Source organism: Condylura cristata, unplaced genomic scaffold, assembly GCF_000260355.1.
Source record: "Condylura cristata isolate star-nosed mole 26May11 unplaced genomic scaffold, ConCri1.0 scaffold00021, whole genome shotgun sequence".
In the NCBI taxonomy this organism is placed as follows: domain Eukaryota; kingdom Metazoa; phylum Chordata; class Mammalia; order Eulipotyphla; family Talpidae; genus Condylura; species Condylura cristata.
The window spans coordinates 34,405,998-34,470,508 of record NW_004567122.1 but is presented as its reverse complement, the minus strand read 5'-3'; the positions used below and the strand labels follow the sequence as shown (position 1 = coordinate 34,470,508).

The following is a 64,511-nucleotide window of genomic DNA, read 5'->3' as shown; positions in this document are numbered from 1 at the left end:
TGCGCCACCAGGGAGGGCCCTCAAGAGTTGCTTTTAAAGTTTGTCTTGTCTGACACTTTGCTTTGTTTCTCTATAGACCACATCTAAGTGACAACATCCAGTTTTCATTTCTCCCTTTGGCTAACTTTGTTTAGCATACTCCCTTCAAGCCCTATCATGTCGTGCAAAGACATGAGTTTATCATTTTTGATTGCTGAGTCTTCCCTTGGATATAATTTAACACGTTTTTGATATACTTCGCTGTTTTTGGGCACGTTGGTTGTTTCCATAGTTTGGCTACTGTAAACATGAGTTTTTCTTTTCAATTTAGTTTTTTTTTTGTATTCTTCAGAGAGATACCTACAAGTGGAATTTCTGAGTATTTTGGCAGATGTATTTTTAATCTCTTGAAAACCTCCATACTGCTCTCCATAGGGATGAACCAGTCTACATTCCTACCAACTGTGTAAGAGGGCTCCATTTTCTCTAGACCTTCACTAGTACACATTGTTTCTGGTCTTTTTGATATAAGCCATTCTTACAGGTGTGAGATGGTATATAATTGTGGTTTAGATTTGCATTTCCCTGATAAGTGAAAAACATTATCTCATGTGCCAGTTGGCCATCTGTATGTCTTCTTTGGAGAAGTACCTATTTAGCTCTCTGACCATTTTTTTATTAGGTTATTTGTTGTTGTTGGGTTCTTTATAGATCTTTAATAGCAGTCCCTTTTCATGTGTATCGTGTGCAAATATCTTCTCCCATTCAAATAGGGTTTCTCTTTGTTTGAGTTATGGTTTTGCTGTGCAGAGTCTTTTTAGTTTCATAGACTCTCAGTTAATGTTCTCTTTTGTTTTCCTTGTTGCTGGAAATGAATCCATAAAGACATCACTGAAGCTTATGTCATGAAGTGTTTTGCCTGTATTTTCTTCTATGTATTTTATGACTTCAGATCTTATATCTATGTCTTTTATCTATTCTGAGAAGATTTTTGTGATAGTTTAGTTTCATTCTTTTGCATGTGACATTAATTTTCTCAACATTGTTTGTTAAAGGGTTTTCTTTTAATACGTATGTGTATGTTCTTGGCTCCTTTGTCATAGATTAATTGTCTAGATAGGTTTGGGTTTATTTCTGAACCCTCAATTCTATTCTACAAGTCTCCACCTGTGTATTTTTGTCCCAGTACCAGGCTGTTTAAGTTATTAAGCATTTTACAGTATAGTTTGAAGTCTGAAAGTGTGATACCACCATTCTTTTCTGTCAGGATAGCTTTGGCTATTTGCAGTCATTGTTTATTTGGAGTCATTTATTTATGCATACAGAACTGGGGTACAGGCCACAGGTGCAGGGGCGGTGAGCAGATTCACCAGAGACAGATGGGGAGCAGAACAGGCAGATCCATGACGAAGTCCACTGCTAAGGGGAGCAGTGGGAGGGTCAGGAGAGGTCTACCGCAACATGTGGATCACTTCTGGAGCTGGTGGGTATCAAACTGAAGTGGTTTTAGCTTCTTAGTGCTGTGCTTTAACCTGCTGTGGCACCAGGGAGGGCCCTTTCTTCCATTTCTTTTAACAATGTCTTATTGTTTTCTTTATATAGGTCCCTCACCTCCTTTTTTTAAGTTTACTGCTAGGTATTTAAATTTTTTGTGTGATTGTAAATAGGATCATTTTCTTAAATTCTTCCTCTTCTAGATCATTGTTTGCATAAAGGCAGGCAACTGATTTTTGTGTATGGATTTGTAACCTGTCACTTTGCTTAACTGGATTATTGTTTGAATTAGCTTTTCCATGAAATCTTTATTCTTTTTGTGTATTATCATGACATCTGCAAATAATGATAGCTTACTTCTTTTTCAATTCAGATTTTTTATATCCTTCTCTGGCTTAATTGCTCTAGCCAGGACTTCCAGTACTATGCTAAATAGTAGTGGTGAGAGTGGACATCCTTGGCTTGTACTAAATCTTGGTGAGAAGGATTTCAGGTTTTCACCATTGAGAATGATGTTAACTGTGGGTATGTCAGATACGGCTTTTCCCAAGTTAACATGTAAAATACTCTATCTCTAGTTTTTTGAGGGTTTTCATGATAAGTGGATGTTGAAATTTTTTTTTTTGATGTTGAATCTTATAAAGTGCTTTCCCAGCACCTATATGGTCATATGGCTTTTAATCTTCCTTTTTGTTGATATAGTGAATTATTATATTGTTGATTGTTATATGTTGAGCCATCCTTAGGTCAGTGATATACTTTAGTCATGAATATAATCCTTTTAATACATTGTAATATTTGGTTTGCTGAAATTTTATCAAGGATTTTTCTGTCTGTTTTCATTAGGGATCTTGGTCTGCAGTTTTCTATTTTTGTGGTATTTCTTTTTGGTTTTGGTATTAGGGCAGTGTTGGCCTCATCAAGTGTGTATTAAAGTATTCCTTTTATTCTCAATTTTTTTTTTAAGTGTCAGAACAGGATAGGTATTAGTTTGTCTTTGAGAATTTGGTAGAACTTGCTTGTGAAGTCATGTGGTCCTGGACTTTTGTTTTCTTGGGGGTAAAGTTTTGATTAATGTTTCAGTTTCCTTGCTTGTGATTCATTTGCTCAGGTTTTGTATTTCTTCCTTCAGTCTCAGATGATTGTATGAGAATTTGTCCATCCCTTCTAGGTTGTTGAACTAGTTTGCATATAAATGTTCACAGTAATCTCTAATTATCCTCTGGATTTCTGCTGTGTCTGTTGTAACTTCTCTTTTGTTTTTATCCTATTTATTTGAGTTTTCTCTCCTTTTTTTTTTTTTTTAGTGAGTTGAGCTAGAAGTTTGCCTATTTTATTTATTTATTCAAAGAACTAGCTTTTAGTTTCATTGATCTTTTGGGCTACCTTTTTGATTTGTATTTCATTTATCTGTTCTCTAATCTTTATTATTTTCTTCCTTTACTGGATTTTGGTTTTATTTATTCTTTTTCTAGTTCCTTGAAGTGAGAGACAAGGTTGTTTATTTGGGCCCTTTCTTGTTTCTTGATATGGGCCTTGTTGCTCTATATTTCCCTTTTAGTCCTGCTTTTTTTTTTTTTTTTCCAGTCCTGTAAGTTCTGGAAGATTGTGTCCTTTTTGTCATTTGTCTTGAGGTATTTTTTTTTCTTTTATTTCCTTGTTAATCCACTGATCTTTTAGTTTCCATGTGTTAGAGGATTTCTCTGCTCTCTATTTGTAATGAGTTCTAGTTTTAAATGTTCAATTTCAAGTGTTCACCTTTACTTAGACTTTTTACATTTAGAAGTTTATTGAAGAGAAATGCCCACAATATATGCAACAATATATGCAAGGTCACTTATCATTACATTCTTTGTAATTTGAAATAATGGAACTAATCTAAATGCCCATTAGGAAAGGATTTGTAATATATAATACAATGCAGTTATATAGAGGATCCCACAGGGAGAATTGTATGTACTGAGATGAATATAACATAAAAAAGAAGGTTGAAGGCAGTGCTCATAATTTTCATATTGTTACAGGTTTTTGCAAAGATAGACATCAATGATTGCAAGTTTAGATGCACATAGGGAACAGACTGGTTTAATAAGTGGGTCAGGTAGAGACTATGACAACCTCAAGATCACACCCTATGTGAAAGCAACTGGCATCACTGTTTAGCTTCAGCTAAACAGTACTAGTGGGATGGCAGATCTTTGGATTTTTGCAAGAAAAGTTATAAACCATGGTACTTATCACCCTACTTTGTAATAGTCTATTTTCTTCTATGTTACCTTCAAAGTTCCTTGAAAACATTTCAGTTACCTACTCTTAGTTTTCATGTCAAGCAATAGAAATATTAAAAAATATGTTATTTGGTTTGTGACTGGACTTGTCACAGTGAGCAACACCCATCTCTGGGAGATCATATTATGGGGCATGTTTGGCCTTTCACTGTCTACACATTGCTTTTTATTTTTAACCAGGCCAAGAACCAGTTTACAGGTAAGGTTAGGGGCAAAGGGCTTATATATAGGAAGAATGGAGGCTCAGGTTTTCCCTGCCACTTAGAAATCCATGTCTCTGCCCAGGTCCAGGCAGTAGGCCTTGTACTGGTTGCAGGTGAGGGAGAGTAGGTGACAGTTGGAAATTTTCAGGGGTACATGCTGCTCTCCAGTGAGGAGATAGTCCTAAATGCACAGTCTAGCGGGGCTTTGAGGCACGTGGAAATAACTTTGACCCAGGATTTGTCCTGTGATTCTCTCACCATGGAACCCGAGTACATATCTGGCAACTGTTCTATCTGTTTGCCTAATAATATGGAATCATATATAATTTTTTATACTTTTATTTTATATTTAATACTGGAGTATTGCATTGTATATGCATACAATGCTTTCTTTATGCAATCATCTGTTGATGGGCATTCGGGTTGCTTCCAACTTTTGGTTATTGAGAATAAACCTGTGATAAACATCGGAGTACATATATCAGGAAACACCATATTTCCTTGATTTAGTGCTTTTATATCCTTTGGCAAATATACAGAAGTGGGATGACTAGGTTCTATGGAATGCCATTTTTAATTTTTTGAGGAATCTCTGTTTTCCATAATGGCTACACCAATTTATTTTCCCACCAGAAATACATGAAGATTTCCTTTTCCCCTCATGCTCACCAATACTTGTTTCTTTTTGTTGAAAATAACTATTCTCACAGGTTTGAGGAGAGCTTAGCGTGGTTTTGAAAACTAAATTTTAAAAGAAAAAAAGCAGTAAACTGTATTAAAAAACAACAAAACAATGACTGGGAACTTGTAGCTAATATTAAAACCTTTCTAAGCTTTACATCTTCTCATGCTGCTTAATTTTAGAGACATTTCGTGACATGTTACACATAGCCTGCAAGTTAATTAAGCCATCAGTGTGGAAGGTTGCTGGTAAATTCCAAGCCAGTTTCTAGGGTGTGTATATGTTTTGTGTGGAGAGCTGGCTAAAGGCATCCATACCATGATAATCCTCCCTGAACATTGCTAGGGTTCCAAACTGGCAATTCACCTCATTCCTGGCATGATTACCCACTAAGGGTCTGGTTTCCCTGGAAAGGCAGGTGAATAATGAATAAACAGGAAGAAAATCAACATGTTCAATTTGGTAAGAGCTTGATTTTCTCTGTTCTCACATGGTAAAAGAAAAAGTTGGTGGTTTTGAGAGGTGAAGTAGGGAGGGAGGGAGGGAGGGAGGGAGGAGCAGACGGGGGTGACTGGCGATGCTGCAAAAACCCCACAATTGCTGTCAAAGTGGTTTTTCACCCCTGGAGCAGGGTGATCTCATCGTTGCTGCATATGCATTCACCCCTGTTTTCTGCTCTTTTTGCCATGAAGACACGTGTAAATGCTGACTGCGTAAGTGTGCCCCAGGAGGCTGTGGGGATTTTAAAGAAGGACTAAGCAGGATTCACGTCTACTCTGCAACTTACTTAGCTATGAGCGCCTGGAAAAGTTGCTTACTCTACCTGATCTGATTTCAGAATGCCACCTGGCATGCGCTTTTGTCAGAACTAAATGAGATGAGATATTTATGTATAGTGACTGGCACATAACTGATGTTCAATGATGTTAATCCTCCAAGCCCCAGCCTGTTCCTAGGCTGAAGCCACCTTTAATTGGTTTCTATGGGAATAGCCATTTGTCTCCCTCTCTAGCATGCTTACTTCTCATCAGCAGGGAAGCACATGTTCAGGGCAACAGAATGGCCTGAATTCCAATACTGGTGGACAAGTGACTTCAGATTTTGAGACTTAAGGGTCTTCTCTATGAAACTGGGGTAGCGATGCCTAATAGTTCCCATACCTTTCTCAGTCTTTGTAAGGGCAAATGAGCTAAGGCAGGATTCCCAAGCTTTACCATGCATTAGAAACAACCAGGTAGATGGTTAATAATGATTGCTGGTCTCCATCTTCAGAGTCTCCAATTCAGAAAGTCTGTGGTGGAGCCTGAGCATTTGCATTTCCATGAAGATCCAGGCAATGTTGCTGTGGTGCCCCCAGATGGCACTGTGGGCAGAGCCTGGCTATGGTGTGCTCCAGGTGAGGTGAACAGCTGCCACTGTCTTCCGGGGCTGAGGTAAAGTCGTGGACACTACCTCTTGATTACAATTCTAATGGCAGGGCCCTTATTTTGACTACATTAAATACTTGCTTAATTTTCAGCTTATGTAGAACTCATATAGGCAGTGAGGAGGAAGAGGGTAATGTTCTAGGGGGCTTACTTTACAAATCATTGCAACTGAGGCAGACACAAGCTGAACAGGATCCAGTGGAGTTTTATCAGTCGGGTCCCCTGAGACATGCCTGAGTTAAATAAAGCAAATTTCTGGAACATCTTCCCATTATACAAGATTTTCTCCCAAATATGGAAGACATGCTTTGCGGAAATGTCAGGCCAGAGGCTCCTTTGGTGACTTGTCAAAAGCCCTGTCATCTCCAGGGTTTTCAAGTATGTGAAGGACGGATCTTCCCACCAAGGAAATCATAGGCTCTGACTCTTCATTTTAGAAGGTAGAAGATAAAGATAAGGATGAGGTGACACCTCTGCCACTTAATGAGAAGTCTGAATTACAGATCTAAAATTAACAGCTTCTCCTCCTCCTCCCCACCCACCCAATACTTTAAACTCTCCTTTGTCATTGTTTCTCAGAGCAAGCCAGCTGCAAGAAACGCGACCTGGATCTGCACACCTTTCCAGTGCAGCTGGGGTGGGATTCAGTGTTGCTGTAGGGCCTAAGTCCTGGGGTCGTGTAGATGTGACCCATCTTTTCACATCCTTGCTTCAAAATGTGACCTTACCAGTGACCTTCTGGATACCCATTTTCTAATCTAAATTGAAGGCAGTAATAGTATTTATTTCAAAGGGTTCTTGTTAGGGTTAAATAGATAAGCTTGTGAGCACTCAATAAATGATAATTCTTGTTACTCTTAGGGTTTGGTACTGACTCCTGCATGCCCTCCCTGGCTGGCCACTTTCCAGACTTATCCAGACATGTTCAGTTGGCTTGTGGGATCAAGATTCTCTATTCTTCTTTATATGGCTTTGGATAAAAGAGAAGGGAGGAAAATGACACAAGCTATGCAATGTCTACCATCTGACAGATTCCGGGTAGATAGGGAAAAGCTCTGAAAAATCAGACTTTCCACTGCTAACTTATGTTATGACCTCCCTTTTTTATATAATCATAATATCAAAATATTCTGAGTAACCTTCAGCTTACAATTGGATTGCCTCAGCCTCAGAAGGCAGTACCTGGCCTTGACAAGAAAGTACTGCACCAGGGTGAGAAATTCCTCTTGAAGTCAAAAGTCATTAAACCACTGGCTGATTAATAAAAACAAATGACTGTTACTGCAAACCCAAATCTTATCACTCTATCTCTCATAGCCTTCTATTCAGTTTCTAAATAACCACTCAAGCTTTCTACTATCTAGTCTTTAGATATGGAAATTCACCCAAGTCGCCTATGCAGAGCTAATCAGGTTTTCTACCATCTAGACTTCAAGAAAACTCACTTAAACATTCTAACAAGTTTTTCAAAGAACCTTACCTTAATTTGATTTACAAGAAATTTCCTCTTCCTGCCCTCACTTTACTTTACCCCCTAGGATGTCTCTATGAAAATAAAAGCCCTTAAGTAAAAGATAATGTTTCAGGGACTTTGTTTTGGTTAATCTTCACTGTGGTAAATATAGTAATTAGTCTTAAACTTTGTGAATCTATGTACCTGTTTTAACCTTGATAGATTGATTTTAAAAATGTTATAATCTCAACTAAAGGTCAAAAAATGACCCCAGACTATTCTTAGCAAAAAGGTGATTGTGATCTCAGCCCATTTCATATGCTAATGTCATCCCTCTGCCTGCCTGAAGTGTATAAAATAAACCTCTGCTGAAGGCAGAGCTGGCAGACTTGCACTCAACTACCATTCCTGTGTCTTCCTCTCACCCACTCCCCTTTTTCCTTTTTCCCCCTTTCTCTAGGAATCTCCGCTTGCCACGCCATTCCCAGCTTGAGACCCTGCCTGTTCTGCCCCCCAATAATCCACGATCGGGACAATGTCTCTGACAGGAAACTTTTGCATTGGGCCTGGGGAAAGAAATGGGGACACAGGGACAGCAGAAGGTCCCTGAGAGTCTGACCCCACCTGACTCCAAGAACTGATTCCTGTGTGGTAGGAATTAGAGCAATAAATGAAGAATCAGTTTTGTTCTGGGTTTTGTGGGACACTTAGAGGCTCAGAAAACTAGGTGACAAAAGGCATTACTGGGGAAAGGGTTCATACATGCCACCAGGGGCACAGTGAGAGCCAAAAAGACCCCCATGTCTGTTTCTATTCTCAACGTCCTGGCCAGGAAGTGGTGTTTTATTAGAGGCCACCATATCCCTGCAGATTATAAAGAGTTTCCCACAGGCACTTGTGGATGGGTAGCAGATATCAGTGAGGAACATGAGGTTTTCTTCTGAGTGGGGAGAAAACCTAAATTATGGGTGTGGGAGGGACTACGTTTATACTGCAGAGAGCAAGTGAGGGCTAAGGGTGATATTTGGGTAATACAGCTGCAGTGTGCTGGGCTCTGGTAAGTACCCAGTGACCATCATTGTTACTCTGACATTCTGATTTCTCCCTCTGCTAAAGGACTAGGCAGTTTCTGCTGAGGGTGGTGAAGGTATGTGAGAGCTCTGGGCTCCCCCTTCCATTGGTATCTTTGAAAGTGAAAAAGTTCATTAACATCAATCTTAGAGGTGTCTTTGGGACTCTGACTCCAATCACAAGGGAGACAAAATAAAAATAAGCAAAATGACCTACGTCAAACTAAAAAATCTGTACAAGGAGAGGAACTGCCGTACAAATGAAAGGTGATTTACTGAATGGGAGAAGACATTTGCAACTCACAGATCTGACAAGAGAGTTTAACCCAAAATACACAACGAACGAAACAACAACAAAAAGCCATCTGATCAAAAAATTGAGGATCTGCCTAGACACTTCTTTAAAGACTTGTAATAGGCACATGGAAGAATCTTTAACAGTTACTATTTAGGGAAATGCAAATTAAAACCACAATGAGATATCATCACTCCTGTGAGAATGAAAAAGACAAGAAACAACAAGTTTTAGAAGGGCATGGAGAGCAGGGAGCCCTTGTGCACTACTGATGAACCTGGTATAGCCACTATAGGAAAAAGAGTCCTTAAAACATTAAGAGTGCACCTAGGTATCTACCCAAAGGACACAAAAACATTGACTCAAAAGAACACCTGCACCCCCATGTTATTGCTGCTCTATTTACAATAGGGAAGACGTGGAATCAACCCAAATGCCCAAAAATAGATGACTGGATTAAAAAGATGTGGTACATATACACAATGGAATATTGCTTAGCAATCAAAAAAGATAAACTCATGCCTTTTGCAGCAACATGGATGGAGCTGGAAGGGATCATGCTTAGTGAAATAAGCCAGAAAGAAAAAGAAAAATACTAAATGGTTTCATTCACTGTGGAGCGTAAGGGATCGGGGGGTCAGGGGGACAGAAACAATTGTATAGAGTAAAAACAAAAACAATGAACAACTATAAAAAAGTGACATTTTATGGGAGTGGAAAGGGAATGGGATCAGAACTGGGGTCAGAAGAGTGCAATGGACTATGGTGATGGCACATAGGTGAATTGGTGGTGGGAAGCCCATGAGGATAACCACTGAGATGAAAAAATGCAAAAAATGAAGAATGATGTAAAAAAAAAATTAGGAATGCAGATAACATAATTTGGCCATCCTGCTTCTGGTTATTTACCCAAAGAATACAGAAACATTAATTGGACAAGATATATGTATCCCTACATTCATTGTAGCATTATTTTCTAAAGAGAATATATGGAAACACCTAAATGCTCATTGGTAGGTGAATGGATAATGGCGATAAGGCATATACCCAATGGGGTACAGCTACATGAATAATGAAATTTTACTATCAGCAACAACATGTATGGATCTAGAGGACATTATAATGTAGAAACACAAATACTGTATGACTTTACTCATCTGAGGAAGATAAACAAAACAATCAAGACAAAAGGAAACACAGATTATAAGAACAAAATGGTGGTTTCTATAGAAAGGGGGTGGGTATAGATAAGCTGGGTAAAGGGGATCAACTGCATAGTGGTGGATGGAAGGAAAGTAAACATTTTGTGGTGAGCAAAAAAAAAAAAAGAATGCAGGGTGGGTTCAACTCCAAACCAAGTCTATTTTCTCCAATCAAACTGAAGGTCTATTTATCTGAGGAAAGAGTAACTTCACCTTAGGTGCTAGGAAAAAGCAATGATCCTGGCCAACTTTGTTTAGGCTTGAAATCAGAAGACGTAGGTTCAAATTTCTAGTTCTTTTACCTTTGAGCTGTGAGCCACAGGCCAATTATTTAACTTCCTTATCTGTACAATGGGAAGAAATTGCCTGCTGTCCCACCAGATAAAAAAATGCCAAAATGTGAACTGTGATGTTTTATTAAGGGAACTAAGGAAAATATGACTTAAGTATGACTGATCAAGGTCTCCTATGGGTTCTGGCATTTAACCTAGGCAGGGCCCTTACTTTGAAATAAAGACTGATGAGGGAGTTTCAGCATGGAGATGGAGGAGGGATGAGAGGGTATTTCTGGACACCCCTGAGTGTTTGTCATCTACTCCTGAGGCTGGTTCACAGGACATGAGCTTCATAACTTTATCAAAGGTGTCATTGAGTCCAGCCTGAGAACGCAAAAGACACCTCTCCTTTCGCCACTGCTGTGGTCACTTACTGCTGTGATCTTCTGGGCTGGCAACTTCTAGATCAAGGGCTTGCTCTCTTCTCTTTGTTGTCTAGCCCCAGGCTAGGTCCTGCCACACAGTGGGGTTTCTCACAGCACTTGCAGAAAGATTTAATGTGTGAATGACTGAGAAACTGTGTTTCATTTTTTTTAGATCACAGTCCTATAGTCTATATCTGTACATTTACTGTCACTCTCACACCTCGTCTCTTTCTAATATGTCCTTACATTAAGTCACAGGTCTGGGGAGATCTGGAACTGGAAATACAAATTGGGTCTGAAAAACAGGAAAATCTGAGACAGAACAATAAGAATAGTTTTGCTTTTTGTGCCTTTGAGATCAACTTTGGGGAAGAAGTAAATCTTGGAAATTGGTTGCTGGCAGTGGGATGATGTGGGTGCAAAAGGAAATTCTGTGGAGGATTTGTCTTTCAACCCAACAACACTGTTGTGTGTCTTCAAGGAACTATGGACTCTGGAGTCTTCCCATCTTGGTAATAACTGGTTTTGTCAAAAGGGACAGGGAGCTTACAAAATAAATCTGGCTATGGCTTCCATTGCTACTAGAATTAGAACAGGCAATCTATGTTTGTGAATGTTACTCTGATTCCAAGCTTCTTGATTATTATATTGGTTTCTACTGTTGCTCCCATAACCTCATAGAAATAGTGGTATCAATGCTCTTTCTCTAAAGGTTTGCTATATACTACCTCGTGCAATATACTACCTTTGTGTCAATTCTCACAATTCTGCAAGTCAGTTATAATCTCTACCCCATTTTCCAGATGAGGAAACTGAGGCTTAAAGGTGTTCAGTGATTTCCCCAAGATAATACAATAGGTGACCTTAATCCGAACCTTGTTTAAATCCAGGTTTGAGAGCTAAGTCCGAGTCCTTCTCCACTCCTTGAACTGCCTTCTTTGAAGAATATAAGGGTGAGTTTTTGATGATATTATACAGACCTCTCTCTGAAGTATTTCCTAAGTAGTTCAAACAAAACTTTTCAAAATATAGGGTTGTATGTTTTCCTGTGACAAGAAATCCTCCTCTCCCCAACTTCTCTTTAAGTCTCTTTTAAAGGCCCCCCCCCCCAGGGCTCAGTCTCGAACCTGGTGGAGAAAATGGAAAAAACAAACATTAAAGCAAAGAAAACAAAGAACTCCAAGGCCTATAACCAATCATGAATGAAACATGCTTCCCCAGTCTCACAAAATGTTAGTCTGATTGTCTTTGTTCTAAAAAGCTTTGGTGTCACAGAGCATCGATTCCCCCTAAAAATACACTTTATTCTTCTTAAAATGACACAGCCTGGCCTTAAGGATTCTTATCATCTCTACTGCTCCTGCAGGATGACAGACACTCACACAGTAAGTTTGTCATTTTCATTCTCTCTTCCTTTCCTGTCACACATGACTCCCACCCCCGCATAAGCAGAGGCTCTGAGCAGAGACTCCCCCTTTCCTCCAACTCCTCACCTCCCACACAGCTATGCACAACTCCTTGAACTCTCTGCAGAGCTTCATCTGCTTCCCTATGTATATATTGGTCTTTCTTTTCTCTCACCTTCCATTGTGACATTGTGGGTGTGCTATAGGCATTTCCCCAGAGGGGCCTGGTATCTGACTGATTGTGCTGAGCTAACATTTCTCATGCATGAACTCTGCTGTGACACATACTGAGTTTTGAATTGATGATCTTGTTTACTATTCACAACCCCCTCCTGAGAGAATGCAGAGAAGAGATAATGCGCTAGACAGGTTATAAGGACAGCTGTTTGTGTAGATTTAGACACAATGACATAACCAGAGTTGCCTCAAACTTGGTTTTCCTCAGATTAATTTATGTTGACGGGCCCACCTCCTATAGGAACTTTTTTCCCAAGAAGAGGAGTGGCCACCCAGCTCTTGCCAGATATGATCTCCTGCATGGCACTCCCAACTGCTCAACTGGCAGGCATATGTAAATGTCAAGTTGTCTTTAATCATTAGACCCATCATGTTAGCAATAAATCTTCGAACAGGTTGTTGAACAATTAGTTCTTTGATTTTCCTTGGTCTATAGCAGAACTCTTTTAAAACCAGAACTCTTCTGATGTCCATAAAGACTATGGGCTCTATTAGGGTAGGAAACTCATCTATCTTTGGATTCTATTTTCATAGAATAGAAGCTGTTCAGTAGATGTTTGCTGACTGAGTAAGCAATTGTACTTTTCTAAGCCACAGTATTTTTTGAGGCAGTGGTTCCCAACTAGGCTGGATCAGTGTAAGTCCATTTAAAGTTGTGCTCTTCTCAGAAAAAAATGAGAAAATTTAGGGCAATGTATTAAGTTCTTAAAAAGCTCAATTTATACAATGTAAAAAGACTATTCAGAGATTGCATTCTTCCTAATTTGGGGATACAATTACCTTGATTTATGAGCTGAACTAACAGATGTGACTACGTTGACTAATTTGACTCCCACCCATTCTTTTGAGTGGATTTCCTCATCTCTTGCTGAGATGACTGAAGCAGACTCTAGAAGGAGTCAGCCTGGGTCCATTCTGTTTTCCTTTATCTATCAGTATGTTTAGTTACAAACCAGAGAACTGATTCCAGCTGACACAGGCATATCCTCAAGCATAGAAAAACTATTTAATAGATGATGAATCTGAATGCAATGTGATCCTGAATGGCATCCTGTAATGGAAAAAGGACAATAGTAGAAAACTGGGTAAAAACTCCAAATAAAGTTTGGAGTTCAGTTAGTGTTTTGTCATTGTTCTCAGTTTTGAAGAATGTGCCATGGTTATGTAAGATGTTTGCAACAGGAGAGACTGGGTAAAAGGTATAGAAAGTCTCTATATTGTTTGTGTAACTCTTTTATAATCTAGATTATATTATTAGATTATATATTAGATTATATTATATATTAGATTATATTATTATTATTTAAAAAATAAAATTAACTAAAAAAGATAAATCCTCATGCTCCATATACTCAATAATCCAATTGACTAATTATATTTTGAAAAATTATCTTAGGGTATTAGTGTTTTTTGTTTTTTTTTAAAAGATTTATTTATTCATACAGAACTGGAGTACAGGCCAGAGATGCGGAGGGTGAGAGGATTCACCAGGGACAGAGTGGGGAGCAGAACAGGCAGATCGACGAAGAACACTGCTGAGGGGAGCAGCGGGTGGGTCAGGAGAAGTCTGCCACACCATGTGGTCACCTCCGGGGCAGGCGGGAATCGAACTCATGAGGAAGTGGCTTTAGCTTCTTAGTGCAGTGCTTTAACCCGCTGCGCCACCAGGGAGGGCCGTATTAGTGTTTTTCTTTAAAAATTTTCCATGCTTCCCGCTGCATTATGAATAAAAGCCTAAATCCAGACCAGGCTCTGATGAGTTGGTCTGCTTGTTTCTTTGCTCATCTCCTGTCTTTCATCATTTCTACAATTTCTTCACTGGACCACACTTGTCTAGGTTTGACCTTTGCCCTGACCTTTACCTAGCGCCCTCTTCCTCAAATCTTTGCATTATTGCCTTATCTAATATTTTAGGGTTCTCTTCCAGAGTGTTTTCTTACCCATTCCAAATGGCTTCCCTGCCTCTCTGTCACACCACTTTGCTTTGTGTTCTTCAAAAACACTTAACATTATTTGTTCAATTATTTAAATGATTTATTTCCTGATTATTTATTTATATTTATTTATGACCCCCACCCCACTACTCACCCCTACCCCCCATTTCCAAACATTAGTTCCTTTAGGGCAGGGGTTTTACTGTTTACCACTGTATTCCTAACACCTATAATAGTGTTTGGCATACAACAGGGGCTCTGGAATTTCTTGTTCAGTGGATGAAAGAAGGAACATTTCATGTAGGAAGACTTCTTGATCCTTAGTCAGGGTTAATAACATTCTTTTAGTTGCTATGGAGTCCTGCACTTCTCTTAACGTGGCTCTTGTCCATATTGTTCTAACTATCTGCTGACCCATCAGTCTTCTCCTCTAGGTGGAGGTATGCTGGGTGGATTGATGTTATTCATCTCTGTACACAATGCCTGGCCCAACATGGGTGCCAAATAACCACAGGGCTCAATAGGGCCTCTAGCTTGGGTGCTTGTTGGCTCACTTGGGAACAAGGCCAGTCACTAACCACTTTGTTCATTTCTATATTGTTAGTACCTCGCATTAGAATACATGTGACACCTGCTTTTTGAATGAATAAAGGAAATGGCAGAAAGTAGTTTGGTAGCTGAGGGGGAATTCAGGAACGGACTTTGAAATTCAGTTAATAGGTCAGGTAGGGGCCCTTCCTGGTGGCGCAGTGGGTTAAAGCATGCACTAAGAAGCTAAAGCTACTTCCGCAAGAGTTCGATCCCCGCCTGCCCCAGAGGTGACCACATGGCGTGGCAGACCTCTCCTGACCTGCCCGCTGCTCCCCTCAGCAGTGCACTTGGTAGATCTGTCTGTTCTGTTCCCCACTTTGTCTCTGGTGAATCCTCTCACCGCCCCTGCACCTCTGGCCTGTACCCCAGTTCTGATTGCACAAATAATCTTTAAAAAAAGGTCAGACAGGTACTATTCAGAGAGTGGACCCAGAGGAGGGGTAAATTTCGGACACATTTCATTCTGCCCTAGTCTTGGGCCAGTCTTGTCATGTATTTCCTTGGGGCTCTCATCAAGGAAAGGAAGAGTTTTCTCTTGGTCTTCTGTTTCCTCTTTATTTCAATCTTCCTAGCCCTGTTCTCTCTCCTTTTGTTGAATCAGGGTCTTTCCAAACTGCAGACCCACAGCTGCTACTACAGTTTCCCCAGCATCTCACTCAGCAATCACCACAATGCCTGGTGAACACCCAAGGGAAGAAGCATAACCTCTTCCCTCCACTCCCCCCACCCCCCATTTAAGTGTTGTTTCCTTACCTGCTCTGATTTAAGCAAGAAACAGAAGTTAATAGAACCCTGGGAAGAGTAGTATGTTGGAGTTAGGCTTAATGGATTTTAAATGTACTCTGCCTCAGAAGTACATTTAGTCATGTAGAGCCTTGGCTTCCTCACCCATAGCATAAAGAGCTATTGAGAATATGTGCTTATGTCTGTGCACACACACACACACACACAATGATGAGATGACCTTGTCACCCTTTCAGTCTGAGCTAAAATTTTATCTACTTTATCTAAAGTAGGTCACTTGTCTTCCATCCTGTATGAACATCCACCTTAGTACTTATCATAATTTATTTATTTATTTTAAGATTTATTTATTTATTTATACAGAACTGGGGAACACAGGCCAAAAGTGCAGGGGGTGAGAGGATTCACCAGAGACAGAGTTGGGAACAGAACAGGCAGATAGATGAACTATACTGCTGAGTAGAGCAGCAGGTGAGACAGGAGAAGTCTCTAGGGTCAGGGATCACCTCCGGGGCCAGGGATCGAACTCGCATCAAAATGACTGCAGCTAGCTTGCAGTGCTGTGTCCTAACCTGTTGTGCCACCAGGGAGGGCTCTTATCACAATTTACAATTGATTTTTATGTTTTGTATCATTTCCCACATCCAAGTGCAGATACACAGGATAGTTACTTGTCACTGCTATATCTTGGACACTGCAACAGTGGGTAGCATAGAGTTAATTTATTACTGTGTTATTATTAATACTTATATTATTTTTATGCACAGAGGAGAAAGAAGGAAGAATTAGAAAGAAGAAAACCAACATCTCTAGGTAAAAAAGATTGTTTTGTTTAGCGAATGGAAAGAGTAGTTTAGATTCACCAAGGTCAAGCTGTGGCCAGGGGGTGCTGGCCAAGAAAGTCTTATCTCCCAAAGATACTTGATATTTGTTTCACTAGTTGCCAGTTTATAATTGGACCCTGAGTTTGATAAGATAAAGTTTCCTGGATGCCTCTCCCACTTTAGTCTGCTCATGTAGTTTTGATTTATTCTAGTAATTAATTCAGCTGGTATTTTCCCTTTGGAACTCTGTTACTAAAACAAACTTGACAGACATTCTGCTTGTAGGTAGAATACTTGCAGTGTAGGAAGGAAATGAACTCCGGTGGGCAACATGAGTCCCATACTGGTTTGGTGATGGCAAGAGAATGAGTGAGAGCAATGGGACTGTCACCAGTTCTCACAACCCAGCACTGGTCTCAGGGAGAGGGGAGAAGCTCACTTCTGGTTATACTGCCCTGTTAGCCTTATAAATGTGTGGGGCAGTACCGAGAGCAGAAATAGTTACCTCAATTCCTTAGTCATTTGCTGACAATCTAAGGCTAATTGAATAGGATTTATGGGGGAAATAAAATAGGTCACAGTGAGAAGATTCAGAGGGATGAAGAAAATTGTATAGTCAGCCTCTCTTATCAAACATCTCCGAAGTTACCGGCACATTCTAGACACTTCAATGGAGTGTAAAAAATCCAGTCAAAGTACTTCTCTCAAGGAGCTTACTATATTCTAGTGAAAAGAAATGGACAACAACCAACTGAACAAATTAAAGAAAATAAAACCGTGTAATGAACAGATTGGCTGAACTCCTGTGCCTGAAATGATAAGCTCAATTTTAGAGGGAAAACTATGGATCCCTCAACTTCTCCAGCTGCTAAAATAAAATATTTCTACATCCTTTCCTACTTACTGGTGACATTTTCTATTTACCAGCAATGTGGCTTTAGACAAGTTGTTCAGTCACTCTAATTTGACAGCTATAAAATGACAGAAATAATGATTACACGCCTCATAGCTTTATTATGAGATCTACATGTGATAGCAGTAAATATGAATAATTATCAATTACTTAATATGTGCTGAGAACTATGCTAAATGCTTCAAACATAATACTTAATCTTGATAATGTTCTTAATAAGGTGAAAAGCATTATAATCCCTATTTTGCAGATGAGAGAGTTTGTTCAATGTCACCCAGAGTTAGTATTCAAATCCGATCACTCTTTATCTCAAGTCTTCCATCTTAGCTCCATATCTTCCAGATGTTGAAGCCTTACAACAGTGCACCTCACATGCCCAGTCCAGTGTCTGTGTGGGAGCTCTCATGCTTTACTTTACCATTACTGCTTCCATTGTCTTCTTTCCACTTCACAAAGACCATGAGCCATCATAGAACCTGCATTCTAGAATGTCACATGCAAAAGTTAATGATTTGTCCTACAGCTGGAGCTATAAGCCAGATCTTGATTCCCAATCTCTAGGTCTTTTGCCTTCAAGGGACCACCTGGAGTTTTTGCTTATTATAATTAAATATGTTTTGAAAGTAACCCTCAAGAATACACAGTGAATTTGCTTCAGTAGATCCAGCTGTTGCAAAACAATAGATTCAATTTTTTTCCTTAGCATTGCTTCTATTAACATTTAAAAGATTCCTCCATATTCATTGTTCCTATTTTAAGCTAAAAACATTATCAGAGCTTTTCAGTATTCATCAGCTGATGAAACCCATCAGGATTCTGAATCAACACCTCCTCTACCACCTGCCACCCAGGCGTGTACTCTGCCGTGTCTGTCTTGCTCCTCCTTGTGTAGGTCCCAGGAATTCCAGGTTTCTTGAGAAGTCTCAGAGTTGGTATTTAAATCTGATCACTCTTTATCTCAAGTCCTCCATCTTAGTCCCATATCTTCGGATGTTGGAGCCTCACAACAGCGCCCCTCAGATGCCCAGCCCAGTGGCTGTGTGGAAGCTCTCATGCTTTATTTACTTCTACCATTACTGTTTACATTATCTTCTTACAAAGACCATGAGCCATCTTAGAATTTGCATTTTAAGGAAGGAAATATTAATTCCTGCTGGCTTTTTTTTTTTTTTAAATGCACATGGTCATTCCCATACTCTTGGATTTCTAGAGCTGAACTTTAAACTTGAAAAGCTTAAAAGAAGTCTATTTGGAACGGATTGTTAGACTATCGTGTTAACCTGTCAGACTGGAGGAAACCACATCTGTGCTCCTTGCTTGCAAGCAATGACAATTACACGAGGGAGGAGGCAGGATGGAAGGAGACATCAAGTGTTTTTCCTCCTGTGATCCAGGAGGCTGAAGCTTCTTCTGATCCTTCCCTGAAGTAGTGCAGATTCTAACAGTGCAGTTCGGATGTCTTCTTTCAACTCAAGAACTCTGATATTTAACTGCCCACTGTCTTCTTTTAGAAGTCTAACACCTTACTTTCATCCCTAAGTAGCTTTTTGTTTAGTCTTTTTCACATTTGTTAATAACGCTATCGTTTGCACAAGGGAAACTGTTGGCATCTTCCTCAATATTATTTTCCCCAGCAAGCCACCCATCTCTGATTATCCTTTAAAGAGATGCAGACACTGTCATGTCTCTTCACCTTCAGTGCTGCCACCATGGACCAAGTCACTGTCCTCTCCTGGCCTCCTAAGTCACTGTCCTCTCCTGGCCTCCTAATTTCCACGGCTTCCTAAGTGGCCTTCTGCTTTCTCGCTTGACTTTCTTTATACTCACTGTGGCAACCAGAGGGAGGCTTTTAAATCTGCATTGGTACATTACCTCCCTGTGCTCAAAATTCTCCAATGGCTTCCATTCTTTCTGAATGAATCTTAATTTCAATGTGGTCTAGAAAGCCCTCATGTTCCATCCCTCCTCCATCATTCTCTAAATTCATCTAGTCTATCTCACTCTATAAAATAAATTTGATGAGGACAGATTTATCAGTCTTTTTTTCCTACTCTGTTTTCATTTAGAATAGTACTTGGAATATAGTAAACACATAAATGTATTTATTCAATGAATGAATAACAGTTAAGAGATTAATCTAGAGATGAATATACCTAACTATGTTTTGTCAGGACTCATTACAGACAGACAGAACATTAATTTAAAGAGGAATGTGATTGAATCACTGCTAATGTGACTAGAAATTCAAGGATGGATTATTTTCGGAGTGGTCATATTCAGGAATTCATTAATCACTGACTTCCTTTGTCTATTGTCTCTTTATTTTTCCTGTTAGCTTCATTCCTAGGAAGGTTTTATTGGCACCATAAATTTCAGGCTTACCTTGTGCCAGTTTAGCAATAATAGTGTGTGTGTGTGTGTGTGTGAGTGTGGGGTGGGGTGGGGGAACAGGGCAAGTCTTTCCCAAAGTTTCTGTCCAAAGTCCTAGGAGACCATCTCATAAACAGTCGGAATGAGGGGCTCCTCTCTCAACCTATCAGTGTAACCCAGAAAGATGAAATACTTCTATCGCTTGAGCTGAATTATTTGACTTCCCCAGAGCAGAGAGAGTAGGAGGATCAGGCCCACCTCGTCTCCAGAGGCTGAGAAAGAGAGGGGGCTACTTCTCTTAAAGGAAGTAGGTACATCCACACCACAGTGACATCAAGATTTATCTCTTGAGGAGAAAGGGTTCTGATCTTGTCATGATTATGCTCCAGGATCCTCATTCCCTATTGAAGGCACTAATAAAATCCTTGGGCTGGTATTCAGTATTCATCCTCATGTCTCAATTTCTTTTTATTACAGAGATGCTATTTGCTATTCTGGGAACACCCTTTGTTCATGTACCCATCTAAAACATCTACACACCTAATACTTATTAAGCCCCTGCTATTTGTGCCTCCCAGTCTTTGTTCATTTAATGACCATGCTCCTGAACACCTTTGCCTTCTCCATGTGTAATAAAAACTAATGTATTCTTTGTAGCTGGATTAAGCATCATATTTTCTGTTTAAAAAACATTTATTTATTTATGCATAGAAGAACTGGGGTATAGGCCAGAAGTGTGGGGGCTGAGAGAGGGGGACATAATAGGTGGATCTAGTGAAATACACTACTTAGGGGAGCAGCAGGTGGAACAGGAGAGGTCTGCTGTGCCATCTGGGTTAGCTCCCTGGCTGGGATTGAACTCATGCTACAGCAGTGATAGCACCAAAACTATGGAGAACCCAGCATCATATTTTCTAAGATTTTTTTCATTCCTTTTCTCCCCATGCAGCTCAGAATGATTTATTCTTTCCAACTCTTTCAGTACTCCTCTATTGAGGCAGCATTTTTGGTGTTGGCTAATGGTATGTGTACATGCCTATTCCCCTATTTGGCTCAACACTTCTCGAGGGTTTGGACATCTCATCTCTCTCGCACATGGTCAGTTAATAAAGCACACATAGCAGTCATTTAAAACTATTTGAGAAAATTAAAGAGTAACAAACTGAATTGATTTAAACTTTCAGTTTCTCCTGTATCCTCACCATGAAATGTTTATTGTATTGTACATCTGGGTTTATAAAATGTTTTCAGGACTTTCATGTTATACACTTTTTATAATGGCATCCTGAAATGGATATTATCTGTCTATGTTAAGGACAAAGAAACTGAATCTCAGTTAAGTCAGTTAACTTTTTGATTGTACATTGATAGAGAAATAATTGCACAGATCCTTTGACTTCACATTAGTCTTGAGTATTCTGGCAACAAGTGATAGCCGTTCAAATAAACTTAAATGACAACAACAAAAAGGGAATTATTGCTTATTTGGGGATGCCTAAAGAACCATACTTTTTGGTATTCATGCCCTGTGCAGTGCTTCTCTCATTCACTCTGAGCTTGTACCTGTGACCTGCATTGGCCAGTGGAACTTTGGCAAGCATACAGTAAACAGAAGTTTAGTAAGCTGCTAACACACTGGGATTTGCCTACGTACCTCCTCTTGGGACCCAACTGACATGTGCCCAGCTATGTGGTGAGACTATGCGGGAGAAGACCCAGATGCCCTAGTCAATAGCCCAGCTGAGTCTTCAGGGGCTGTCTAGTACCAGCAGCCAGTGCAAGTGAGCATCCTGCAAGACCCAGCCTCCAGATGGCTGAAATCCCACCTTCAGAACCAGAATCGTTTAAAATGACAATTAAAGGATTGTCAGTTAAAGCCATTAAATGGTATTCTGTATTTATTTCATGTTCATCATATGTCCAACCCTGGACCAGTAACTGGGACCAGGATGGTGGGTTCTTGTGTCTCCTATCAGGACTCCATAGTATAGGGCAAGATCCTCAAAGGAGGGATTAAGAAATTGGGCAGAACAGATGAGGACTTTAGTTATTGAAGTCTGGTAGAAGCTGTGGAAAGACAGCAGAATTCCTCAGTGTCAGCAGTCTCACATCATGGAAATGCATACTGTGAATGGTTAAAAGTTCATTTCCTTGGTGGCGCAACGGGTTAAAGCACAGCACTAAGAAGCTAAAGCCACTTCAGCATGAGTATGATCCCTGCCTCAGGAGGTGACCACTTGTAGAGGCAGACCTCTCCTGACCTGCCTGCTACTCCCCCCAGCAGTGTGCTTCGTTGATCTGCCTGTTCTGTTCCCCACGCTGTCTCTAGTGAATCCTTTCACCATCCCTGCACCTCTGGCCTGTATCCTAGTTCTGCATGCATAAATAAGTAAATCTTTAAAAAAAAAACTTCATTACTTTCATTTTACAGATACTTTTTTTTTTTTTTTTTTACAGATACTTAATCAAGGCCCATTTCATGGTCAAGATTCACCAGTTACCATATTAGATTCCTGGTCTTCTGGCTCCTACTCTTTGTCTCTTTCTACCACCCTGTGTTTCCTTAGGAGTGGAGGTGAAAGTTTGTGAGCATGTGAGTGTTTCTAGGTGTCTGATCTGGGGTGAAATGGAGGAGACTTAGTAGGGGCAAGGGTCTGTGATAGAACTTTTGAAAGTTGTTTTCAGTTGCCAGTGCCCTGGGCAGAGACCCAGGTTCACACAGACATCAGCTTTATGGATTTGGAGTTAGAACTAATTTAGTTCCAGTAATACATGCTACTTTACCTTTGCTGACGCATGGATTATTAAACTGAGCAGCCCTGCCATGTCCCTAAAATATCAAATTTTCATGGGGAAATTCTTATAGACAACATTTGCGACCTCAGTCTTCATGGCTAATGTGAATTGGTGACTCTTTAGACAATTTGAGGGCAATTTTGGTGAAAATTTCCAGTACATTTTGTTTCCACAGGCAAAACAAAAAATGGCTTTCACTGCACAAGCAACAGTTGTGTGTCTACTCCAGAAAAGGCCATCAATTGTGGTCTCTGAAAAATCAATAGCAATAGGTAGGAGGCCAGACTCTTCATGCTCACTGTATTAATCTCTTTCTCTTCCTACCCATCAATAGTAGAGATAGAGTTGTAGAATATTCATTCTGAGAGGGAATTTAGAATTTATTTAGTAAACTGGCAATTTTAGAAATTAGGAAACAGGGCCAGAGAAGTTGAAAGGCTCTTTCCCATTCATATAGTAACTCTTTGAAGGTAGTTATGTCAACCACTCTCCCACTCTCCCACACAGGAACCCTTAAAGATAGGGTTGGCCTTAGATCTTTCATCTTCAGCTTTGAGGCAAGCTTTCTTGCACAGCCCTGAAATCTTCTGGTGACTTCAGTGATAGATCTGACAGAACAGTGAATAGATCATGAAGAAGGGAAACAGGGAGGATGCTGAGATTCAGAGGAAACTGACTTTAAACAAGGGTGCATTAGGATGAAAAGAATGGTCTATGTTTCTCCAGTAGACTTTACTGCCAGTCTTCAGCTATAAACAGGACACTTGGATCTAACATTTTATTTATTTAATTTTTATATTTGATTTCTTTATTTGTATATATTTTATATCAGGGGTACTCCCCATAAAATTTCCCCACCAATTCACCCGTGCACCATCACCTTAGTCCTTTGTGCTCTCCCCACCCTTGTTTTGCACCCTCTCCCTCCCCCTTCTCTGTAGAATGTCTCCGATTTACAGTTATCTGGTTACTATTTGTTTAGTTTTGTTGTATTTGTTTTAATTGTTATATAATTTTCCCCCTGACCCCCTTATTTGGTTTCCTTATATTTCTCCTATAAGTGAAACCATCCCATATTTTTCTTTTTTCTTTCTAATGTATTTCACTGAGCATAATCTTGTCCAACCCCATCCATGTTGCCATGAATGGCCTTAGGTTATCTTTTCTTTCTTTCTTTTTTTTTCTGAACAGTATTCCATTGTGTATATGTACCACATCGTCCTGATCCAGTAATATATTTTTTGGGGATTTGGGTTGTTTGCGTGTTGTTCCTATTATAAACAGTACTGCAATAAACATAGTGGTGCAGGTGTCCTTTTGATTTAATGTTTTGTGTCCTGTGGGAAGATCCCTAGGAGTGGAGCTGCCGTATCAAATGGCAGCTCCATCTTTAGTAGTCTGAGGAATCTCCACACAGCTTTCCATAGTGGTTGGACAAGTTTTCACTCCCACCAGCAGTGTAGGAGAGTTCCTTCTTTGCCACAACCTCACCAACATTGTTGTTTTTAATATGTGCTATTCTTACTGGTGTTAGGTGGTATCTTATTGATTATGAGGGCTGTGGAACATTTTTTCATATGGCTGTTTGCCACTTGCATTTCATTTTTGGAGAAGCATCATATGTTTCAACTGTCCATTTTTTGACTGGATTATTTACTTTGTTTTTCTTGAGTCATGTGAGTTCTTTGTTTATCTTTGTGATCAGTCCCTTATCAGTTGTGAAATACAAAAATTTTCTCCCAGTCAGTAGGGTGTCACTTTGTTTTGGTTAATGTCTCTTTTACTGTACAGAAGTTTTATAATTTGATGTAGCCCCAGTTGTTTATCTTTTCCTTCTTTGCTTTAGGGGATGAGTCTTTAAAAATGTTACTGAGATATATGTCTTGTAGTGTTTTATCTATATTTCCTTCTATACATTTTATGGTTTCAGGTCTTATGTTCAGTTCTTTTACCCATTTCTGAGTTGAATTTTGTGCATGGTGTGAGGTAGTGGTCTAATTTCATTCTTTTGCATGTGGTAGTCCAGTTTTCCCAGCATGGATCTAACATTTTCAAGAGGTTGCACAGGTCCCTGTACAAAATTATCCATGCTATGTTTCATATTCTCAGGGTCCTGACTTACCTTTTTGAGGTTTAAAGAAGTTGGGCGATTTACCCAAGATCACACAGTCAGAGTAACTGATGCCAAAGCCTGTGCCCTCTGTATTACTCTGCAATGCCTGTTAGGAACTAGGCATAATCTTTAATATAGATGGAATTGAAATTATTTTATCTCAAGGAAAAATTCATAGAGATACTTCAGGAGTCTAGCTGTATTTAAAAGCTGCATTGGGTAGCTGGTTGTGGGTCATAATGTCCAATGTAAAATCTAGGTCTCATCATCTATCTCTTCCTCACATTGTCCTTACAGCTTTCTCCCACTTCTGCTCAATCGTGTTTCTCTGTGTGGCCTGCCCTATCCATTCTTTTAGTCTACACTACTCTGAATTTAGGACTCTCAATTCCCTTTATCTGTGATCTTAGGGAATGCATATTATCCCTTCATATACAATGGACATTACCTCATGGTATTGATCATGAGAGTGAAAAGGAAATAATGCTTGTAAATCATGATGCTGTGTCTGGCACTTCAAGTGCTTGAAAATGTTAGCTGTTCTTTAATATTATAACAGACAGTATTAATTGGAGAACAGAATGGTGCAGGAAGGAAAACATAAAGGGGAAAATATGACCTTTTCATGTTTAACTTCCTTTCATGCACTGATTCCTTTACATGTGCTGGGCACACAACTATACTCACTGGTTGGTTAGATTAGATCAGCTTATTCCAACAGAGAGAGACAAGTGAAATTGTTCAGTGGGAAAACCAACCAGGTGTGCACAAAGATACATGTAAGAGGATAATCTTTGTAGGATCATTTGTAATAAAGAAAACCCAGAAATAACCTAAAGTATTGGTTACATCAATTGTGGCACATCTCACTTAATACAGCCCTGTACTTCTAGGTGCTTAGGATAAAACCCTCTTTTTACTCACTCCACGCATGAATATCATCAGTAAATCCTGTTGACACTCCCTTCAAAATATATTTAGGATCTCACCAGTTCTTATCACTGGCTTAGCTGTCACCTTGATCTTAAATGATTATCATCTCTCCTTAGCTTTTTGCAATCACCTTCCATCTGGGCTTCCTGCTTCCACTCTTTCTCTTTCCAGCTAAGTAGCACCCTTGCAGTTCCTTGAGCGTTTTAGTTTCATTTCTGCCTCAGTGCCTATGCATTTGCAAAGGCAAGCAGCAGTCATTGTCTGGAACACTCTTCCTCACAGTGTCCTCACAGCTTTCTCCCATTTCTGCTCAATCCTGTTTCTCTGTGTGACCTGCCCTATCCGTTATTTTAGTCTACACTACTCTGAATTTAGGACCCTCAATTACCTTTATCTGGCTCTAGTTTTTTTTTTTTTTTCATAGCAGGCTTCATGCACTATATATTAACATTTTTACTGAGTGCACAGTCTACTTCCCTACACTAGAGTGTAAAGTCCATGAAGGTAAGCACACCTAGAGTGTTTCCAAGCACATAAATCAATAAACATATTTTAGGGCCTCCCTGCTGGTGTAGGGTTAAAGTCTCAGCACTATCAAGCTATTTACCATCAGCCACTGTAACATGAGCTTGATCCCCATGGCTAGGAAGCTGGCCCCCATAGGGTACCCATTGGAGACCTCTCCCACCTAGCCTGCTGCTCCCCTCAGCAGTGTATTTCAGTCAATCTGCCTGTTTTGCTTCCCACTCTTTCTCTGGTGAATCATTTCACCTCCCTCCCCCACCACCTCTTGTATGCATAAATAAATGAAACAAATAGTTTATTTAAAAGAAAATAAATATTTTTAAAAAGGAATGAGTGAATTAATCTTTAAATGATTTTGTATGGAATCTTGAAAGCAATCATAGAGATTTATATTATTCACATGGAAAATATCCAAGACATATTTTTAAATAAGAAAATAAAGTTGTAAAGCTATTCGTGAATATATTTAAACAGAAAATTAATAAACACAAAAACCATATATTATAATATGTACGTATATCTTCATGTATATTTAAAAAAGTAAACTCTTTATATCTGAAGACACACATATAAAGAAGTAAAATGCTGGGAATGCATGCCATCTTCTAGACTTACTGTACTAGTTAACTTCTTTTTTTTAAAGATTTATTTATGCGTGCAGAATGGGGTACAGACGAGAGGCTTCACCAGAGACAGAGTGGGGAGCAGAACAGACAGATAGATGAAGTACACTGCTAAGAGGAGCAGCGGGAGGGTCAGGAGAGGTCTGCCGCGCCATGTGGTCACCTCCGGGGCAGGCGGGAATCGAACTCATGCGGAAGTGGCTTTAGCTTCTTAGTGCTGTGCTTCAACCCGTTGCGCCACCAGGGAGGGCCTGTACTAGTTAACTTTTAGGAAGGACGAAGCTCTGTTCGTTACACTTCTCTAATTTTTAAATTTATTCTTCAAAGCTGTATTCAGGTATTACTTTTGCAAGATTTTTTAAGTTAAAAAAATGAAATATGTGCACAAGTAATATAGCACTTTTGTTACATTTTCCTAAACAAACTAATCTGGACACGTTGCTGGTGGGGAGGTTTGTTGAATGTGGACATCTCTGGCCAGCTGATTATTCTTGGCCACTTGACCGGCTCCTCACCACCCCAGATCTACAAACTTTCCCACACTGAACTGTTAGCTAATCGGGAGCAGGATCATAATTGTTGCTGAAAACCTATTTTCTAGCACAATGTTTTAGGAGGTGCACAGTACATATTTGTTTAACTGAAGCTGGCCTTTCCTGTGCTCTGAAGTCATTCAGAGGTAGCTGTTTTCTGGTATGTTCTGAAATGCAGCCTCAGCTAGTTCCCTCTCCTTCCTGCAGATGGCAGTCTTCATGAGCGTGAAATAGCCAGGCTTTCTAGAGCAGTAATCATCAGTCCCTCAGAGGGAAAGCATGCTTTCAGAAATACTTATTCATAACTTTTCTTGACTATTCTGGATGAGATTAGTAAATCAAATGGCCACCTATAAACATAGCTTCAAGAAACCAATGCAACACCTGTGTTTTCATGTAAAGAGCAATAAAAGGGAAGTAATAGATAATAAAATACTGTATATTTTAATAGCGGATACATGGTTGATATTTCTCTAGAAGATATGGCAAAGTTGTAAGATGTTCACCTCAGGAGAATCCCTGTGACTACAACAGTTAGAGATCCTGTCTGATACAGGAGCTGCTGTGAGAAGTAATTTTCTAAAACAATAAAGAACTCTTTGCCAAGCTCTGAAAAAAACAAAGCACACATTTTCCTTCATTTTAATGCATTTTCAGTCCTTCAAATTGTGTATTAAATTCTGAATTAAAGCCAAGCTCCCTACTCCCACCCAAAAATAAGCAGCTAGGTTCTAGGCTCAGCTAATTATAAAACAATGTTTTTGTTGTGCAAGTCCGCTCTTCATATTGTCTGCATTCTTCACTCTCCATCACTCTATGCAGTGTTCATTCAGTGAATACAGTACTAAAAAATAAATATTGCTATACATTTCAATAATGGCCCTCTAGGGGGCACTGATGACTCCATTAAGAACTTCTGAAGTAATAATAACAGGGATACTGAAATAGTTGGGCTGTTTAACAAGGCAAAAGTGGCTACTGGACCTTGAAGTGTGACTAAGGAATAAAAAACATGACAAGAACAAAAGTTTTAATTTAAATTTATATATAAATTTAAAACTGATACTTGATTATTAGAAAATGTTTAAGAATGATTGTAACAACTTGGATATGGGAAGCTATGTGGACAACTGTAAATTTTATGAAATCCCAATACAGATAAAATATTTCTAATTGCAAATTTAGTGCATTGATTGACATGTCCTAAGTATGGGCATTTGAAGATTTAGAAGGATAAAAAGAATGTAGAGTATATTAAGAATATAATTATTTTATTGGATTACATGTTGAAACAATAGAGGTTTGGATATATTGGAACAAGTAAATGTTACTAAAATTAATTTCACTTGTTTCTTTTTACTTTTTAAATGTTGCTACTTGAAAAAATACATATGTGGATTACATTGTATTTTTATTGGAGTGTGGTTGGATAGAGAAAACTCAGGGCAATTTTCAGCTTTTGAGATCTCTTTGTGCTTTCTATCTGATAGGGGTGCAGAGTAATTGAGAAGAGAAGAGAAGAGGAGTTACAATTAATTGCATGTTCTCTGCTGACAAACCAGAGGTACCAGGTATAGCATCTTCCTAATGGTGGAAAAATCTCAAGTGATTGTAAATTTTTAATAAAGTCCCAGATTTTGGCTTGAAGTTTCTGGCAGGATGGATGTTTTTCCACTACACTCAAACTCCTCTGGGAACATTTCCTTTACATTCTGACGTGGGAGTTTTGGCCTGTGAGACAAGGACTTGTGCCAGCCCTACTCAGAGGTGATGAGGAAAAGGCATTTCAAAGCATGAGGAAGATGGCCTATCTCTCTGTTCTGGTAATTTCCTGATAATGCAGGTGGTTAAATTTCAAAGCCAACTGAGGGGTCTCCTTTGAGAGCTTAGAGAAGCAGCTGCACAGGTAGCTAAGTTACATGCCAGCCATGGAGAGGCCTTGCTGATCATTATTCAGAAGTCTACTATAGGTTTTAGATTACTACTAGACTAGTTAGAATCTTTTTGTTTCACTTTTAAAAAAATGACTTATTCCCCACCCCCCAAGTTGTCTAGTTGATGACATGAGACAAACATTAACAATGAGAAGCATGAACTTTGTGTTCCCACTGGATGAGACCAGTGATTGACATTTTTTGGCTGTGGGCCCCTGAGCAGATAACAGCTTTTCTGAATTTCAGTTTCCAGTTTTCCCATTGATGAAATCCCTCTTTCTTATATAAGAAATGGCCAAGAAATAGACATTGTTCCTTATTATGGAGAAGGAGAAAGTGTAATGTGGGGAGAATCTTTAAGCTGCAAAACATCTTATATAGCATTTCTCAGACTATTTTTTTCAGGACACCAGTCCCAAGAAACAGAATTCCAATAATAAAAAGTATTTTGTAGATACTATATTTTGGAAATAGTACATACCTCAGTGGAGATCAGCAAAGTACACTAAACGTATTTAACATTCTGAGAAGACACCAGTTCATAGTGTAATCCAGCATTACCCACACTTTTTTTTACTAGGCTTTTCCATCCAAGAAATAGCTATTAGTTGTGCAGGCATAATGTGGGAAATGATGGTATGAGAGGAAAAGCCTTACCTTCTAGTCAGAAGCCTTTGATTGCATTTTCTGGATGGACTGGACTCCTTGACAGTTGTCGTGCAATGTGGGGAGAGAGAAGAGTGACAAGCCACCAGACTGTGTTCCATGCCATCTAGATCCATGAGGAAAATCCCACTGTTGAAGGAGCTTAGATAACCTTGAAAAATTAAAAAAAATGCACACGGGTGACTCGGTGATGGAAACCCAGGGGGATTACAATTGAGATGAAAAAAAAATGTACAAAATGATGTAAAAACAAACTGTATATTATTATTATTATTTTAAGATTTATTTATTTATTCATACAGAACTGCGGTACAGGCCACAGATGCAGAGGGTGAGAGGATTCACCAGGGACAGAGTGGGGAGCAGAACAGGCAGATCGACGAAATACACTGCTGAGGGAGCAGCGGGCGTGTCAAGAGAGGTCTGCCACACCATGTGGTCACCTCCGGGGCAGGTGGGGATCGAACTCATGCGGAAGTGGCTTTAGCTTCTTAGTGCTGTGCTTTAACCCGCTGCGCGACCAGGGAGGGCCAAACTGTTATATTATTTAAAAAAAAAAAAAAAAAAACGGTGTCATTAAATACCTTGGAAATTTCTATGTTGTCTGCTAATGGATCAGGGAAGGATATAAATTTAGTTTTGTTTCACTTTTTAAAAAAAACATTTATCTAGTTATGCATACAGAACTGGGGCACAGGTCAGAGGAGCAGGGTAGGTGAGAGGATTCAACAGAGACAGAGTAGGGAGCAGAACAGGCAGATTGATGAAGTACACTGCTGAGGGGAGCAGCAGGTGAGACAGGAGAGGTCTGCCACGCCATGTGGGTCAGCTCCCTGGCAAAGGATTGAACTTGTGCTGAAGCAGCTGTGACTGGCATTGAGTGCTGCGCTTTAACCTGTTGCACCACCAGGGAGGGCCCTAGTTCACTTTTTTTTTTTTTATTCCCTTCACTTATTTATTTATTTATTTATTTATTTATTTGTTTGTTTGTTTGTTTGTTTGTTTATTTATTTTTTTATTAAAAAGTTTATTTTTACATCATTTTGCACATTTTTTTTTCATCTCAATTGTAATCCCCACGGGTTTCCCATCACCAAATCACCCCTGTGCCACCACCATAGTCCCGTGCATTTCCCTAGTTCACTCTTTTTAAAAAAGAAAAACCCATGATGTCTTAGAACTTTCTACATATAATCAATAACTCTAATAATATTGTACTGAAACAGTATTTTGAAAAGACATGAAGGGCTGCATTTCTTACACACACAGTCTGCATAGTAATGCATGAGATTGGAAAGATATATTTAAATTATAAACCCTACTCTGACTGGAAATATGAGATGTGAACAGTACACAAATTGCATACTCAATTTGCAATAATTGCACAAGTCTTTCATCAAGACATAATCTCCATACCACCCTACAATACAAATAAAAATCAAGTCTAGCAAATGACACCCAACAGGGATAGAATAAAATTCTGCCCCCGAAGAAAATCCAGAATACACATGGGATGAGGAGACTGCTGCGATTTTGACAACAGAACTGTGAATGCTTGACTGAGGGTCGGGGTGGTGGAGGTAGATTAAACAAGGTAGTGGTGATAGAATCCAAAGGAATGGCTGCGGGAATAGAAGAAAGGTCAGTGGGCCAACAAAGTAGATCGTGATGTCATTTTGAAAATAAGGAGAAAGATTTACCCCCTACTGTCTTCCAATCCAACTCCTTTTAGATCTAACCCAAGGTACCTTTCATTTACAAGATTTTTCTCCAGTCCTTGTCTTCTTAGGGACCACTGTCTTCCCAGCAGAACTATTCAGGGAGTCACCAGCAGACAGTGTTCACCTTAAGCAGGAATCTGTTATATCTAATGCACTCAGTCTGCTTTCTAAACTGGACTGCAGGACTGTTACTCTCAAACCCTACATTTGTGGCTACTCTGACATTCATTCCAGTCACTATTTTAGTGTTGGATATTACTAGGTGCTGTCTACAACAGGTAGTGAGGATAACTGCTGTGTTTGTAAGTGAAATCTTAAAAATAGAATACTTAGGTCCTCCCTGGTGGTGCAGCTGGTTAAAGCACAGCACTAAGAAGCTAAAACCACTTCAGCATGAGTTCAGTCCTTTCCCTGGAAGTGACCCACATGGCTCAGCAGACCTCTCCTGACCCACTGGTCCCCTCAGCAGTGTACTTTGTCAGTTATCCTGTTCTGCTTCCCACTCTGTCTCTGGCGAATCCTCTCACCCTCCTGTACCTCTGGCCTGTACCCCAATTCTGTATGCATAAAAATAAATAAATAAATAAATCTTAAAAAAATAGAATGGGGGGTGGGGAGGGAAGTGCACGGGACTATGGTGATGGCACACAGGTGACTTTGTGATGGGAAACCCGTGGGGATTACAATTGAGAGAAAAAAAATGTACAAAATGATGTAAAAATAAACTGTTATATGTTCCAGTTATAAAGTGAAGCTGCCCTGCTTAACACAGGTGTAGAAGACCCAGCATCCAGGATCTCTGCCGCCTTCCATGTGGAGTTCCATGATACACACTTTGAGAACTGATGGTCTGGTGATGGGTTTTGGAGTCAGAGAGGACTGAATTTGAATTTCTGTTCTGTTGCTTGGATGTAATAGACAAATGGGGAAACTGCTCTGACCCCTACTTCCCCTTCTGTAAAACATGGATAGTAATTTCACTGTAAGGTTATTGTGAGAATAAATTAAGAGAATGCATGTAAAAATCTCTGGCACTATGAAATGATCAGCAATCATACCTGTGGGTAAGACTAAGACACTTGATAACTCAGAACGGGTCCTACTGAATTGCTACCAGTTTAGTATAAATAAACACACTCATGTCCAGATTATGAAAAGCCAGGGTTAGGGGTAAGTTATGAGTGAGATCAGGATTCAGAGGGCAATCTTGACTTATGCTCTAACCACTCTATAAACCCACAATCACCTGTCTTTGCATGGGGGTTTATCAATATTTAATGTGTGGGTGTCAGTTGCTGTAAACTGAGCCATACCCCATCATGGACTTGAATTAATTATATGCAGGAGGAAAGAAAATAAAATGCCTTTTTCTCCAAGTCCCAAGTTCTACTGGCGACACGAAATCCTGGAAACCATAAGGTGAAATTGCTGCTGATGGAGGACCCAGAGAAGAAGCTGAACCAGAAGAGCGATGGCAAACCCCGGAAAGTACGATTTAAAATCTCTTCCTCCTATAGTGGCCGAGTGTTGAAGCAGGTCTTTGAGGATGGGCAGGAGTTAGAGTCGCCTAAGGAGGAATATCCTCACAGTTTTCTCCAAGAGTCCCTTGAACCAATGGATGGTGTTTACGGGTCTGGGGAAGCCCCCAAGACCCGGCCATACTCCCCTAAGCTGACTGCTCAGAGGATCAGCGTGTTTAGAGAGGGCAATGCTTATACTTTGGCGGGCAGCCAGTCTTTCTTCAACGATTACAAGGCGAATGACCATAAGGTTGGTATTGTGCATGGTGTGGAAGCTTTACATGCTAAGATGTATTTAGAGAACTCCCTACATGTTTCAAATTTGTGTCTTGCTCATCATGCTCCCTGGTAGCAACCAGAGCTATAGGTGCAACAAATGGGTTGTCACTACTAGAATAGATAGCTGGGACAAAAATAACATGCTTGTTAACTACTTACTGGAAAGTGCAATAAGCATCCATAGTATTCAAATTTTACCTGGAGTAAAAATTGCAGTGGGGCTTTTGGCTCAGTTATCTTAGTAAGCTAATTAAATAGAGATACAGTGGTTTTTAAATTGCCAGACTGCTGTGTTAGAAAATGATGCAACAAGTTGTTTTATTTCCTGAAAAAGCTAAATGTTTAAAGGTGCTCATTTTATTCCACTCAATAATTCAACTTGCAGTTTATGCATGTCTTATTTCTATATCTCTCCTCATTTACCTATCTATCTATCTATCATTCATCCATTTTGACTTCCACTGTTCATAAGTATGGGCACTGGGCGGATGGAGTCCTGGAAAGAGATGATGAAAAGTAACACAACCAGAGGATGTGTTAATGTGGAGGAAGTTTGAGCAAATATTTCAACTGAAACATATATTTTATCTGGGGATTTCAATTATTTTTTCCCCAGTACCATGGATGATCAAAGGCCCATATGTGATTTTCTTTTAAGTTAGAAGAAACTAAAAAATGTCACCGACTTCCAGAAACTAACAGAAATGTGTATATGCACTGTGCCAATGGGGTCATTAATGCCTTTTAAATAAAATCAAATACAATTATATAATGTTCAAGGTTATTAATGACTAGCACACCAGGATGTGTTCTCATCTTTAAAGTGTGAAATTTAGATAATTACTCTAATCATTTTTATTGTTAATCTCCAACAGGAACAGATAATGCATCTATAGCAGACAAATGTATTGGTCATGCTGGCATTCGAAAAAGTGTAATTATGGGCATGTCCATATTTATTAAAGAATTCCGGGCTTCTTTTTGATATTAAAAGGGACTGGAATGAACAACCCCTTCTGTTAATGGAATGGTTTGTGTTTACAAAGCATGATCACACATGCTTTCATTGGGTCTTCATTAAAGCCTTGAAGAGAAAGGCAAAATACAGTGATTCTCATTCTGCAGATGAAGAAACTTGAACTCCTAGTTGATCAGAAATCGTCCATCATCATAGAGTAATAAGCTGCAGAGCCAGAATAAGAACACAAGTCTTCCAATTCCTCAGACTTTTGGCCCCACGGAATATTTCTTTTCAGGGACTATGACCATAATGTTAACATCTATTGAGTGCTCATTATATCTTAGGTACTTGGCTATATTTTGCACTTATATTATCTCTTTAACTAGTTCCTATTTGTTGGTTTAGAATTTACAAGGTCATAGCCTTTACAAATTTTCTGTAACACCAGGCTAGATATTATTGAACTCCCTGACCTTCATATATCACATGTCAAATTGACATTTATATTAGTGAGTGACTAGGCATACATATCTCTAAAACCAGACAACTGAATCTTCATGACAGTGAGGCACAGATGGAGTGAGCACAGTACCCTGACGACCATATTGTTTGGTTTCTGCCTGGCTGGTTTATCCTTTTCCTCTTTGTTGCCCCATCAAGTGACACATCCAGATCTTTGCCAGCCTCTGAGTATGAGTGGGTGGTAGATTCGTGCATCTCCACCTCATTCAGTAGCACAGAAACATGTGGTCAACCTGGCTGGTGAAAAACAAGGAAATGAGAGCTGGGAAGTTATGATTTTTAAATATTGAAATCAATTGTAAAATAACCACTATAGGCCCTCTCTGGTGGCGCAGCGGGTTAAAGCACTTAAGCCACTTCTGCATGAGTTCAATCCCAGCCTGCCCCGGGGGGAGACCACATGGCGTGGCAGACCTCTCCTGACCCGCCCGCTGCTCCCCTCAGCAGTGTACTTCGTCGATCTGCCTGTTCTGCTCCCCTCTCTGTCTCTCGTGAATCCTCTCACCCTCCGCATCTCTGGCCTGTACCCCAGTTCTGTACGAATAAATAAATCTTTAAAAAAAAATAACCACTATAAATATTGACTATTCAGAAACATGGGGTACCATTAAGCACAATAGGTATTTGTACACCAAATACTTCTGAACTTGACTAGGTATTTGTGCACCAATGTTTACAGCAGAGTAGTTCATAAATATCTGAAGGTAAAGAGAATAACTCAAAAGTTCATCAGCGGATGAACGGACAAACAAAGTGTCCTATATACATACAATAAAATACTACTGAGCCTTAAAAAGGAAAGAAATTCTGACACACAATACAAGACGTGAAGATATTATGCAAATTATATGACAATTGTATGATTCCATTTACATGAAGAACCTAGACTAATCAAATAAATTATACACACAAAAAGTAGAAAGTAGTTACCAAGGTCTGGGGAAAACAAAGGGGGAGTTTAATGGATAGAGAGTTTGTGGGAATAAGAAAAATTTCTGGAAATGGGTAGTGGTAATGGTTACATCAAAATGTTAATATATGTAGCCCCTGAGCAATACACTTGGAAGTGTTTACAATGGTAAATATCACATTAGGTATATTTGACTACAACAAAAAATAGTATTTTTTTAAAAGCAAGTGCACTGATGTGAATTGAATATGGGTTTAATTGGTTTAGAATTTACAAGGTCATAGCCTTTACAAATTTTCTGTAACATCAGGCTAGATATTATTATTTCCCTCTATCCATTTATTTGGTGAACTTGAACAAGTCTTACTGAGTTTCAATATCATCCTTGTGATATAAGGTAATAAAAATATCTACTTAGATTGTTATGGTGATTAAAAAAGATAATATGGAAGAAACATTTAGTATTGAGCCTGGCATACTGTATATGTTCAGTAAATGTCATATATTACTGCGACAATGACCAGACTCTTATTGAAGAAAAGTAGACATTTAAATTATGTGATGGATAAAATAGTTAGAAACAATCAAATATTATAAGGAATTTAAACTGAAGTTTATAGCATTCATTTAAAAAAATGGAAAGAAAAGGAAGAGAAGTAAAATTTCCTGAATACCCACTTTACATATATAAATATATAAAGATTAAAAAATATATGAATGTATATATTTTGTCATTTCAGCTTCATAATAATTCTATGAGAAAGTGTTTTTCAATTTGAAAAATGGAAGTTCATCAGGGTAAATAATTTTCAATATCACATAGTTGTCACATAACACTTGAATAAAATTTAAAGTCAGGCCTGCCTGTCTCTAAGGGCCATTGAGATTCTAGTAACCACCAAGGCAGGTCTGCATTTAAACACAGAGCTGGGGTAAGGTTTTATGGCACTGTAACAACACTGCTCAGGCACACTGCCATTGCCATCTGAGTATTTCTGAATGCTCAATCACACCGGCAGCCGGCAGCCACATAGGCACTATGGGAGGGAACACATATTCCTGGCTCCGCCCTGGCTGTCTGTACTGTCAGAGTGGCTGTTCCTCAGGGGACCAGGTGTAACCAGATAACGTGAACTTTAGTTACATCTGGAGGTTTCTTTGAGCACAAGGAAGAACTTGGCCATTGGGGTGAATGAAACTTAAACACACCTTAAAGGTGACTTGGGACCCTCTACCTTTGGTGTACATTAAAAATAAATTTGAGATCCTGGTGTCTATTGGATACTGACCAGTTTAGAGGCTGAAGTTTGGGCCAGGTGACTGCAGGGCTTTTTTTTTTTTTTTTTTTTAATATATCAAGAGTTTCGCTTTGAAAAAACCAGGTTTAGATGTGAAAAACGTTCCCTAGTAACAGAACCTCTTCAGTTATTACTGGAAGTGGAAATGGAAACTTACAAAAGTACCACCATTTTTAGTTTCTGAGGTTCAGAAACTGATAGTCAGGAGTGTGAAATAGGAACCCAGCTTGTATCAAACAATAGGCAGTGGAAGCTGCCACATGATCCCTTAAAGAGAGGGAGAGAAAATAGGGCTGGGGTGGGGGTGGGGGTGGGGGGGAAGCTTGTGGCTTCATCAATAATTTCTGAAAACTCCACGGATGTTACAAGGAAGGGAACCTTCATATTAAAGTAGTTTCAAGCCACGTTTTGACCAAATTCACAAGGGGCTTTACGTACAAGTCTATTTAACTGTGGTTTATACAGGTCTATAAAAGCAGGGCAAAATATTTTATGCGGAAACATTTAGTTGTATAGTATGATTGTGCATGCACCACTAAGGAACAGTTTTCAAGAACTGCAGTAATCAGCTCCACCGTTTGCACAGTACTCCAGCTTTTGCTCTGTATATGCTCTGTTGCTCTGTTGCTCTGTAGTATTCTTCCACCCCATGAAGTTGATAGAAGTAGTCTCAGGGGTGAGAGTCAAACATTTTAGTCAAAGGGATGTTGCTCAGGCAATCAGGAAACCTGCAGTGTATTAGCACCGTCTTGACAACTGGGGTCTTAAACATTTAACCCCCTAAATTTTGGGGCCTGGAGATGTTAGGGTCTCCGAAGAGAGGGTAATGTAACATGCCAGCACTCAGCAGTTTGAGGACACTGCCAGCTTACTGCCCTGTATGAAAGTATTTTTGAATTTTAATAACTAGTTTAACTATTTGGATCAGTGTGTTTTTACATGAGCAAATGGAGGTTCTGAGAGGTAAACTACTCTCCCATAAATGACCAAGTGAGTAACAGAATCTCAGTTTTATAGTGGAAGGTAGAATCCAATCCCTCTAAGCTGTCCTAGTTCTAGGAAGAAATAAGTGTTCTTGGTGGTCAAATAATCTCTAAACATCTCTGCTCAGCATTTTACAAACATTACTTTAGTTTCCCCCAAACATGCCTGGGAGGTAGATGTTGTCTGGTGGTACTGAAAATTTATTTACTCCTCAGCAAATGATTAAGTAACACATGGTATACCCATACAAGGGAACACAGCTATCAATTATACTATAGAAGTATATTTGTGGGCATAAAAGATTTTCATTTATCTGAATAAGGAAAAAATTAGAAAGGAATATGTAAGTAATGTATGTTTATACTTGAATAAATCAAGTATATACTAGTATAACAGATATATGAAGATAAATAAACTGATCTTATGAGTAGTGCGATGCAGGTGTTAAGAATATGGACTTCAGAATGAGATAGAAGGGTTTGAATCCCAGGCACAGTCCCAGAATGACTGTAACTTTGAGACACACTTAACCTCACTGAGACAAGTCCCCTCCTCTGTAAAGTGCAGAATGCATAACAGAGGCATGTCTGGGGGAAACTGAAGTAATATTTGTAAAATGCTGAGCAAGATGCCTGATGTATTACTTCAATACTATTGTCTATGTATCAAAAATTTGGAGAAATATTTATTTAGAAAAATGTTCCCTAGCATTTAGTAATACTCACTGTGCCCAGCCTTGCATCAACTGCTGTGCTATGTGGTAGCAGTAGAAGATCTGAACCCTGGCCTATAAACTCTTACTGTTTAGTTACTTCAACATTAATTGTTCAGCTTTGTTTGATTACCATCTACAGGAAAAGGAGGTTGTTTTTCATGGGTTTCAGAGGGGACAAACCAGGCAATGAATGATAACTTTGGGGTCTGCTGGGATTATAAGTGCTAACTGATAGAAGGCCTATTCTTCCATTTCCCTGTATTCAGTGATAAGTGTTGGGTCACCATGCTCATTTTCCATTTCTCCAGTCTCCACCTATTATAGATTTTGGAAAGATAATCATCTACACAAATAACTTGAAAATCATTCGAACCCCCATGGAGAAGAGAGACTTCATGAGAAAAATTCTCCAGAAGGAAGAGGAGGCTGAGGAAGAGTCTCTGATGAGTAAAGAAGAAATCTATGGAGAAAGCCAGAATGAAGGGCCTCTGCCAGGGACAGAAAGCACATTTCCCCATAACCAGTATCCACAGGTACGTCAGAGTAACTCACTGTCTGATCCAGGGCTGGGATCTCCAAATGATTTGGTTGTGCAAACTGTAAGAGCTTTTGAATATGAATACTTTCAATATTTAAATGTTAAGAATGTTAAGGAATTTCAAACTTAGCTATATTTTAATTGTACCTTGATAGCAATAAGTCGTAAGATCATATTTCCAGTAGGCATCATTAAATTTTTCTGGATGACTTCTTTTGAGATCTGATTAAGTACTCAGTTGTATGCAGTTAGCAATGTGGCTTCTGACCATCTTTCTTGAAAGATGGAAAAAATCATCTCTGTTCTTTTCCTATGGGTTTGGTAGTTCTTTTGTTGTTTCTCAGTCTAGTTTCTTTGAAGAAAGAAACTTGTAAAGCCATGTCATTAGATTTTTTAGAGATGCTTAAAGCTAAGCAATATCACTTATAAATCCATTAGACTTGGCATAAGTAAACTTTGATATGTTGCAATATGCTGAAAGTGATGTAATGAGCTGTACACCAGTCACTTTATGTAAAATGGATTCACTTACATCACACTTATTCCAGGGACCCTTGGATACCACATTTGTCTAGGGACTGCCTGTCTTTATGAATTATCCATGTCAACTAGTTTACTAAAAATTAGTATGAGAATTTCTTTTGAAAATATTTTTAAAGTCTTATATCTTACCTACTTTATAAATACTTTGAATGTATTTTTGCTTCACATCTCTCAGCAGTGTACAATCTTGCCTTGGAAACCACTGCTCAGATAAGCTCAAAGAGGGTAGAGTGATGCAATTGATTAGTTCAGAGAGTAGGCTTAAATGTAGGAAGGCAATTTTGATGAATTTAAGCTGAGAGAGTAAAATCTTGGGCAGTCATAGAAATGAATGTTCTTTCACTTCAGATTCCACTTTTTTGGGACTTGAAGCTTTCTGTGTAATAAATAGCATGACATAATGGGCTAGAGGCTTCCTTATACTTTAACGATGACCTGCCCTGGGCAGGTTTAGGGCATAGAAATCAGAAGGCCATGACTAGATTGCAGCGAAAGACCCTTAAAGTCCTGCTCAAAACCACTCCTGTCTCCAGCCTAATCTCACCTTCATTAAGCTATTTTTGAAATGAAAATTAATCATGCTACCATTTCATCATCAGTTTGCCTTACATAAAATTTTACATGGCCTCTCTTAGCCTGGAATAAAACCCAAATTCCTCATCTGTTCTAGAAAGCACTCTGTTACCTGGTCACTGCTGGCTCTTGAGCTGCATTTCTCCTCATTCTCTCTGTCCCACACATATTTAGCTACCGCTCGTATTTCTTTGCTCTTCTTTACTAAAGGCAAATTCCTTCTCTTTAGAAGATTGTCTGTAGTCCCCACCACCCTGCCCTCAGATGCTGGGATCTCAGTAGAAGCATCAAATCTCTAGGGGAGATTTCCTTGCTTTCCTTGAGAATAAATATCCATGGGACAGACCAGTTATGGCAATTCACAACCCTCTCACAGTTGAAAACTTACATGTATCTGTGTGATTATTTGGTCAATATTTGCTTTCACCCACTAGGACTAGTTTCCATGAGGGAAGCAGGGGCCATATTTATGTTAGGTTTAATAATCATTCGAACATATTTAAGAAATAAATCAACTGTCAAAAAAATAGATGTTCAGTAATTATTAGTTGACTGTTGGTGGAAAGAATTTTATAATTTGGGATCAGATGGTAAGATGTATTATTTCTGTCTTCTCTTGCTTTTTACATACCACTATTCAGAACCTACCACAGCAGCAGGCAGACAAAATTCCTACTTTGAAATTCATTGGTTCTGTTCTTTTCCATACTGCATTGTAACTTGCAAGAGAATGTATTTTTAGAAGTGGGCCAGTAATGATAAACTGCAGTTCACATCACACTGCAGGCCTGAAGAAAAACTAGCAGGTCTGATATGACAATTACCTTTAAATCCAATTTGGAGAGATTTGTGTTTTTCAGCTGTAATGCCAGACTAGGCCAGAGGTATGCAACAGAAAGTTGTCATGAAAGGTAATAGTTCACTTGCCTGTCGTTTAAGCTTTGTTTTAAGTTGTTATTTGTCTACCCAATACTTCATGCAGTTGATGTGCAGACAAGTTTTATTCCAAAAGAGAGGGTCAAAGATCATCAAGGAGCCCCTCCTGACTCAGAGACTGTTTGTTCTATTGTATTAACAGGGAAGCGGTAGGGACCTTGATGAAAGAGCAGGGCAAAGCTAAAAGCCAGTCACACTCAAACCTCTGTGTGAACGGTAAAAGGAAAGGAGAGGAATAATTGAACTGAGCCACAGTAAAACAGGGAGGGAGAGAAATTGACCTTGCATTTAGGGGATTTGATACCATGAATCATCTGGGCTTCTTTACATTTCATGTGGGCTTGCCTTTGAAATAATAGTAATAATAATAATAGCTGCTATTTACTGAGGGCTTACGATCATCAGGCATCATGCTCAGAGCTTTCCTTTCATTCTACAAGACCTTGGTGAGGTGGGTATTATTAGTAGCCTGATTCTAAAGCTGAGAAACTAAGGATCAGATTAGTTAAGTTGATAGAGGTTACCAGAGCTTGTAGTCAAACCCAGGTCCACCCAACATCAATTACTCTGTCAAATCTCTAGGTTAGTGCTGGTTAGCATCTCCAAAACTATATAAGCCCTTTATGTCTGTAATGAATTCAACTTGGAAAGATTCATTTTTGTTGATCATGGCTAATATGAAATGGTTTAGGTAGGTCTGTCAGGTTCTAGAACCTAAACTAAATGCTATGTAACTGTCCTATGTCCTCTTACTATTTATTTTTTGTTGAGAATAAATTAAAAAAATACTGAGGGTGGAAGACAAAAGGTTATTATGCATGTCTTGTATAGAGACTCAATACTTGCTGAATTAATTTAACAGTTAAAAAGAGCACGTTGAGGCCCTCCCTGGTGGCGCAGCGGGTTAAAGCGCTGCACTGAGAATCTAAAGCCGCTTCCACATGAGTTCGATTCCCGCCTGCCCCGGAGGTGACCACATGGCGTGGCAGACCTCTCCTGACCCGCCCGCTGCTCCCCTCAGCAGTGTACTTCATTGATCTGCCTGTTCTGCTCCCCACTCTGTCTCTGGTGAAGCCTCTCACCACCCCTGCTCCTCTGGCCTGTACCCCAGTTCTGTATGTATAAATAAATAAATCTTTAAAAAAAAAAAAAGAGCACGTTGAGGGCCCTCTCTGGTGGCACAGCGGGTTAAAACACAGGGTGGTTGGAAGAAGGATGACAACCAGGGAAAGGTTAAACCTCTAATAATGCATCATATATCCATATGACATTAGGTTAAGTTTGATAATTTGTTATTGTTTTTATAGTAAGTTTATGAGGTGATTTCATTAATCTTTCAATGTCTGACCTGACATCCTATACAAATGAATTTTGGATCACATGCATAGTATTATTGTACTTTTTTTATAAGGTTGACTTACAGCAAAGAAACATCACTGGATCAATTACAAAACATAAGAAATGGTGGGTTTGACCAAAACATGAACCATGACAATTTGCTTGAAGAATATTTGAGCTAATTATTTATTTTTAATCCCTTTAAGGGAAAAAACAAAATTTCTCCACATGCCATAATCAATAAAATATTAACAAGAGAATACACAGACCTCATTTGGATTTTTATTCATTGGGTAGTCACCTCCATTCCCTAAATTCAGAATAAAAAAATTGTTATCTTCTTAGGTACTATGCAGCATGATGGAGTTATTATCAGAACTCATACCTCCCTTTTTAGAGATTATTTTTAGTTTTAGGTTGCTTAAAAAAAAACAAAAACAAAAACCAGCTTTGTTATCTGGGTGGAGTGACCCAGTGGACTGCAGCTGGAGTTAGTTCCTAGAATTTAAGGACAGGAAGGGTCCTCCTTACATCATTGTTCTGTTTGTTCATTTGGCAAATATGTGAACAGCAGAGCCAGGCACTGCATTAGGTGCCCAGTGAGTGATGGTGAAAAGGACTAGCCCAGAGAGCTTCCTGTCTTGTAGGCAACTGTCAGTGGAGTAAGAGACCAGTGTTTCATATCCAGAAGTGTGGGTGAGCAAGGCTTTTGGAGCTACTGCTGCTAAGCTGATGTCTGAGAACAAGCAGGAGTTGGCTGAGTTGGGAGTGGGCAAAGGTCTCTTTCCAGCTGGAAACTAGTGGTAGAGAAACCAGAGGACAAGAACCTCATGAAAGAAGTAACTAAACATTTAAATCAGCTAAGATTTGATTTTAAACTAAAGTTTTATCTGGAGGGCAAATGTTCATTAAAGGGTTTCTTGAATGGTTTCTATGTGGCAATTACAGCTGTAGGCTGCTTGATGAGATTGACATGAATGGAGAGAATATTCCACAAGAACAGAGCCAGGGTGCATGATGAATTTATACCTGAGTTGTGGTCATCTGGACTAGGATTGTGGGAACAGGATGGAGAAAACTGGATGGATTTGAGAGATGTTTCAAAGTCAAAATGGACAGAACTTCATGCTGGATACACCTGATCTGACTTCCTGGGGTTCCTTCTGTCTTGGAAGGCTCATGGTCTATGCAAAGCCTTTGCACAGAATCACAAAGATTGCTAAATTTCCCTGAGCTATTTAAGGGAAGAACACAACAGTAATTAAGGGACATTTTCTGGAAGGTAGGGGTTGAGGATTGGAGACTTAGTAGCAAGATTTAACTTTCACAGAGAATCTATAATCTGCTAAATGTTATATTATGGTATTAACATATTCTCTCTCTTAGTATTCCAACTACCCAAGGAGGTAAGTATTATCATTCCCATTTCACAGGTAAAGAAATTAGGTTCTGGAAATGGTAAGGGACACATCCAAGGTACAGCTGATGTCAGAGGCAGACCTCAAACCCAGGCCAGACCTCCAACATAGAGCTCTTAGTCACTGGGGCTGAGCATAGTTCTCAAAGATGATGGAGTGCTGCAAGAAGTCAGAGCCAGGGTCCTAAGGACTATGACATTGATTCATTCATCCATGTGCTCCCTCAGTGACACAGAATAATTTTTCTTCAGTGATGACCGTTAGACCACTACAATGAAGGGCTGGGCACATAGTCATTAGAAACAGGAACTCCAGTGCTCAACTTTTGGAGTGCAAAGCCTGCCTCCTCTTGTAAGCCATGTGACCTCTGGCAAAGAACTCAACTCCTCATTATCTTGTATTCTTATGTGTAACACAGGGATGATAGATCCCTGTCTACCTCCTGGGATGATGTGAGGATTAGATGGGTTGACATAGAGACAGCTCTTAGAACAGGCCTGGCAGCCCCTGTGCAAGCTAACAAGTGTTTGCTGTTAGTATTTGGCAATGAGGAAAATGAAGTCCTAACCCTCATTCAGCATCCAGAAACAGCAAGTGACAAGGGTGAGGAAGAATGGCAAATCCAGAGATGCAAGACACAGTAGGAGGGGCTCTTAATGTAGAGCTCTCCATCAGGGAAGTCCACTGATATAATTGCTATGAATATTCCATGCCTCTGGCCAGTTCCCTTATTGGCATTTGTGGGAAGCATTTTCATCTAATTCTATCCCAGCCTGGGAGGCAGCTCAGGGCTATTTTGACCTGCATATGAACAAATGTAACTAAACCCTGACCTGTCTCTTGCAGGAAGGGGAGATTCCTGAGGACAACTGTTTTCACTGCCGAGGGTCGGGCAGTGCCACCTGCTCTCTGTGCCACGGCAGCAAGTTTTCGATGCTGGCCAACAGATTTAAGGAGTCCTATCGGGCCCTACGGTGCCCTGCATGCAACGAGAATGGCCTGCAACCTTGTCAGATTTGCAATCAATAGCTGGTGGCTTCCTGTGTCTGATTTTATCACACACTCTCCAAAGTTAATCCTAATAAACTGGCTCCTCCTCCTCTTCTCTTTCCTTCTCCTTCTCCCTCTCCCAACAAGAAAGCTGCAGAAGCTGTGATAGCTTCCTCCGCTGGCAAAACTCAATTACTGAATGGCATTTTGTGAGGCAGCTAAAGTCTCTGTGTGGGTCTAAGTGTCAGTCATTTATGAATTAGAATCTGTTTTGAAAATGGTTCAGAAATTACCCTTCCAGGAACAAGTGTGTGTATCTCATTTAGTTTTCTTCTTGTGCATGCTAGTGAACAAATAAATGTACACTTCAGGCAGCAAGTTGAAGTTATTTTCTGGTTGGAAGTTATTTTGCAATTATGCAAGGAGAAAGGAATACAAAAGGCAGGTTTCTGATGAACTGAATTCTTGTTGCTTAGAATTCCTTTCAAATCATTATTGGTCAAATTGAATTTTTAATTAAGCAAAAGCATAAAGGGTACCCAGTGTCAAATGCACTGAAAATAAAGCTGAAGATAGGCAAGTTGAGGAGGCCTTTCTTTAAAAATCCTGAATTTCTCCTGTGTGACATACTTGGGTAATATGAATGCAGGCAGTGCATAATACTGCTTCTTAGGATGAGATGAGATAAGACATTTTTGCATGCCTTTGAACTGCTGAGGTTATAAGCCAAGTCAAAGCTATTTATGACAAATTTGGTGCTGAAGTACGTGTATGATATGACTTCTTTCAGTTCCTGAATTATTACTAAACAAATAAATCTATTTTAAGCTAAAGTACAGCTACAATCTTTTCATAAAAGACAGTGGATGTTTTATAAGTATCTATTGGTAATCACTAAAAGAAAAGCTAGCCAAAGCTGAATTTTAGCAATTCAGCTAAAAATTTATGTTTCTACTTTTAATGAATACATATAACAGAAATAACTCTTTCCACTTAATGTTGGTTATAAAACTAGAAAAAATATTTGCAAATGAACTTTTGGAGCACTAACATGCACTCCCCATCGCCCTTGAGAATAATACTGTACAATGTGTTAGCTACTGAGATAAATTACTTTTCTATAATAATAATTTTAATTTTCATAGCAATAATTTTTTTCAAGGTTTTGTTATTCTCTAATAATTAGCTATTAAAATGATACAATAGTGGAATGCTTTTCAGGCGATATAAATACTTCTAATAAAAAGATTAAAATATTTTTCAAAGTCATGATGATTTTGGCAATAGTCTCCTTAGCCAGAACTACAAAATTATTACTCACTTTCTTTGCTGAACTATCTCCTGTCTCTCCTGTTGTTTTCTCAGTTATTCACTCTTATATCATTCCAGGATATCAGAGGTAGGAATGATGCTGAGAAGCCTTGAAGTATATTCACCTGCTTTTTGACAGGGAACTTAGAAAAACAAATGCTGCTTGGAAACTGCATGAAGGACATGCCGACACCCTACTGGGTACAGCAGGTACCTAGTGGCACTTAACAGTCAGTGGAAGAGTCAGAAGTATAAGCAGAAAATGACAGCATCAAGTGACAGGTTCTGGGACAGGGAACTAGCAACCAGGTTGAGGCACACAGAAGACACCTAACCTAGGCTGAGTAGAATTGGGCAGCTCCCCACAGGAAGAGATGTGAGCAACACTGGTGTCCTTTCCTTTCTCCATTCTCTTAAGAATGTTTAATGTTTCCATCCTGAAACAAATATATCTACCGACGATTACACTTATTTATTCAGTTAGCAAGTACAGGTTGAGTACTAGGGGTTATATCACTGGACAAAACAGATAAGATCCTGACTCCTATGGAATTTACATTTTAGCAGGGAAATATGACAGCTAACTATACATATATATGTATAGTCATAAACATATGCAAATAAATACAAAATATAATAAATATAAAATAAAACCTAGTTACAGAAAACAACAAATACATAATGTAAAGTATATTTATATATGCGAAAACTATACATTACATATAGAGAGTTAGAAAGGGAGAAGGCGCTGGTGAAAAACAACACAATGGCAGGATTGCGAGTTGGGAGGGCTAAAATTTTAAATTATTTTCCAGGGAGGTGTCATTGAGAAACCCTTTAAATAAAGGTATATGGGAGATAAGGGAGTACGTTGTGCCAATACCTGGGGTAACATTTTTCAGGCAGAGGACACAAAGTACTAGACTTAAGAAGGAGAACTGTCCTGTTTGAAGCACAACAAAGGAACCAAAGTCTCTGGTGTACAGTAGGTGTGTTGTAGGGAATGAGGTAAGACAGAAACACATGTGTGCATGTGTATGTGAGCGTGCATGTGTGCTTGTGTGTGTGTGGCCTGTCTGCCTGGGGCAGAAGACCCGCAGACTACACTCCCCAGACTCCCTAGCCTGGCTTCCTGTCTGGTGCTGCCCAGTGGCAGGGCTGGAGGAGGACAAACTTTCTTGGGTCCTGGCAACCTTTCCCGGCAGCTGCACTGCAGTAACAGAAGCTGCAGGCAGCTGGGTTCCAACAGTAGTCACTTCAGACTGTGAATTCCATGTAATACCATCTCTCTTCAGTTCCTCCAGCCTCAGGGTGGAAGTATTTTTACTCCAGTTACTAATCCTTGTAATCAGCTCCCTATAATATATGCCCCTCTCTGAAATCTCTAGAGTAATTCTTGTTTCCTGGTTGGATGCCAACTGATACAAATGTTTTGAGCAGAGGAAGTTCATGATCTGGTTTATAGTTTAGCAAGCAACTCCGGCTGCTATGTTAAGAAAGGACACAATGGGGGCAAATGTGGCAGTGGGACGCCATGTAGGAGACCACTGCAATTGTCCCTGTGATGAATGGAGACCTGAGCTAGTGTGAGCCAGAGGAAGTGGTGCAAAGCAGTCAAATTATGGCCACATCTCAAAGGTAAAGTGACAGAGCCTGCTACTGTCAGAAATAATTGTTTTTGACTCACTGTATGCAAAACTTATCTGAGTTCTTTGCTTACCCATGGAAATAAATTTTCATGGAAATATCTACTTTCTTATTTGTGAAATATAACATTACCAGTAAGTTTAGCAGGGACAGGGGCGAGGTTAGACAATGGAACTCCTAACACTACAAAAATTTCTTCAGACCTAAAACAAATATGAAGGTTAAAAAATAGCTCAGTGATACTGTGGTTAAAATAAGGCGATGTCCTTTGAAAGCTCAAATTTTTTTGAATGAATACATATCCACAAGAAAAAAAATACATATGTAACATTCATCTACTCATTCACTTTTCACTGTGCAAATTTTTCACTGAATTTCTGCTATGTTCCAAGCATTTGTATTATGTTCTGACGATACAAAGATTTAAAAAGACAGCATTTCTCATTAATGAGATGGTCATTTTAGGCCTTTTGTCAGTAATGATACATACATTCGACCTTACAATTTAGGGGGCGGGCACTGTTGTTGCTCTCAGTCACTTATGCCAGTGACTCTTGTTTTCTCTGAATGGCCTGTTTGCCATGCCTGGTGTGGGGCCTGCGTTACACCCTCATTTATTTTAAGAAGCCTTACTGCGTGCAGGACACTATTCTAAGCATTTCATACTTACCAAGTTTTTTAATCTTACCAACTTAATTCAGTTCATTGATCAACTCTTAATCCCGCGCATTGCTATTCCTGTCCAGGTCACCTGCACACAGACTAAACACATGCAGGCCTTTATGTGAACCTCATAAATAACTTGCCTTACTAGGCAAGTTAAGCAATTGCACTGAAAATGGAGGAGTTATCTATAAGCTGATACTACATCATAGAAGTGAGACAAATTAGCAAGATGTCTTTTGCTAGCTGGTCTGGCCACTTTGTCTTTACCTCTCCATCTTAGTTTACCTTATTCTTATAATTACTCTGTTAGGCTGAATAACTAATCTTTGTGGTCCTTTATTACCAAATGTGGCTTAACCTGCAGGCCTATTTACCTTTCACACACAAAGGTCTACAGAGCCAGCAGGTTTCTTTTCACAGACCCCATCTTTTATGAACAGCTTGTGATTTAAAATGACTGTATCTCCCCCTCTCTATGTAGGGGCTTATGTGGGGCAGAGAGACCAAAGTCCAAAAGACTTATTTAAACCTTTGCCCTTAGAACAATTCTACTTTTTTTCTCCCCTGTGTCTATTTTGGCTTCCAGGTAAGGTCCCTTTGGAAAAGAGATTGCATATTATTATTATTTTTTAAATACATTAGTAATTAACATTGTGACCCATAAGTAAACTCTCTAAATTGAACAGGCCAAAGACATTAATTAAGCTTAAGTTTATAGGAAAGATGATGTTATTCTTATTCTAAGTCTTCCATAAATATGAATCACTGTGGTAATGTATTCATTTAATCTGGTACCAATGACGTTTACAAAAAATTTATGTGGTTCACTAGGGCTTAATCTGAATGAATTTTATGATAAAAGTAAATTTGAATGTTCGCAGTTGTTTTTATCACCTGTTCTCATTAGCTGCATTAGTTGCATCTCCTCATTTTCTAATTAAATACAGTAATTATAAAGAGTTCACATTCATGCAATTATGTGAGAGAGAAATGGAGTTATCTCATTGTCAGAATTATGGCATATAATTACTGTATGTGTTAAAGAACATGTAAAACTAGAGAAGGAAAGGTCTTCTTCATTGCTGCGAGGACGGGGGAGAAGAATGAGGCAGTGAATTCAGGCCTAGATAAAGCTAGAGTCAACATTTATCTTTTTTAACAGTACAAGCTTCCTGTTCACACGGTACTTTTAGCAGTACTTTCATTGAATTCTTAAGTATTTTCCACCCATTAGTGATTATTTCTCAGACAGAGGCCATTCACACTAACCTGTAAATGGCTAATAGATCATTGACTATGCCTTGTTTTTAGATTCAAAGTGTTACATTTTTGAAGTATTCCAATATTATATTTTTGAAGTCAGGTTATATGTAAGACTAAAGGAGTCAGAAGATGATAAGTATAGCACCTTCTCTCAGGGTCATTGTGGTCTCACCTGGGAGATTTCAATGAATGTTTGCAAAATTAAATGATAGATGCTGTGGGTGGGAAGAGAATAGCAGGCGATTAACATTTTTTAAATGTTGGTCTCCTTTATTCAGCTATGAGCTCTCTGAGGGCAGGAACTGTACCTCACTCTCATGTATCCCCAACATCTACTACAGTGTCTGGTGTATAGAAGGTGTTCAATAAATATCTGGCATTTACAAAGATGTGACCTTGGGTTGTACACAGAGGACCCTCAGTGCTATCACATGGGTCGATGCCCTGAGAAGTTTTCACAGGTAGAAAGCTTCTAAATTGGCGCTCAGTAATCTTCACCTCCTGGTATTCCTGTCCTTGCGTAATTCCCTTGAGTGTGAACTGGACTATTTGATTTGCTGCTAACAATGAGATATCATAAAAATGATGGGATGTCATTGTTGAGATTACCTTATAAAGAGCATGTCACTCTGGCCTCCCTAGTAGTCTTAGCACTATCAAGATATATCCCGTTACCATGACCTGAGTTTGATCTCCAGCCAGGGAGCTGACCCGCATGGCACAGCAGACTTCTCCTGTCCCACCCGCTGCTTCCCTCAGTAGTGTATTTCAGTAGATCTACCGGTTCTGCTTTCCAGGCTGTCTCTGGTGAATCCTTGCATCCCCTTTACCTCTGCCTACACCCCAGTTCTTGTATGCATAAATAAACACATCTTTTAAAAAGATCCTCTGCTTTTTTTGCTTACTGATCAGATAAAGCCAGTAGCTATATTGTGAGCTGTGACACATGGAAAGGACAGAGGGTGGCTTCTGGTCAGTCACCAACCTACTTGTAACTGAATGCTGTCAGCAACCACACAAGTGAACTTGGAACAGACTCCCTCCAGTTGACTGTGAGATGCAACCATGGGTGAAACCTTATTTTCAGTCTTGTGGGAGACTTGGAGCCAGATCCACTTGGCCTGCTCCAACTAAGTCCTTGGAATACTAAACTGTGAGAGAGAAAATGTCTAAGCCAGTAAGATTTGGGGCCATTTGTTACTTAGGAAGAGATAACTAGTTCAAGGTAAGGCTACCTTCTGTCTTAGTCCTTATTGACAGATCCCTTTATGTCCAAAGGTTTTTTCCTAAGGAAAGGAATATTAATAATCATTTGCTCTCTGTTTAAACTCAATTTACTAAGCTCATGAATCTATCTAATATCCAAAACTGAAAACCAGTTTTTCTTGAGGCTTTTAAAAACCGATTACAAAGTTATTAAGCATACCATTTTTAAACAATTTAAGTTGCAATTATATATTTAGGGCTGATCTTTTAAACACTTCAAAACCTTAATCTACAAACACATAAAAACAAAGAACACAAAACTTATTGTTATAGTTTCACTTAAACTTACTCTTAATATCTCTATCATGGGCTTAATGCCTTTCTTATTTCTCATCTTATTTCCCTATGCTTGATTCGATATACCCTCAGGGTTCTGTATTATTATTTTAATTCTTTTCTTAAGTCATGAATTTTAGCAGATCCCAAAGAAAAGATTAGCTTATCAGAATAGCCTTGATTGTAGGACGTGGTTTATTGACTGATTAATTCTTGGCCACACTTGTTTGTTTCTCTCAAGGTGATTCTAACACAAGCTATGTTTTGATAGCAAACTTTCCTATAGTTATATCAGCCAGACTATTTCAGGCCTTAATTTATGCCTATAGTTTATTTTTGCAACTTAGTGTTTATATATCATTTAAAATATATCTGTCATAAGCAGATATTGGTTTGGTCTTTTTCATCTCCCTTATTAGCATTGCATTTAGTCTCATAGGAGTTAAGAGATTGCTTCTGTATAGCTGGTGTTTCCTTGTAGGTCATCTGGTTAGTAAATTATATTAACCTGATCCATCTCTTTGGGTGGTTAGTGTGGGTGCCCACCCAAGGAAATAGTCCTTCTTGTTTTGGGCATCTACTTTTTCTAGGAGGACCTGGCTTATAGTTTCCAATATTTATACTCTTAAAACAGACAGAAGAAGGCCAATGACTATGCTTTATAAACAAACAAGGTTTCTAGGAAAAATATCAAGCCCTCCTAATTATTAAAGCCAATACAAATTAAACATGGTCTATTATATTCACATTTTCTATTTCAATGACCCTTGGTCACTCCTCATATTAACATTTATATTTTGAATTATTTGGTCTATGATGATGGTAATGGTGGGGGTGATGATGTAGAGATTTTGGTGCTCTCATCATAACTTCATCTTAAGAGACATGTTATCTTTTTTAAAAAAATAAATGGACAAGTCTGAACTACAATGTCAAGCAATGTACATTTGGATGATGAAATGATAAAATATACATGCAGCTCATTATAAAAGCAAGAATAAGTAGAAAGGGAAGGAGGTGTGATCAGAATGAGGCTGATGGAAGGCATTGATGGGATGGATGGTAAAGTTCTAGGCATATATGTGTGTGTGAGAGTGCATGTGTGTGCATATGTGTGTGTGTCATATCCATACTCCTTTTCTAAAATACATAAATATATATAAAAGTATAAATGTATATAAAGACATAAATATATATATCTATTTTAAAAACTGTCACCAAGGGCCTTCCCTGTTGGTGCAGTGGGTTAAAGCTCTATGAAGCTATGTGTGGCCAGTGCAGCACCAGTTCGATCCCCGGCCAGGAAGCTGACCCAAATGGCACAGCAGACCTCTCCTGTCTCACCCACTTCCTCTCAGCAGTGTATTTCAGTCAGTCTGCCTGTTGCTGTTCCCCACTCTGTCTCTGGTGAATCCTCTCATCCCCTTCACCTCTGGCCTGTACCCTAGTTCTAATATGTTTTCAATAAAATAAATCTTTTTAAAAAATAAATAAAATATAAAAACTGTCATCATATAGACATTCAATAGCAGACTGTTTATGTTGACTTTTAAACATTGCCCCTAATATTCTATTAAAAACATTCTTTCTTTTTCACAGCAATAAGATGCTGGAGAATGTTCTGATTTTTTTTTTGTCCTCACTCATAGAATGAACCAAAGGAATTATTAATAGGAAATGATTTTCTAGACTGGGAGCTGGTTCTGGGGTTCCATGTGAGAACATGTCATGTGTGAGGGTATTGATATTATAGCGGGTCACTCAGAACAGAAAAGAAACTAGCTAAGGCTATTATTTCACACTGTTATTTCCAGTTTAGCTTACTGTTTAACATTCGACACTTATGGTGATTTTGTCAACTACAAATCTTTCTTCTGATTTGACTGTCTTTTCATTATCATGGCTCTCCTGGATGGGGCTAAGGCAGCTCCTATCATATTCCACTCTTTGGTATAGTAATTTCTGAACTTGTATTATTCGTAATTTTTCATGTATTCACCGAATTAATAATTATGTACCATCTGTTTATGGTTTCCATAACAATTTTGTTTAACATTGAATTGCATTCCTTTAAATGCCTTACCTTCCTATTAAGCAATAAAACTATGAAATCATAAGGTTTAATTAAATGGCCCCATTTTGCAGGTATCCATTAGGATACTGAGGGGATTCAATAAATGTTACTTTTTCTTGCTTAAGGTTAGCACTCTCTGAAAGACAAGACAGGGAAATGGAGCTTAATATATCAGGTTCATTACTAGTAAATTTTGCACCAAGGGATGTTCTTTAGATGAAGAACAATTGTGGGTTCTCTACCAGTGGGCCCATACTTAGCTAGACACATCCCCGGTTGCCTTCCCTGCAGTGTGGCCTCATTTACCTCACAGAATGTTGTTCTCCCTGAAGGTTGGATTTGACAAGGTCAGGGAGGGAAAGATCAAGCTAGCATAATAGCTTTCCCTCCCATGTGAGTGTGTATGGAGCAAGTAAAAGACAATAGAGGAGTCAGGAACATGAAGATTATGGATGTTCTGTAACTAAAACACAAAATGAGGGAAACAGTTACTAAAAATATGTGTTTGTCCATGTTTCAAATCAAGGCAACTAAGTATATCTTTTAGGGAAACCTGCTTTAGTGAACAATGTTATGATAAAGTGTCTCTGAGGTCTGCCCTGCCCAAATCACCTGGCAATTTAGCTCAGCGTATTTGTTATGTTTGGAGGAACAAAGTTAATGTAGAAGGATTAACCTGATTTCAGAGGGAGTCTTGCTGACAATGTACCACATATACTGTGTGCTATCTATTGTTAGAATGCTTGTGTTAAAGAAACTCAGTATAAAAATAATTATCAAAAGATTCTAACCCTTGCTACACAACCAGGTGTTATTTTATCCTCACCGTTCACAAAATGACTTCACAAAGGCAAAGTCTTATGGGTTTTCAGTCTCTATTTTTTTAACTGAATCAGGAACACTTATCCTATTGAATTATTTTTATATTCCTATGCTCACCCTCTCTAGACTGTTAGTGCTTAGAAAGTTAGCAGAGATAACATGCTTAACTCCCCCTTTCCCTTTAAAGAGATGAAGTAGTGGTGGTCTGAGAAGGTAAACGACTTGTCCAAGTTCTCCCAGAAGTGACATGTTAAGCTCAGGGGCTATTGTTTGAATCAAGTCTCTTGTCCAACTTAAAGGAGTAAAGGAAGTGCAGGTCTACTTACCGAAGAGAAGCCAAACCAGAACCAGAAAAAGAAAGAAAAGCCAGCACTAAGGACTGCCACACTGGCTTAATTAAGCCCAATGGAATGTGCTGTGGTTCTCTGGACAGAGCTGCTCATGGCAGGCACAGACAGGTGCTTTTACAACCAGCTTCTGTTATGTCAAGAGGATTCATTTCTTGCCTTACTCTCTCTTGGTTATATGTTATCTCTCTCTTTTAATTTCACTGAATGTGGTGGATGAGAGAGTTGGCTTCCTGGTAACTTGAAACAAAGCTCCTAAATGAAGGCTGCTGTTGCAATGGGCCTACCAGAGATCAATGCTCACCCCTGAACCAACTGAATACATCACTGGGTAGGAGGAGGGATACTGATGGCTTAGCTGAGACTTGGGCTCACCCCAGCAGTAAGGATGGCAGAAACACCATCAAAACACCCTAACAGTGAATGTACTCAGAGTGTGAAAATTTTCTCAGAAAGAGTTGAGTTATAGAAGAATGGAAATTGTTGCTTGGTAAGAAAATATCAAAGACATCTCTGGTCCTTTTCTGTGAGATCTCATATTTAATGTCACTTCTTCAAGAGAGCTTCCTTTGGCACACAGGAAAAGTGAATTAGATAATCCTTTTATTATCTCTCAGTATCTCAGTAGTCCCTACCTTTACTTATTTTTTTTAAAGATTTTATTTATGCATACAGAACTGGGGTGTAGGCCAGAGGTGCAGGGGTGGTGAGGGGATTCACCAGAGACAGGTGGGGAGCAGAATAGGCAGACCTACAAAGTACACTGCTTAGGGGAGCAGTGGGTGGGTCAGGAGAGATCTGCTGGGCCATGTGGTCACCTCTGGGGCCAAGGATTGAACTTGCATGAAAGTGGCTGCAGCTAGCTTGCAGTTGTTGCTTCCTAACCCTTGTGCCACCAGGGAGGGCCCTATCTGTGTGAAGGTTTTTTTTAATATTCATTTGCCTCACTAGAAGGTAAGGTTACTGGGGGCAGTAACTTTGTTTTGTTCATTGATATGTCTTTATCATCAAGAAAACTGCCTGCAAGTGTCAGACTCCCCAAACATATTTATACATTGAAATGTTCTTTGATTTTAAGATAAAGACATGGAGCATGGTATGTCTAGGCTCACATAAGCAGATACTCTCAAGTAAGAGGAACCAGTTAACTGAATGGACTAATGGTGCAGATAATTAAATGTTTCTAAAATATCCTGTTACTGCAACAAAATGAAAGAACAAATTTCTAAGAATCTGTTAATCTACATAGTTTTAGAGTATTGCAAAGAAAATGAAAAATTTTAATATGTACAATCCTTGGCATATATTAACACTTCAAGAATTTTTAAGAGCTTGTATGAGTTACTTATTTCCTTTATTATTTTATTTGAAAAGCGGTTTCTTTAACCATAGCATGCATTTAAACATTATCTTATCTGAATTCCATGAGAGATTTAGCATTTAGTACTTTTAGGGTACAAGAGAAATGTATTAGATCCAGTCCTATCTGGGAGAAATTTGCAATCAAGTTCTAACAGTATTTTTTTTTCTAGGGTTTGATTTTCAAAAATACTTCTCTAGGTGAATTAAATTTAGATAGATAGCATTTTACCAATTAGGATTCTCTAGGTTGCAAAGTAACAGAATTCAACTGAAAACGGCTTGAACTAAAGAGTGGACTTATTAGCTTATATATGGGGCTTTGAAAATATGGAGTATTTGGTGGTCATGGATCCCACTGAAGTTCCATTGCAAGGATGGTATCAAATCACAGCTGCCTATCTTTAGATGCCAGACAGAGGTAAGGGCACTTAGTTCATATCCAGGCTAAGGGGATCTAATTAAGAGAAGGCTCTTGTCTTCATATCTTACTGGCTCAGATTGGATCATTTGCTTATTCTTTTACTGAGCACTAGCAATGGAGATCACTCCTAGACCAATATGGCCCAATTTGGGTTGGGTCAACTTCCCTGCAGATCCTCCAGTTGTTACATGGGGATATGGTGAAAACCTAATGGAAAACAGGCTGTGCTTTTTGAAGACAGAAGGGTAGAATGATGTAGAAAAGGCAACCAATAATTTCCAGTCTATTCTTTCAAGGGAGAGCCATATCTTACTTATCTTTATGTGTCATGAAGACATGAAAGGCTCACTAAATTCTACTATAAAGATGGGGTATTACATAGACCCACCAAGGATTATTTATCCACTTTGCCTAAGTTTTTGAGTCCTAGAAAGCTTGCACTAGCAAGTAACATTAGTAGTTTTTTTCTTGTTTAATTGCACCATGACTATGGATCCCAAGTAGCCCCATGACTGCTAAGGAGGAGATTAGGGCTAGCCTTTTTTTTCTGTAATTCTTCCTCATTGATTTTCATAAACTGTGATAGATATTGTTCATTCCTAAGTCATGGGACATTTCTTTATAGCTGCTTGGTATCACATATTGTGGAAATAACCCAACTTTTAAGATTTGTGCTTAGAGAAATTGGCACTTAAGCTTTTCCTATTCCAGCTCTGAGGTTTGGGAAGCAGTTTGATGGACTAACTGGATCTTAGGTGGAATAAAATTGATCTCCTTATCCTTTCACAATGTTTGCTCCATCATCTTAGGGAGGTTCTAAGAGCATCAACATTGGAATATTATTTGTGCAGAAATTACACACTGGCAGGGTTTCCTGGTCTTATATGTCATACTATAACAGGGTGGTCCCCAGGAAAAAGGAAGGTTCCAGGTTTCTGCCCTACCCAAAGGAGGGTAGAGTTGAATGGAGAAGAGAAAGAATCTGGACTGGAGACTGAAGAGGAAGGAAGTCAGCTGGGAAGTCAGGAGGTGACCTGAGAAGGCACATGGAACAGAGACATGCGAAGACACAGCTCTTGTTTCTTGGCCCTGAACTGGTTGAAACAGACATGGGGGAGAGACCCACAGGAAGGTAATAGTGGCAGCTTTTATCTTGATTTTGATTTTGCTCTTTTCTTCCCAAACTTGTCTGGCCACTTCTGACCTTTTTCTTTGGGTCCCTGCCTGAAGGCGCTTTAAACTTGTGGTGGGCTTTCAGACTTTGCTTTGGGCCTATCCCTCTTGGGTGAACTTTTATCCACAAGGGGATGGGTTTGATTTAAAAACTATATTCTTTGTCTTTTCTGTATTGAATACTAATTGTACCACAGTTCCTTTCCATTAAAGGTCTTATATGTTTTGTCTTGATGAGGTGAATGACAGAACCTATTTAGAGCGGGCACGTTTGGGGGTTCAGAGTTGCCCCTCTCACTGTCCTTTAACAACACAAGGGTAATAACTAGAGTGAAACAACAACAACCAAGTCTGTTATACCTGATCACATGTAAGGATAATGTTGGGGTGCATGTGGCATAGGTAAATTTGCTACAACTTTAGAATGAGCCCTCTAGACTGCACGCTCAGCATGTTTTATTTCTAAGTGTGAGAGGTTGCACGTCTTAAGGAACTAGAGGCAGCCAAGTCCACAAACCTACTGCGTAATATTCTACACAACAGTTATTTAAACAGTTATTTAAGCTAAAGCAGAATCAGGGGTCACTTTATTTACTCTGTGATATCTCTACTCTTCATTTAGTAATGCTCTATTTGATAAGACAAGTCTGCTTAGTGAGCAAAGATGGGAATTAGGCAGTTACCTCATGATTTAGGTTAATGTTGATGTGGCCTCATTTTTTTTTCAATGAGGAGAGAATTGTTCAAAGCTTTTAGTGAATCTTCTTTTGGTAGGGGTAATTTTTTCTAGCATCTATTCACCTCCTGACTTTTATTTTCTCATGCTTTCAAAAGTCACTGACACTTCTTGATTCTTAATCTCTCTTTAGAAATAACAGTGACTTTAATCTGAATATTCTTGTGATTCTGCCTTCAAATCATTTCAGTTTTCTTCCAATGCACCTAACAGTTCACACCATTGCAGGCAAAAGTATGGAGAAATTGGGTTCTACTCCCTTTGGATGAGTAAATTGACCATTCCAAGCTTCAGCTAATTCATCTGTACACTGTGAATAATAATGGTAATGGATGTGGTAGCATTCCACCCAGGACTTCTCTCCAGGGCCAACCCCAACCACTAGCTGTGCTTTTTCACTGCAGGGGAACTGCCTCACCAGTCCCCTTACGTTAATGGAGGCTATGAGACACTAGAGCTTTTTTTAGACTGAGGCTTCAAATGCAAACAAATTTTAGGGCAGATTATCTCTTTGTCCAATCCTGCTTCTTTACTTTCTTTCAGGAAAACTTATCACCCCAAGGACCCCCAGTCCTCCCATATGCTACTCCTTTACTAAAAGACTATTTTCAGAGAAGTCACTCTAAGACAAATACCACTTTGGCAGGTTATTGCTAAGATTGAATGTATAAATCGAACTTTTTGAACAGAGTGGAAAAGAACTTAATATTAATGGGCTTAATAGTTGTCATTATTCTTGGGTAGTATGTCCTTGATAACATTTATATTTCTGTCTAATACTATCAATTACATAGTTCTTTGGGAAAAATAATGTAATAGCTAACCCAGCACAAAGTTACATTGTGTTGGTCAGTTTGTTATCTGTCCCTCAACTCACTTTTCCTTTTCCCTGGCACTCTTCATGTTTGCTTTCTACCTCACACCTTCTCCTCTCCTGCTCCTCCCCAGTACATTGCAACCCCCAATGCCTTGCTGGTAACACTTTCTTCCCCTACAAAAATATGTGATGGTTCTACCTGGTGGCAAAACCGGTAAGGACACAGCACTGCAGGCTAGCTGCAGCTGCTTCAGTGCAAATTCGATCCCCAGTCCTGTAGGTGATCCACATGGCATGGCAGGCCTTTCCTGACACTCCCACTGCTCCCCTCAGCAGTGTACTTCGTTGATCTGCCTGTTCTGCTCCCCACTCTGTCTCTGGTGAGTCTTCTCACTGCCCCTGCACCTCTGACTTTGTACCCCATTTCTGTATGCATAAATAATCTTAAAAAAAAAAAGTCCTGCTGACAAGAAGACTCTCTGTCTTATTAAAAAAAAATACTTGGTAAACTTATTCACATGAGATTTAATATTTATTTCTTAGCTTTCTAAGTTACACATCATTTGAAACTCTTTCTTTGTACTTTTGGTTTTATTATTCTCTGTGTTATGACTACAACTGTCCCTTAGTAATTTCTGGTTTTTATTCTGGTGTGAGATCATTCTTTTGAAATTGGTTTTTCCAGATAGGAAATATTTTACATAGACTCTAAAAAAATGCATGTCATTTATTGCTACTTCTATTAGAAAGAAAATTTCTACTAATATTGTGAAGTAAATTCACCTTAAAGGATGCAATTTTACCAAATAACTTAAAAGACTAAAATGCTTATTGGATTTTTAAATAATGAAGGTGAAACAGAGAGCTGAAAATATAAATGTGAAGACAACTCAACTTTCAAAGATCTCAGGAGCTGGGTTTATTTGGAAATGAAAGCACCTGGCAAAATAGGGTTCTATTTTCTTTCTCCCCCCCCCCCCCGTGGCATATCATCTCCTAATAGCTTTTCTTTCACATCATATTAGGTAGGAGTCTCAGTTGAAAATGATGGAAAACTCAAGTTAAGCACAAATGTAGGTTTACTGGAAATATTCTGGAGTAATGCCAAAAATTCAAGGAGCTCCAGGAAACTGGGCAACATGTAGGCTCCAGGGACTAGAATGGGGGATCTGATCCCACCAACATCTCTCTTCATCTTTCACTTCTGCTCTTTTGTGCACTGTGTTATGGGTTGTGTCCTTCAAAAGATGTTGAAGTTAACCTTTCGGCTGCAATCCTGTCTTAAGGTTTAAATCAGTGTCTGCATGACACAGCACTGTTGTCAAAGGATGTTAAGTCCTGACCCTCACCACCTATGAATGTAAACACATCTGAAGTGATTTTAGCAGATGATCAAGTTAGAATGATGTATCAGTTTGCTTAGGCTGCTATAAAAAAAAGTGCCACTGGGTGACTAGCACTTAAATACCAGAAATTTATCTCCTCATAGTTGTGGTAACTTGAAGTCTAAGATTGAGGAGTAAACGTGTTTGTTTTTTCTGAGCTCTCATCATGGCTCACAGTGGGGCATTGTTTCCCTCTGCCTTCACAGGGTCTTCCTGCAGTATATGTCTGAGTCCTAATCTCCTCTCGTTATAAGGTACCAGTCATCCTGAATTAGGACTCACTCTCTAAATGCTTCATTGCACTTGAATGACCTCTCTAAAGAACGTATCTCCAAATCAACTCACATTCTCAAGGGGCACAGTTTAGCCCACATCAGATGAGGTCAGCAGGTCCTCAAGATGATTGGTGTGTTTATAACAAAAGGGAAGTTTGGACATACAGACAGACACATGGGGAGGGGGAGGCTACCACCCACAGGCTAAGAACAGCTACCAGAATCCAGGAGACAGAAACAGTCTCCTTAAAGTTTCAGAAAGAACCAACCCTGCTGACACCTTGATTTCAGACATTGAGCTTCCAGGACAGTGAGCAAGAAACTTCACTGTTTAAGGCTCCCAGTTTATGGTACTTTATTTCTTGGGAAAGGAATACACCCAGGCTTATTTTTTTTCTCCAGTCAGGGCTGGCCAAAATGATTCATGGTGTCATCCTTTCTAACGTGCTACTGCTCATTTTCAGAACACTTAGCCACCTCTAACTTCAAGTAGATTCAGAATCTAAAAATTGCTTACTATCTCACCACAATCACCATGGTCTAATGATTTCTTTCTTCCCTTCTTCTGCATAGCTATCTCTCTACATAGTTAGTAGTCTGAGTGACTCTGTTAAATTATGGAGTATAGATTATGTCTTTCCCCTGTTCAAAGTTCTTAAGAGCTTCCTGTCTCACAAAGTGATAAAGCAAACATATTCACAACAGCCTGGAAGACTATGTGACCTAATTTCGTGTTGTTTTTCTGACGATTTCCCAGGATTCTGCTTTAGCAACACTGGCCTTTTAGCTGTTAAACATAGCAGGCAATGAATGCCCGCCTCAGGACCTTTGAACATGCTCCCAAACATGAGCATGATTTGTTCCCTCTCTTTTTTCAACCCTTCTACTTAAATGCCACTTTCTCAGAGAGGTTTGCCTCTCTGCCTCACCCCACCTATCATGCTGTTCCCGCCTTAATTTTTTTCTCCTTTGTAGCCACAACTTGGGTACTATTATATATTTTACTAGACATTGGAATTGGGTAGATCTTCTAGGTACTCAGCAACATGTTGGATGTTATGATGATCTGATGACTTGATACTCTGAAATAGTCTCTCTGCCTAATTAATGCTCTTAGTTTTCGTTTGGCAGTGTGATCAATGTCATTTTTACCTGGCATAACAGAAATCTTACTGCATAATGCCACAGGCCTTACTTACTTTGATATTGTGAACTTGTTTGGAGATACTGCCTTCTTCTCCCTGCAAATTCCTGTTTTGTGCCCTGGTTCCAGTTAACTCTATCTACGACGCCAGCCTTGAGTCTCTATCTTGCAGAGCTAGAAGGGAATTAAAAGATAGTCTTGGTCTGTTTGTTCATTTTGTTGATGGAGAAAGTTAGGTTTTGGGATAGGAAAGGACAGTTGCTTAAAGTCATGCTCTTTAAGTACATTCATGACTTTACTACATTTATTATGGGCCAGGCATTTTGCTGGCCAATGGATGGAGAAAAGTGAATTATACTTAACTTCCTCGCTGTTTAGAGAACTGCAAAGTCAGTGGAAAATTTATATAAACTGATTAGTTAAAAAAATATTAGTGAAAGAGCAAAGGAAGGTGTGGATGGTCAGAAGAAGGAGCTGAACTAACATGGAGAGAAAGAAGGAGGGTCAAGGCTGAAGCTCTCTGTCCACTTTTAGCATGCAACTTTTAAAGGCTCATTCAATCCCATCAACATTTATTGGATGCCTACTATTGGTAAGCCACTGGGTCTTGCCTTAAAGATACAAAGATGAGTTATCAAACTTAACCAAATAAGCTTATAAACTTGAGCACCTGACTAGTTAAGATGGCCAATTTCGAAGCAATGGAAATCTGTTTCACAGTTCTTTCCTTCCTTTTCAGAAGATACAGCAAGTGAGATTATTTTTGTGCAAACTGGCTATGATTCTGAACCACAAGATTACTTGGCAGTGGCCTCCCTTGTCAAGCTTAGCATGCACTGCCACCTCTCGAGTGCCCCGATGCCCTTGAAATGGGCAGAGGGAATCTGTTCTTACACAAGTCACTGTGCCAAGCAGCTCTAGTAGAGCTAGTGGGGGTAAGAGGAGATGTCCTTTAATCTTTCAGTAAGAATTGCCTTTTTGCAACTAATCTAGAGCTGGCCAGCAGCTTCCCAGGGTTACATTCTAGAAGTTTATGAATATATGGTCAAGAGGAGACTTCTGTTTTACACCCAGTTTCTAGCCACTTTCTGGTAGCAGAGGTCAATATTGAATATGGCAAATTCCACGAGTAAATGACCTCTCCTTTGTGAACCAATGTAGACCCCCAGGGAAAATGGTGTTTGTTGCTCTCCTGTTAAGAGAAATTGGTGGCTTTACAAACACATTCAACATGTATTGGCTGAGGCAACTTACCCTCTACCACTCTTCATTCAGTATTTCAAGAAAACACTGCCTTGTAGGTTTGATTAGGGGATTAAGCAATTTGGGCATTGGTGATGTGAATACCAGTAATTTCAGTGGACTGGGAGTGGTCCAAACTGATTGAAATGGGCTAAAGAGATTGTAGTAAACTCTTTTGAGGATGAAAAATGGAGCAAAGAATTAGAATAGAGCTGGAGGAAGATAGGGTTGAGTAGCTTTTTTTGAAATGGAAGAAATCACAGTGTATTTAGTATGCTGATTCAATAGGGACAAATGATGCAGGAAAGAGGTATGACATGGTTACAGAGGTGTTCTTGAACAGGAAAGAAGACAAGGGATTTAGTGATGCAGTAGAGCTGTGTAGGGGAATAAAAGGTTTTTCTTGATCTTTTTAGGGTCTTTGCTGGATCTGAAATTGAAATTGACAAAGACAGATAAATATGAGAAAAAAATTCACAGTTATATGCTCTAAGTTTTATTTGACATGGGGAAGTTCACAAGGAAATGCAGACCTGAAGAAATCTGAGTATTTTTATGTTAGGATTGATGAAGAGTGCATACTTGAGAACTATGTTAGGGTAAAGGGTATGAAGTAAGTGTGGTAAACTGGAGAAATTTAGCAAGACCTGTATGTTCAGATTCTTCTTGGTGCTGTCCATCTTAGAGATAAGGATAACCTTTATTCCATGTATAGAGACCACCTCTATACCTCTACCTCTCACACCTGCTTCAGGGGAGAAGAGTGGGAGAAGGTAGGGAGGCCTTTTGACAAAGGCCATTTACCAGACTGTTGCTGCATGTTCAAGAGGAAAGACTGGCCTTAAACTAATTGTTGACAGGTCACTCATGAGAATAGGAGAGAAGGAAATGAATTTGGACAGGTGGGATGATAGGTATCATAACGAGATAGACATTTCTTTTTTTCAAATGTCTTTAGCCTAAAACATTCAGTTTGCCGAGGTGGTATAACTTGGGTGCTATGCTCTGAAGCCTGTCAGCTGGTTGTTAAAAACAGCTATAACTAAATATGAAGTTATATAAGTTTACGGCCCTCCCTGGTGGCGCAGCGGGTTAAAGCACAG

At 39.2% G+C, this 64,511-nt stretch overlaps 1 protein-coding gene across 1 annotated transcript; it reads left to right on the top strand.

Annotated features, from left to right (window-relative positions):
- The first annotated feature begins 33,090 nt into the window (after positions 1-33,090).
- GRXCR2 (glutaredoxin, cysteine rich 2) lies at positions 33,091-45,220 on the top strand. The gene is made up of 3 exons (XM_004686842.1): positions 33,091-33,426; positions 39,154-39,378; positions 45,038-45,220. The coding sequence occupies exons 1-3, from the start codon at positions 33,091-33,093 to the stop codon at positions 45,218-45,220; spliced, it is 744 nt and encodes a 247-aa protein (XP_004686899.1).
- The last annotated feature ends 19,291 nt before the right edge of the window (positions 45,221-64,511 follow it).

What these genes read in the sequence shown, in the direction of transcription:
- GRXCR2 (XM_004686842.1), top strand. Translation starts at nt 33,091, where the DNA reads ATGGAGGACCCAGAGAAGAAGCTGAACCAGAAGAGCGATGGCAAACCC. An exon ending in ACAAGGCGAATGACCATAAG is followed by an intron (nt 33,427 to 39,153) that starts GTTGGTATTGTG and finishes CCATTTCTCCAG; the next exon opens with TCTCCACCTATTATAGATTT. An exon ending in CCCATAACCAGTATCCACAG is followed by an intron (nt 39,379 to 45,037) that starts GTACGTCAGAGT and finishes TGTCTCTTGCAG; the next exon opens with GAAGGGGAGATTCCTGAGGA.